This window comes from Primulina tabacum, chromosome 11, assembly GCF_025594145.1.
Source record: "Primulina tabacum isolate GXHZ01 chromosome 11, ASM2559414v2, whole genome shotgun sequence".
NCBI classification, from domain to species: Eukaryota; Viridiplantae; Streptophyta; class Magnoliopsida; order Lamiales; family Gesneriaceae; genus Primulina; species Primulina tabacum.
The window spans coordinates 32,024,428-32,096,516 of record NC_134560.1 but is presented as its reverse complement, the minus strand read 5'-3'; the positions used below and the strand labels follow the sequence as shown (position 1 = coordinate 32,096,516).

Here is a 72,089-nt window from a genome sequence, read left to right as displayed (position 1 = left end):
TACATTGGGACGAGGTTGGTGAAAGAGGGGAACTTGGTCCAGATTTGATCAACCAAACAGCGGAGCTAGTAGTCAAAATCCGAGATAGGATGAAGATTGCACAAAGCTGACAAAATAGTTACGCCGGCAAGCGATGAAGAGAGCTAGAGTTTATCATAGGCGACCACGTATTTGTGAAAATAGCACCTATGAAGGGTGTTATGAGATTTGTAAAGAATGGCAAGCTAAGTCAAAGGTTCATAAGACCATTTGAGATTTTGGAGAGGATTGGAACACTAGAGTATAGAGTGGAGTTGCCATCGATGCTAGCCTGAGTATATAATGTGTTCCACATCTCGATGCTGCGAAAGTACATGTTGAACCCTTCACATGTACTAAATTATGAGCCTCTACAGCAAACTCCAAATATGTCATACGAGGAAAGACCTATACAAATCCTAAGTAGACAAGAAACGAGACTCCTAAACAAAGTTATCGAAATGGTCAAAGTCAAGTGGCTAAATCACTCGGAGGAATAAGCTACTTGAGAAATTGAGAGGGACATGAGGAGTCACTACCCTGAGTTATTCGGTAAGTTTTAACTTCTAGGACGAAATTTCATTTAAGGGAGGGAGGAATTGTAAGGTCCAAAAATACGATAAGATAATCCAACTGCGTGCAAATCTATGAAAAATGACTAATTAAGTGGTTTTAATGGCATGAATTTATTATGATGCGTATGATCACATGTTTAAAAATATTTTTTTCTATTAGAATGCATAAAACTGTTCTTTAAAGGTTATTCAAAACGCAATCGAGGAACGGTGACCGGGGACCATATGAGGAAAAATATTTTATTAAATAATTGTTTAATGTATGGTGTATTTTAAATGAAATTTTTAAAAATGAAATGTTTGTATACGTCGAGTCATATTTTAAACCTATATTTGATTTTCGACAAAAATAGGAACTTTTTGATAACTCGGCTAATATTTTGACAAACTTTCCTTAACAAAATATTTTAATTATTACTTAATGGGCTTGATATACTAGATTAATAGGCCTAAGCTTACACCATATTATTTTAATTAAAATAAAAGCCCTGAAACCCTACCTTAAAACCCCACAACCCATGCCCTCTCACCCTATATCATACTAGGACTCTTCCTTCAGCATTCAAGCACACACCACACGTGAATATTGAGAGAAGCCACAATTTTTGAAGGGAAAATCAGCAAGGTCCTTCCTATGTCGATGTTCTTCGTATCTCAACTTGTTTTCCGTGCGTAATAAACTCAAATGCACGCCTTAATCTTCCTTCAAACATCTTTCACACCATATTTGTATATTTTATTATCCTTGCATGAAAAATATAATCCACTTCCTTATATTTTCATTTTTATGGCTATACATGCATAAAACTAGTGTTTTCATCTTGTAAAACTCTTGGGTATGATACACAAAGGGGCTTCCATGGTAGGGCTATGGGAAGGAATGAATTTAAATGTGTTTAAGGGTTCTTAGATGCATCTGTAAGGGCTGGAGAAGGTGGAGAAGCATGTTGAACGAAAATTGGAGATATTGAAGGTTAGGCTTTCGGCTAGGGCGCGATTGCTTCCTAGGTGCATGTGGCTACTAGCTGCTGTTAGGGGTACATCCAAGGGTCTTAAGAGTGCTGAGCCATGGTCCTAGATAGGCTGCACGATGGCTGGTTCGAAGGATAGGGCAAGGGTGAAGGGCTAGGCGGGTTAGGGCTGTTAGGTTTGGTCCAGAGGCTTGCTATGGGAACGGTCATGGTCCTAGGAGGGTGGTCTAGGCTCTGGTCATAAAAAAGATGGGCTAGGGCCGACGATTTCAAGGGTCGAAGGGTTTTTCGAAAATAGGAGAAAAAAATCAATAGCTGGTTTAGAATTGTTCAATGGTTTAATGGGCTTGAATTGGGTTGTATATGGTTTAAGTAGGTGTTAATAAGCTGTGGTTTAAGTTTGGGAAAATTTGGTTAAGTTTCGAGTCCATACGAGTCAAAATTGAGATGTACGTCTAAGTTTTAGTCGAGAAGCTTAAGTTTACGTCTAAAAAATATTTATGGGGGTATTTTAAGATAATATGTTAAGTTTGGAATGATTTGGGTCGTCTTTTTAAGGTCTAATGATAAATTGAGAAAGTTAGGGTTTTAGGGGCAAAACAGTCATTTTACACCTGAAAATTGTTAGATGTCCTGGCAGTGCCCTGAATGCTATAATAAATGTTAAAATATTATTTTAATATTTATGGAATTTTATGATGAAAGATTAATGCTAAAAGACATGTTGTTGCTTGGTTTAAAAGAAAAATGATTTATATATGCATGAATTTTTGTAAGTGATGGAAATATGAAATGTTGAAGGAGCTGAATTGATTGTGACTAATACGATGATATGATGATATGTAAGGTCAAGGCTTAGACTGGTGAGAGTGTCGCTGATATCCCGCCGCCCGATACCGTGCTAATACGTAGATGGATCCATCGACCTACAGCTAATAAAAAAGTCACAATTGAGCATCTTAATTTAATAAAAAGAAAAACATATACGTATATGATGAAAGGAAATATGAATTGATATGTTGAAAAGAAAACGTTAAAGTTTATGTTTATAAAAACTATTTTAAATAAAAATATTTTCACTATTGCTTGTGAATGTATATGTATTACTTGTTATCATGATTAAGGTTTGCTGAGTCAATAGATTTACTAGGAGTGATCGATGCATATGAGCTTGATAATAATGGAGAGCTTGATGGTTGATCTTGCTGATTGAAGGTGCACACAACCCAAGGACCGTCGCTAAAATTATGTTTAAGATTTAAGTTAATTTAAAGATTTTATGACATGATGCTTTTGAGAGGTTTTGAGAGGATGTTACATTTAAGTTTATTTTTTAATAATGTTAGTTTAGGTTGGTTGATGTTTTACGATTTTATGCTTTAAATTACTTTATTTTGGATTTCAAATAATAATTGGTTGGTTTATTTTTAAATGGTGCAAATTATTCATATTTTAAATGCTTGTGCCTCGGCCAAATGAATTAGAAAGAAAAAAATTCCAGTACTTTTTAAGAAAAACGAGTAGTGGCCGTTTCAAAAATATTCACCAATACATCAACAAAATTATCAAAATAACTACTTTCATCAAGTCTTAAATTAAAGTCTTCTGCTTCAGTTTTCTCATCGACCTCATCAACATCTTCCACAGAATTCAGATAATTCTCGACAACATGCAAAACTCTTTCCCTTAATGTCTCCTGCAACGTCGGTCTCTAACGTGATGTTTTCTTTCTCAAGAAAAAACTTCTTCTTCGCTCTAGATCTCACACTTCCATGTTGAAATTCAGCACAAATCCGTTTCAATATTTTAATCTCACTCATTTATTCTTTACAATGTTTTCGAGTTTACGAGCCTCGGAACTACCTTCTGCATGCTTCTAAACCTGTCGCACGTATCTACAACATTACATAATTAATAAAGTCTAGAATTTTTATTTTAAAAAAGTAAAACAAAATATGTAAGGTATTCGATTTATCTTCATGTCTAATAAAATTTTCTCCTCACCAAACGAAGATAGTGACAAAAATATGTTCCAGAAAATTAAAATATTCCTTCTCAATTAAATAATGAATTTTGTGCAAAAAAATTAAATTTAAATTTGTAATCATATGTAAATTACCTTGGTTGAAGTTATTGCATCCAAAAGTGATTCGACTTATTTTCTTCCACCGAAACAAACAAGGGAAGATATATATGTCATGTAGTGCAATTGATGATGCATGACACTCTTTCGCACAACCAAGCCTAAACCAAAAACACTACATATAAACTAATTGAAAAATAATATCCTATAACTAATTAAAATAAATCCTCACTATCAACCCTACTCTGCAGCCATCCATGTAAATTTTAATCTCTTGATTATGTAATTCTTGGTTAAAAAAAAACAAAAAACAAAAAGGAAGCATCTCCCCAAAAAACATAAAAAATGTGTTAAGATCGTCTATATAAAAAAATATAAAACTAGGAGTAATATAATTCATAATAGAGAATATTATAGAATTGAATATGAACAAGATAAAAAAATTAACAAAATCATCAATTTCAGCCTCAACAAGTGAAAAAATTTCTTCTTAATAGAATTCCCGCCAGCATCACTTACATTACCTCCAAAATGTCTGCTTAAGAATCTTGACCCGTATTAAGGATAAGTCAACTTGTTGACCTATATAATCAGAGCCAAGAATGATATATAAATCACTTGAAGTGAAAAGAATCGAAATATCAATATCAACAATGAACGAACATTAATTACTTTAAGATCTTTTAAAAGGGTAGTCTATTCTGCCACTACTGAAGAAACAATTGGCATGTCTTTCTATTTATCAACACTGAGTATCCTTTATGCTACTCATATGTTGATTCTCAATAATGGGCTTTGAAGGATCGGTCCTAACACCTGCAAGGGTGCTTTTAACATTATTCTTCATGAGCTTCAATAGCTCGTGTTCTAAGAATGTAAACACCGATGAATTAGATCGAGTTTGGTTTTAAACCAAGCGGAAGATACTCGAAATAATTCTTCGTTAAGAAAGCTGACTAATTTGAAAGCCTTTTAACTTGTGTAAACTGAATAACTGAAATAAGGGAGATCAGTTCTTGCGTATATCAGTTTAGTTATGGTGACAACTAAACTGATAACAGCTCGAACTGATCAAATCAATTTGAAAACAATAGTGAAACAGTTAAGTACACAAGATATGTTTATTGATGTTCGGAGACTTCAACAGCTCCTACGTCACCTCTTCTACCACCTCGGTAGGATCCACTAGAAGATTTTGATTTATACAACACCTTGTGCAAACCCACTCAACTTAGGACTTACACCACTGCCTAACTGAACTCCTAGTCTAGACTGAAGGCAACACCTTCCAACCAACACTTGTTTAACGTCTATGTGTTAAAGACTACATACACAAGTTTAACGTCTTTGTGCAAGACTCACTTAACTTATCAATACGCTCAATTCTATGTATGTGTGAGTGATTGTGTGTGAGTGTGTGATAACTGATCTATGAATACAACACGAACATGTTCTCACACATTGAGAATTTTGCTTTTAGACTCAGCTGTTGGCATACCTTATTTTTTTCTTTTTTTCTGATCTTCACACACTTGTTTGTTGATGGTCTTGATCTTGTATTTATAGAGGCTTCGTGACCGTACATCAAGACTCGTCAAATATGTCCGTTGCAGTTGAATCTGTTCCTCGTTGTTTGCGACGTTCTTTCTGACAGTCATTCTGGAACGTCATGACGTTAAGCTCAGCTGCAACGTCCATTGTTTTCCTTTGACTGGACAATTGTTTTCCTTAATGCGCACATGTGAATTCCACTTAGATAAGCTTGTCGTGTTCTGCAAACTGGTCGGCTCCTAACTGATGTTCTGAACTGGTCAGCTGAACTTGTCTTGAACTTGTGTGGTGAAATCAGTTGGCTCGTCAGCTGAACTGATTTCACTGATTCAGTTGATCTGGTTTGCTGTGCTCTTCACTTCAATAGTTGAGCTCTTCATTAGCTGGTCGGGCTTCTGAAGGTTTTATGCTGAACTACCTATCAGTTGGACAATCAGTTGAACTGGTCTTTGATATATCAGTTGAACTGGTTCTGTTTGAGCAATCAGTTGGTGCTTTCAGTTTGCGTCTTGAGAGCTTCAGTTTAGTCTCGGTAGCTTTCTGAGCACTTAGGTAAATTCATTAAAAATAAAATAAAAGTTTTGTTAACATCAAAATCAAAATTGCAAATATGAAATGTTTCAACAGGCTTCAACTCCGAAATTACTTTTTCATATTAGAAAGGGGAGAATCATGAAAAAGTTACATTGCCACTATTCATCAATTCAACATCATCAACTATTTTATGTTCCGTAATACTAATATTTGAAATAAATATAAAATTATTAACATTATCATAGTATAAAATATACATTAACAAGAACAAAAAAATCAAATTTTGGAACAATACTAAAAAGAACGAGCAATATAAAGAATTCACGAGCTTTATGATTATAATCATATCTGCCTTTCGAAAAATTGATCTAATGCAAGCAAAAAATACTTTAACAAGTAATTTCTTTAAAATATCAATTACCAAAACATATTATCGACAAAAAGAGATTTAACATACTCATTCAAAAATTTTACATGAATAATTGCTCCACTGAAGGGGACAAGATTATACAAATAAACCACATAAAAAATGTAAGGTCAAGGAAATTCGAACTACGTAACCTGACAACATGTAATCTAGAGTTTTTACTAAAATCTGTGTTTAATTATTTTAAAGCTTTAAGCATAATTATTGCATGGTTATGTATGTCATTTCATGGTTTATTAAGATTTCATGGATTATGGCTTTTAGTTGTATTTCACGCTCGAACGAGGAATGAAGACCGGAGATTATAAGGAAAAATGTTTTTTTTGCAATAATTATTTTAAATTATTTAATATAAGGTGTATTTAAGTGTGATTTTCGAAAATGAGCCTTGGTTGGGTATTTTTACTCGCCAGATCATATTTTTAACCGGTACACAAAATTTAGCGAATCGGAGGACTTTTTTAGGGTTCGGGCAATATTTTCTAAAACTTACCAAAACGAAATATTTTTTGAGAGTGTTATTAGGCTTGATGGGGTTATTTTATTGTTTAATGAGCCCAAAACCGTTTTTAATCTATTTAATTTTTATTAAAGGCCTATTTATGCATAATTTGTCTACTTAAGAACTACCTAATCAAACTCTAAACCTATCTCACACCCATCGGCTGCCCACCCCATTGCAGCAGCACCATTTTCGAAGTTCTTCAGTAGAAAACTCTCGAATTCTCCCAAAACTTTCAATAAAAAATTCGTCCCCTCCTTTCCGGTGCGCGTTCTACGCAAAAACCTTCAATTTTTCGAGTACACAAACGTTAAGGCAAGCCGTGTATGTCTTTTTCACATCATTCACGCTATGTATATGCTATTGTTTGTGTTTTTGCATGAGAAACTATTTGATTTAACACGTAGTATTCTTTTCGAAAAGTTTTGACATGAAATATGCATGATTTGTTTCATAACTCACTTTTCTTGTTCTCTTTTTGTAAGGGGCTGTCGAGTTAGGGTCCTAGAGGGATTTTCATGTCAAGGAAATAGGCGTCAAGGGGCTGGATTTGGCTGAGGGCCGAGACCTAGTGAGGGCCGATGGGTATTTCTTGGTTAAGTGGATCGTTTGTGGATAGATAGGAATTTTGGGGTGAGCTGGCTGTGTAAGGGTCGTACCTAGCCTTAGACCAGACCCTGGTGGGTCCGAGTAATGGTTTAGGATAGCTGGAACGCTGCTGGACTCGGTCACGAAGCCGATCGAGCTAGTTGTTTGAAGGTTGGTGTTGGAAACTTAATTTCGGTTGTTTGACAAACTAAGTGATTAATTTATTGGACTCACTGATCAAGTAGCTTGAAGTAACTGAACTACATAAATCAACTAACAGTTGCCTAAATGAAGATTAATGCGCAGTTTATCGAAGGCAACTGAAACCAGCTAAATTGAACTTACGAAGACAACTGACTGATCAGTTGGAAACTGATCAGTTGATATATTCAGTTGTGAGCTTATCAGCTGATCATTCAGATGTACACGTCATCAGTTGTTGAAAAGGACATTCAACCAACAACAGTACAAAGTAGACTGCAACTCGTAGTGGAACGCCGCATTTCAGACATTACAGTGTACGAATGTCAGAGGGTTATTAACGTGGCAATAAACGGATATAATGATTCAAATTATATTTAATGTTACCGTTGAAGAGCAGTTGAGCAAACAATCGATCTATCTGTTCTCTCAAACTTGCTGTTACCCTGGTAAATTTATCGATCTTACTCAAGAATAAAAAAGCTCACACTTATCTGATTTATTTGTAGCATTTGAGGCTACCTTTCGAACTTTTACAAGCACAAACCGTTTTATTTTTTATTTGATCTTAATTAGATCAGGTTGCGCTAAGGAACTGAAGTGGGTCTGTACAAGCTTTGTATGGATCAAAGTCTTTTATTTATCCCATCTTTGTGATAGAAGTAGTGACGTATGAGTTGTTTCAATCTCCGAACATCCATAAATCTTTGTGTGTTACTACTTCAGTTATTTATTATATCTTTCAGTCAGTTTATTTCCGCAACTGTTATCAGTTAAACTGATTGTCATTGACTAACAAGATTCCTAGTTTCAGTTTGTCACAGAACTGACACTTCATTCTAAAAGATTCTAAAATCGTGAGTGTTTTTTCAACCCCCCCTTTTAAACACATCTCAACCAATCAACCGATCCTAACAAGTGGTATCAGAGCAGTTGAATCTTGTCTCAGAATACTCTTATTCACAAAACTGATCAACATGTCTTCATTCAATAAAATACCGATGTTTTCCAGAGAATATTTTGATGACTGAAAAATCAGAATGCAAGGCTCATTTAGCTGCACAAGATGACGACATGTGGTATGTCATTACTGATGATCCCATGAAGATACTAAAAGCAAATACAGCAGTTGCCATTACTGATGGGGCACCTCATCGCATAGAAAAGCCCAGAGAGGAATGTACAACTGAGGATAAAAGGAAAGCCAACCTAGATAATGTGGCTAAGGATATCTTATATAAAACGGTGGATAAAGTCACTTTCAGCAAAATCAAGATGTGCAAAACTGGCAAAGAGATATGGGAGAAACTGATCCAGTTGTGTGAAGAAAACGAGCAAACAAAAGAGAACAAGCTATCAGTTGTTGTTCAGAAATTTGACAACATCAAGATGAAGGCTGGAGAATCCATGAACGAATATGATGAGAGGATCAATGGTATTATCAATGAGCTGAATGCACTTGGAAAAGTGTATTCGAACAAAGAAGTGGCACTGAAGGTGGTCAGAGGTCTTCCCGAAGAATGGGAAGTCAAGACCATGGAAATGAGAGAGTCAAAGGACCTTAACAAGGTGGAACTTCATGACTTGTTTGCTGATCTAAAGGCTTACGAGCTTGAACTACAAACCAGAGAAGTAGAACCTTCTACACATGCTGCCACAACTTCTTTAACTGCTGTCAGACTGGAACCAACTGGTTCATTTGACAAATATGCTGATCAACTGATCAATGATGCTATGTCATTGTTTTTTAAAAAAAATTTGGAAGGTTTATGAGGAGGAATCAAGGAAATTTCCAGAAGCAATATCAGAAAAATCAGTCCAAAGAAGAATCCTATGCTTGCTACAACTGTGGAAAATCTGGTCATTTCATAGCAGATTGTCCTAAGCCAAAGAAGCACAGTTGAGGATCAACTGAAAAGGGAAAGAATCCTTATGAGCATAGAAGAAGGACCAAGGATGACAAGAAATCATTCAAAAAGAAACATGAAGTGCTTTTGGCTGAAGAGAGAAAATCTAAGTGGGCAGAAACTGACAGTGACAAGTCAGAACCAGAAAGCCCAATCAGTTCAAGTGAAGATGAAGAGGAAGTCAAGTGCTTAATGGAAGATGACGCTGAACTGGAGTCAGCAAGTGAACAGGTAACATGTACAAACAAAGAATCAACTTGGTATCTAGACAGTGGGTGTTCGCGGCATATGACAGGAGATGCAAATTTCTATCTCAACTGATCAAATATACTGGACCAAACATCAGTTTTGGAGACAACTCCAAAGGTAAAACTGTGGGTAAGGGTAAGCTTATCCATGGTAACTTTACAATTAAAGATGTTTTGCTAGTTGAGAATTTGAAGTATAACTTGATAAGCATCAGTCAGTTATGCGACAATAATTTCTCAGTTCAGTTTGACAGACGCATTTGTTCAGTTAGAGACTCAACTGATGAGGTCATCTTAACTGGAAATCGTTGTGGAAATACTTACAAAGTCAGTTGGACTGAACAACCTTATGCACCAGTTTGTTTCATTGCTTCCAAGTCTTCTAAAAACTGGTTGTGACATAAGAGGTTGAACCACTTAAACTTTAAATCTATTGCCTATCAGAATAACCATGATCTTGTAACTGGTTTGCCCAAATAAATTTTTCAAAAGATAAAGTTTGTTCAGCATGTCAGTTTGGTAAACAAGTAAGATCTTCATTCAAAAACATAGGTTGTAAATCATCTTCCCGATGCTTAGAACTGTTACATATGGATCTTTTTGGTCCAATACTAGTCATGAGTTTAAGGGGAATGAAATACACCCTAGTAGTTGTGGATGACTTTTCAAGATTTACCTGGGTTATTTTTCTCAAATCCAAAGACCAAACTTCTGCACAACTGATTAAGCTTTTCAAAAAACTTTTAAATGAAAAATCAGTTTGGATTGATCAAATAAGGTCTGACAGAGGGACTGAATTCATTAATAAAAAAAATCTTTCATGTAGAACCCGTAAATTAGACTACGTATAAGCAATGCATAATTCTAGTATTTTAAATTAAAATGATTTTATTGCATGAGTATTTAAATTCTTCCTTTAAATTTAATTATTTTATGCAGTAGTTTAACTATTATCTTTTCAGTTAAATAAGTAAGGCCGGACTGGAGTTGGAGTTTTGAGATAAAATTTAATATTAAGAAAACATTCCCAGAGTTTATTTTAGCTAACTAGTAAGTTAATTTAAAGTAAAAGAATGTTTAAGGAATTATTTAAGCAACTTGAGGTAAGTAGGAAATAAGTTCATTTAGGTTCCATAATTAATGTGTTAATTCACAAAATTATTTAATGGGTAGATAAGACTCTAAAGATTTAAAATACACTAACTAAGCAATATTTTCCCCTTTTATTTTACTCAATTTTCGGCCACCCCCTAGTTGATATAACATTTCTTTGACAATTCACCACCTTTGACTCATTCCTTGTTATTTCTTAGTATGGTAACCCTTCATTTTTTTTAATCACCATTTAATTATTAATCCATCATTATCCTAGCCTTGGTTGACATGAAGAATCGGTCTTTTACACCTCCATCATCCCTCCAAGAATATTTGATATCAAACCATTTCAAATTCAAAAGGGAGCAAGACTTGGTCATGCCATTTGAATCCCTTTTATATTGCAACTCCCCTCCAACTCTCCTAACCATTTTTCCCCCTCCTCACCACCGAAATTCAGAGAGAATTGAGAGAAAAAAATCGTGAGAAAGCCTTAGAAAAACAAGAGAGAAATCGAATAGAAGCAAGACAAGAAGATCACTCCGTCTCCTCCGCGCCGCGTCGTCGTTTCGTTCGTTTTTCTTTCAAAACGAACCAAGGCATGTCTATATTTATTTAACTCCTCAGTCAAGCCATATTAATATTTTAAAACATCATACTCATGATTTTTTTGAAGCAAAAACCGAAATACATAAGAAGCATTTTTCAAAAATCATGTGCAGAATTTTACGGTCACTTCATTGCTTCACGGTTTTGGGTATTGTTTGATGGTTTCAGGTGGTTGGCTCGTGTCCAGGCTCCCAAGGCTGCATCTAGACATGTACTAGGACATGTTAGGATCATATTGGTCCAATAGTTCAAGCCCATGCATGCTGGAAATCGGATATGACAGTAACTCCCTCCTAGTGTCACTTGTGGTTCGATTTTGTCACCTTGCTGTCAAGGGGAGAGTTTCTGATCTTGGCTGCCCTAAAGGCCTATAGCCATGGTTAGAACACCCCCCTATCATGTCTAAGACGTGACCAAGTCGCCCTTTCGAGGCTTGGACCATGGTGGAATCGGTTTTCAAATCAAAACAAGAACAGCCCCTTCGATCCCCATTTCATTTCTGCATGTGTCCCTCGGTTTTTGGTGGTTTGGAGTGGACCTTGGTTGGCCTCTGTGTTTGGATCCCGATTTTTACACGCCCAAACGCAGCGGAAGTTTTAAATTTTTTATTTATTTTGACAGTCAAAATATGTTTTGCTTTGGGCGCTCGTATGGTTTTAACAAAACATTCATAGAGTGTTGAAATTTCATACCTTTGTGAATTAGATCACGTGGCTCCAACTAATCCGGTATAAACGGATTAGCTCTTGATGAATCCCTACGAACTTTCTTCAAGAGACTCCTTTCTTCTAATCAGGTCCACTGACTAGATGATTTGTTCATCTTCCAAATAGCACTAGAATATTTGGAAGAACTTTTACGTTGAGATCAAATATTTGTGAGAGGAATCAAAATTCTTTTTCTTGAAAAAAAAACCAAAACAATTTGGAGGATTTTTAAGAAACTCTCGTGAATCACCAATTGGAAGACTTGGAGGCTACCTTTTTTTTTATATTAAAAAACAGGAGCCTTTGACCTAAATTCCATAATTATGGATTTAGGTTCCTTAATTAAATCCAATGGGTTTTGTTAATTAAATGGATTAGTCAAACTAGTTTAGTTAATTATATTAAAGTCCATTAAGAACTTTAATCATTTAATATGTTGGAATTGTACTCCTACAAGACCATTAAACATATCTCCCATCATATTTAATTTAATATTTAATAAACCCAATTTTTGAGTTTAATAAATTAAATCAATTATAAATTCAACATTTGAATTTAATATTTAAATTATAAATTCAACTCCTTGAATTTATCACCTCCAAAATTTAATATTTAATAAACCCAACTTTTGAGTTTAATAAATTAAATCCTCAAATTTTATAAATTCAACTCCTTGAATTTATTTTCTCCAAATTTGATAAATTTAACTTCTTGAATTTATTATCTTATAAATTCAACTCTTTGAATTTATTTTCTCAAAATTTAATTATCATAAATTCAACTCCTTGAATTTAATATATCATATAATTCAACTCCTTGAATTACTATATAAATTCAACTCCTTGAATTTATTTTCTCAACGGGAACAAACGATCCAGTGCTTGTATGACCCTCAATGGTTCAGGGATACAGCTAGCCGTGGGTTCACAACTCTTTGTGATTCAGGACATAATCCTTTATTCGGACTTACCCTAGTTAGCCCCATTCTTTTCATCAACACCTTGATCAAGAATGTCAGAACTCATTTCTGATTGCACCCATCAGATCATGGTAAGAGCGTCTAGTAGCATCGCCCCATGATTCCCTAGGTATCACTGATAGTGCCTGCAAGAACCAGTCGATTATGATTAACGTACAGTACGGTCCCTTCATCTCAAATATCCCGATCGAATCTGCAACCATTGGTTCATCGAGGGTTGCATATTAATTCGATAACTATGTGATAACTATAATAGTGGCATCGCGTGTACTGTCAGAGAACTTCTTCTCTAATGTACATCTCATACTCTGGCCAGAGATTCCATGCACTATTATTACATCAGATCACATAGGATATCCACTACCCGTAGGTGAGCGGTGAATCCCCGACTACAATGCACTGGCTCCTATATGTGTCGCAACTGTACCCAACCTCGCCATCTGATGACTCTCCTGGAGCCGGTAAACGAGTCAAAGCACAGCCCTAGCATATAGAGCCTCAGTGTTGTCCCAGGTCGTAAGGACTAATGGTGTACAATCATAACCACAGACTTATCCTCTTGATGAATGATAACCACTTGGAAAGTGCGAGGGAGGGTTTTTCGGTATATTCATCATATGACTACCCATCTGCATGTTTGGAACTCTCTATGCCCTTACCAAGAAACGCAGTACACAACATCACAGATGCTAGTCTCGAGATCAAGCGGTCTTTATCCCTGTTTTAGGCGGCTGAATCAACTAGGAACGAATTTAGAATATGCAGTGTTTACAAATGAGTTTCAACATCGAATTACGATTCATTTGTATTAAAGCATAATAAAGGACTTTATCTATGCTGTTTGCATGGGTGTACAGATAAAGTATAACGAGACCATAAAAAGTTAAATTATATTAAAATAAAGATTGTTTATTTCACTTGAGTCAATAAATTTCCTAGCAAACCGTTGGCTTGCAGGTCATCTACTCTAACACTCTGGCCCTTAGCCCTGGTTCACACCATACCCCGTGATGTCTAGATCAAGCCATGGTCAACCATATGGCCATTGGCATGATGCATGACACCAACAAAACAAAATTTCAGAAACATCACCGTACAGATTTTTGAGTTCTCGGGTGAAGCTTGGTGTTGTCCTAGGTGTTGGATTGGATTGTGGTTGGCCTAGGGCACTTAGCCATGGTTCAAGCCACACCTTAGGATGTTGTGAAGAGGCTCTGTTGGTGGTTCAAGCCCCAATGACCAATAGTCTCGCAAACGAAGCGATGTAAGTACAGTTGCGGTTGCTGGAATTTCTGGACAGCAACTTACTGCTTCGGTTCAGAGGCTCGTTCGAGTTCTTGGTTGGCTTTTAGCCTATGGCCTTGGACTGGACAGTACTTCATCAAGTTGGGAAGGTTGTGTTTTTGACCGTTCGTGATTCGGTTAAGTTTAGAGGTCGTACGAGAATTTACGGTGCGATGTGCCAAATTGACTCTCGAAAGAGCGTTTCATGTTTTGGCCTCCATTCACCAAAATTTCGGCCCTTACCATTTTAGGAGCATTATTTCATCATTTTAAGTGTATTTTAATCATGACTAAATGATGGTGAGGTGTTGGTTCGGGTTGGCACGGAGTCATGATTAAATGCGAAGTCGTTGGGCGTAATTGTCTCGTTTTTGGATTCAATTACAAAGTTTGGTCAAGAAAATCATTTGCATATTTTTCATGTTAAATTTAGGTCGCAACAAGCCTGGGAACGATCCAATCCATGTGGCAAAATAATACAAGATATTTAATTATGCCATTTAATTATATTACGTGCATAAAAATATAAAATATTCATTTTTTTGAGATTTATGCGATATTGCTTGTGGCCATTTCACTATCATGGGATTATTGTATCACCCGGTGTTACTTACCAATTCAGTTCAGTTCCACCCAGTATACTGTGGCATTAGTCTGATCAGACGATCATTACTTCACCCGGTGGTCACTTACCGGTCAGTTCAGTTCAGTGCAGGGGCCACTTGCGTAGAACATAATCTCAACAGAAAATTTATGACATGTTATTTTATGACAGGGCTCGATTGAGCAAACATTTCACTTATGATTTTCAGTCAGTTATGCACGTATTATAATTGCTCATGATAAGTTATTTTCACGTTATGCCTCATGACATGATATTTTTACTCCCATGCAATTTTATTATATTATTTACTCGTTATTTACGATATATGCATGCTGAGTTTTTAGATTCACTAGATTTGATTGTTGTAGGTACTGATGAGGTCGGGACCGAGGGCGGGGACCAGTGAGCTAGCTTGGGTCGGCAGTAATGGAACCCGAAGACCCCATTTTCAGCATTCACCATTTTTTGCTCAAACATTTTTATCAGTTGTTGGATTACTCTAACTTGTTATTTTGCAAACAATAATTTCTTCCGCTGCTATTTTGAACATTAAACTTGATTTATCAGTTTATTTTATGAATGAGGCATTTTGATTATTTTAAAAAGAAAATTTTAAATTTTTCCGCAAATTTCAAACACGAATTTTCGGATCATTATAGCTGGTATCAGAGCAATGGTTCTGTAAAGGATTGTACTACTACTGACCACGAGAAGCTCATGGAGTCACGTCTTCGGTCTGTAAGTTTTACATTTACGCATTTTATTTAAAGCATGAAATATTCGGACAACATGTTTTCATGAAATATTTTACGTCCTGATTTTTATTTTTCAGTATTTAAATTTAAATAAATTATGGAATTATGCATGTTAGTTACGTATGAGTTATGTATGGAACAGTATGCCCCCTAGACGCATCCTTGAGCGCACTAGAGAGGATGAGCCTCGCCATGAGGACGGCATGAACCAGAGGCAGGAGAGGGACTTACCACCTCCACCTCCACCTCCACCTGACATGAATGCCCAGATGCTAGCTGGGATGACTCAGTTATTCGCACAGTTTGCGGGGAACAATGCTGTGGCAGTAAGGCCGACAGGGCCCGAGGCTACTTATGAGAGATTCATGAAGATGCGTCCTAAGGAGTTTTCAGGGACGACGGACCCCATGATTGCCGAGGGCTGGATCAAGTCCCTCGAGGTTATCTTCGAGTTCATGGAGCTTGGAGATGCGGACCGAGTTCGTGGTGCCACCTATTTATTCGGAGGAGATGGCCGCTTATGGTGGGAAGGAGCATCAGTAGCTTTGAACTTGGCTTCACTGAGTTGGACGCGCTTCACGGAGGTATTCTACTCCAAATATTTTACTGATTAGGTACGTTCCAGGTTGACCAGGGAGTTCATGACCCTGAGGCAGGGTGATCTGACTGTTACGGAGTTCGTCCGTAAGTTTGAGAGGGGTTGCCACTTTGTGACCCTGATCACCAGTGATGCTGGAGCCAAACTGAGACACTTTATGGATGGTCTGCGGCCGATCTTGCGCCGCGATGTTAGAGTGGCAAGCCCTACTACTTTTGAAGTCGCGGTTTCCAGACCTCTTGCTGTAGAGCAAGATCAGATCGACATTGAGAGGGACCACCAGGGTAAGTTACCAGTCTCAGTACCACATCGCCCTCCTCCTCCTCAGCAGCAGCATCAGAACAAGAGGCCTTTCCATGGCCCACCCAAGAACAGAGGACAGAGGCAGCAGCATCAGGGACGTGCAGTCCCAAGGACCTTTGAACACCCAGTCTGCCCAAGTGCTCACGCCGCCATCCTGGAGCATGTATGTATGGTTTAGGGAAGTGTTATAAGTGTGGTAGTCCAGACCACTTACTTCTGTAGTGCCCTCAAAGGAATCTGCCTACCCAAGGCAGAGTTTTTGCTCTCCATGCCACGGAGACGAACCCGGAGACCATGCTTATGACAGGTACCTTTAAGCTTTAAGTTTACATTTGGGATTTAATGTTTTGGGTTAAGATTTTTGAACATAGAATTGCAGTAGGATTGCATGCTCTACTCAGTATTATTTTGGGAATTTAAGTTAGAAGAACTTTGACCTTTGCATGTCTATAAGTTAGTTCTTGTGATTATTGGGTTCAGCTTAGTATTCCGACCTTTTAGGGAGAATATTTATATCTGGTTCCGCTACGAAGGCCTTGATAGATTCAGGGGCCACTCACTCATTTATTTCGGAGGTGTTTGCTAATTTCCTCAAGGTCAAGACCGTTGGGCTAGATGTAGCCTATTCAGTAGTATTGCCTTCTGGTGAGGAGATGGCAGCTACCAATGTGATCTGAGACATAGATCTTGAGCTCCATGGCAACCTTGTTTATGCGGATCTGATCGTGTTGCCGATGCCAGAGTTTGACATCATTCTAGGGATGTACTGGCTATTGCGGAACAAAGTTTTGATTGACTTCCAGCGGAGATCTGTTCTAGTCCGACCGCCTGGAATGACGTAGTTCTTATTCGACCCGGACAGGTACTTTTCCCTTACCGCGCATTATTCCTTATGTCAAGGCTAGGAAGCTCATGCATAGAGGGTGTCGGGCGTTTTTAGCAACTTTTATATCTGTCCCCGAGGTGCCCAGTCAGTCAGCAGCAGATGTTCCGATTGTTAGAGACTTCTTAGACGTTTTTCCTGAGGACGTCTCTGGTATGCCACCCAAGCGAGAGGTGGAGTTTTCTATTGAGCTCATGCCAGGTACGGCTCCGATCTCCAAAGCACCGTACCAACTAGCACCGACAGAGATGGCAGAGCTTAAGAAGTAGATTCAGGAACTTCTAGACAAGGGGTTCATTCGCCCGAGTTTTTCACCATAGGGCGCGCCAGTCTTTTTTGTAAAGAACAAGGATGGCACGATGAGACTTTGCATTGATTACCGGGAATTGAACAGGGTTACACTGAAGAACAAATACCCACTCCTGAGGATTGAGGATTTGTTTGACCAGTTGCAGGGAGCTTCGATATTCTCCAAGATAGATCTGCGTTCCGGTTATCATCAGTTGAGGGTGAAAGATGCCGATGTTTCCAAGACTGCTTTTAGGACTCGTTATGGCCACTATGAGTTCCTTGTGATGCCGTTCGATCTAACGAATGTGCCAGCGATCTTCATGGATCTCATGAATCGCGTATTTCAGCCGTATCTTGACCAGTTTGTGATAGTATTCATAGACGACATTCTCGTCTACTCCAAAAATCAAGAGGATCACAGCAGACATCTGACCACAGTGCTGCAGACCTTTCAGAAGCACAAGTTATTCGCAAAGTTCAGTAAGTGCGAATTCTGGTTAGAGAAGCTGGCGTTCTTAGGCCACATTGTTTCTAGCAGTGGTATTGAGGTAGACCCAGCAAAAGTTGCAGCAGTCAGAGATTGGGTTGTGCCACAGAATGCATCAGAGATCCACAGTTTTCTTGGGCTAGCAGGATATTATCGGAAGTTCATTAAGGGATTCTCCTCTATTGCCGTTCCACTCACATCATTGACCAAGAAGAATGCTAAATTTGTGTGGAGCGAGGAGTGTCAGAAGAGCTTCGATACTTTGAAGCAAGCTCTTATCTCAGCACCAGTTTTGGCCATGCCGTCAGGGCCCGGAGATTTTGTGTTGTATACCGATGCTTCGAAGCTCGGTTTAGGCGCAGTGTTGATGCAGCATGGGAAGGTGATAACATATGCTTCTCGACAGCTGAAAACTCATGAGAAGAATTACCCTACCCATGATCTAGAGTTGGCCGCCGTAGTTTTTGCCTTGAAGATTTGGAGGCACTATTTGTATGGAGAGAAGTGCCAGATCTTTACCGACCACAAGAGCCTCAAGTATTTCTTTACGCAGAAGGAGCTGAACATGCGTCAGAGGCGTTGGTTGGAGCTTGTGAAGGATTATGACTGTGACATTAGCTAGCACCCGGGTAAAGCTAACGTAGTTGTAGATGCTTTGAGCAGGAAGGTCGCAGTGATGACTCATTTGACGATTCAGAGACCTCTTCAGCTGGAGATACAGAGTTTTGATCTAGAGTCATATCCTCAAGGTAGAGTTCCTTGTCTATCTACTTTGACGATCCGGTCTTCCCTTATTGACCGTATTCGCAGTGGCCAGCCAGCAGATGAGCAGTTGCCACAGTGGAAGAAGAGAGATAAAGCCAAGGGCAGTATCTTGTATTCAATTAGTGACGATATAGTGAGATACCGAGACAGGATGTGGGTTCCTAGCAGTGGTTCTATCCGAGCAGATATTTTATCAGAGCCCACATGTCGCCGTACTCTATTCATCCAGGGAATACGAAGATGTACCGAGATCTGCAGTTATTGTATTGGTGGCCTGGGATGAAGAAGGACATCAGACGGTTTGTATTTGTGATCGGATTGCCGAAGTCAGTCAGAGGGTCAAATGCTATCTGGGTGATTGTTGATCGTCTTACCAAATCAGCTCATTTCTTGCCTATTAAGACGACTTTCACCATGATTCAGTATGCAGAGTTTTATATCTTGGAGATAGTCCAACTTCATGGTATTCCCGTTTCTATCGTGTCTGACAGAGACCCCAGATTCACTTCCTCATTTTGGAAGAGTTTGCATTTGACCATGGGTACGAAGTTGCTGTTTAGCACAGCTTTCCATCCGCAGACAGATGGGCAGTCAGAGCGAGTTATTCAGATTTTGGAGGATCTTCTCCGTGCTTATGTTATTGACTTCTCAGGGAGTTGGGAGTCGAACTTGCCATTAGTAGAGTTCACCTATAACAACAGTTTCCAGTCGTCTATAGGTATGGCACCGTATGAAGCACTGTATGGCCGTAAGTGTAGATCTCCTGTTCATTGGGATGAAGTAGGAGAGAGAGCAGAGTTGGGTCCAGAGATTATTCAGCAGGCTGCCGATGTAGTAGTCAAGATCCGTGATAGGTTGAGGACTGCTCAGAGTCGACAGAAGAGTTATGCAGATCAGAGGAGGAGAGATCTAGAGTTTGCCGTTGGCGACCATGTTTTCGTGAAGGTAGCACCTATGAAGGGTGTCATGCGGTTCGGAAAGAAAGGGAAGCTCAGTCCGAGATTCATTGGACCATTTGAGATACTCGACAGAGTTGGGACGCTAGCTTATCGTGTGGCTCTTCCGCGAATCTGGCCGGAGTACACAATGTGTTCCACGTCTCTATGCTGAGAAAGTATATGGCGAATCCTTCGCATGTCTTGAACTTTGAGCCGTTGCAGCTTACTCCGAACCTGTCTTATGAGGGAGAGACCAGTGCAGATCTTAGACAGGCAGGAGAAGAAGCTTCGGAACAAGCTGGTTAAGCGAGTGAAATTCAAATGGCTCAATCATTCAGAGGATGAAGCTACATGGGAGTCTGAGCTAGAGATGAGGAGTCGGTACCCCGAGTTATTCGGTGAGTTTTAATTTCGAGGACGAAATTTCTTTTAAGGGGGGGAGAGTTGTAGAACCCGTAAATTAGACTACGTATAAGCCATGCATAATTCTAGTATTTTAAATTAAAATGATTTTATTGCATGAGTATTTAAATTCTTCCTTTAAATTTAATTATTTTATGCAGTAGTTTAACTATTATCTTTTCAGTTAAATAAGTGAGGCCGGACTGGAGTTGGAGTTTTGAGATAAAATTTAATATTAAGAAAACATTCTCAGAGTTTATTTTAGCTAACTAGTAAGTTAATTTAAGGTAAAAGAATGTTTAAGGAATTATTTAAGCAACTTGAGGTAAGTAGGAAATAAGTTCATTTAGGTTCCATAATTAATGTGTTAATTCACAAAATTATTTAATGGGTAGATAAGACTCTAAAGATTTAAAATACACTAACTAAGCAATATTTTCCCCTTTTATTTTACTCAATTTTCGGCCACCCCCTAGTTGATATAACATTTCTTTGACAAATCACCACCTTTGACTCATTCCTTGTTATTTCTTTGTATGATAACCCTTCATTTTTTTAATCACCATTTAATTATTAATCCATCGTTATCCTAGCCTTGGTTGACATGAAGAATCGGTCCTTTACACCTCCATTATCCCTCCAAGAATATTTGATATCAAACCATTTCAAATTCAAAAGGGAGCAAGACTTGGTCATGCCATTTGAATCCCTTTTATATTGCAACTCCCCTCCAACTCTCCTAACCATTTTTCCCCCTCCTCACCACCGAAATTCAGAGAGAATTGAGAGAAAAAAATCGTGAGAAAGCCTTAGAAAAACAAGAGTGAAATCGAATAGAAGCAAGACAAGAAGATCACTCCATCTCCTCCGCGCCGCGTCGTCGTTTCGTTCGTTTTTCTTTCAAAACGAACCAAGGCATGTCTATATTTCTTTCACTCCTCAATAAAGCCATATTTTAAAACATCATACTCATGATTTTTTTGAAGCAAAAACCGAAATACATAAGAAGCACTTTTCAAAAATCCTGTGAAGAATTTTACGGTCACTTCATTGCTTCACGGTTTTGGGTATTGTTTGATGGTTTCAGGTAGTTGGCTCGTCTCTAGGCTCCCAAGGCTGCATCTAGACATGTACTAGGACATTTTAGGATCATATTGGTCCAATAGTACAAGCCCATGCATGCTGGAAATCGGATATGACAGCAACTCCCTCCTAGTGTCACTTGTGGTTCGATTTTGTCACCTTGCTGTCAAGGGGAGAGTTTCTGATCTTGGCTGCCCTAAGGGCCTTTAGCCATGGTTAGAACACCCCCCTATCATGTCTAAGACGTGACCAAGTCACCCTTTTGAGGCTTGGTCCATGGTGGAATCGGTTTTCAAATCAAAACAAGAACAGCCCCTTCGATCCCCATTTCATTTCTGCATGTGTCCCTTGGTTTTTGGTGGTTTGGAGTGGACCTTGGTTGGCCTCTGGCCCTTAGCCCTGGTTCACACCATACCCCATGATGTCTAGATCAAGCCATGGTCAACCATATGGCCACTGGTATGATGCATGACAGCAACAAAACAAAATTTCAGAAACATCACCGTACAGATTTTTGAGTTCTCGGGTGAAGCTTGGTGTTGTCCTAGGTGTTGGATTGGATTGTAGTTGGCCTAGGGCCCTTAGCCATGGTTCAGGCCATGCCTTAGGATGTTGGGAAGAGGCTCTGGTCAGTGGTTCAAGCCCCAATGACCAATAGTCTCGCAAACGAAGCGATGTAAGTACAGGTGCGGTTGCTGGAATTTCTGGACAGCAACTTGCTGCTTCGGTTCAGAGGCTCGTTCGAGTTCTTGGTTGGCTTTTAGCCTATGGCCTTGGACTGGACAGTGCCTCATCAAGTTAGGAAGGTCATGTTTTTGGCCGTTTGTGATTCGGTTAAGTTTAGAGGTCGTACGAGAAATTACGGTGCGATGTGCCAAATTGACTCTCGAAAGAACGTTTCATGTTTTGGCCTCCATTCACCAAAATTTCGGCCCTTACCATTTTAGGAGCATTATTTCATCATTTTAAGTGTATTTTAATCATGACTAAATGATGGTGAGGTGTTGGTTTGGGTTGGCACGGAGTCATGATTAAATACGAAGTCGTTGGGCGTAACTGTCTCGTTTTTGGATTCAATTACAAAGTTTGGTCAAGAAAATCATTTGCATATTTTTCATGTTAAATTTAGGTCGCAGCGAGCCTGGGAACGATCCAATCCATGTGGCAAAATAATACAAGATATTTAATTATGCCATTTAATTATATTACGTGCATAAAATATAAAATATTCATTTTTTTGAGATTTATGCGATATTGCTTGTGGCCATTTCACTATCATGAGATTATTGTATCAGCCGGTGGTCACTTACCGGTTCAGTTCAGTTCCACCCAGTATACTGTGGCATTAGTCTGATCAGACGATCATTACTTCACCCGGTGGTCACTTACCGGTCAGTTCAGTTCAGTGCAGGGGCCACTTGCGTAGAACATAATCTCAACAGAAAATTTATGACATGTTATTTTATGACAGGGCTCGATTGAGCAAATATTTCACTTATGATTTTCAGTCAGTTATGCACGTATTATAATTGCTCATTATAAGTTATTTTCACGTTATGCCTCGTGACATGATATTTTTACTCCCATGCAATTTTATTATATTATTTACTCGTTATTTACGATATATGCATGCTGAGTTTTTAGACTCACTAGACTTGATTGTTGTAGGTACTGATGAGGTCGGGACCGAGGGCAGGGACCAGTGAGCTAGCTTGGGTCGGCAGTAGTGGAACCCGAGGACCCCATTTTCAGCATTCACCATTTTTTGCTCAAACATTTTTATCAGTTGTTGGATTACTTTAACTTGTTATTTTGCAAACAATAATTTCTTCCGCTGCTATTTTGAACGTTAAACTTGATTTATCAGTTTATTTTATGAATGACGCATTTTGATTATTTTAAAAAAAAAATTTAAATTTTTCCGCAAATTTTCAAACACGAATTTTCGGGTCTATTTCAACTTTTTTAGAAAATACTGGAATCAAGCATGAGCTCTCACCAGTTATAACACCTCAGGAAAATGGTGTAGCTGAGAGAAAAAATCGGAACCTTAAAGAAGCTGCTAGAACAATGGTTGCTGATTTTGGTATTTCTCAAAGGTTTTGGGCTGGAGTAGTAAACACTGCATGTTATACTCATAACAGATCAATGATTAATAATAATCATGTAAAAACACCATATGAGATTTGACATGGAAGAAAAAGTGTGGTTTCATATTTCAAGATATTTGGCTGCAGATGTTTTATTCTTGATAATGGTAAAAATCATTTAAAAGCCTTTGATGCTAAATCTGCAGAGGGAATATTTCTTGGATATTCTTCAGTTAGCAAAGCATATAGAGTTTTTAATAAAAGTTCTTTAAATGTTGAAGAATCTATTCATGTTGTTTTTGATGAAACTGTACTAACTGATAAGCCAACTGATCCAGTTGAGCTAGTTGATCGATTTACAGATATCAGTTTGAAGGATGAAAATGAAGAAGAAAATCATATCAATAGAAATATCCTTCAAACACCTGAACCAGAAATACTAGATCAATCAGTTGAAAAGGAACCTGCTCCTGATAATCAGTTGGTGGAGCAAACAGATGATATTCAGTTACCAATTGATACAGCTCCAACTGAAACTGAAAACATTCAGTTGCTAACAGAAGCAGTTGCTGATATGGAAGCAACAAATACTGAGCTCAGATGGAAGAAAACACATCCTCCAAAATTGGTGATAGGTAATTCATCCGACCCGATAAGAACAAGAAATAAAATGCTTAATTTGTTCATTCATTCTGCTTTTGTCTCACAACTGGAACCAAAGAAAACTGACGAAGCTCTTGCTGATCCTATCTGGATAAATTCAATGAAAGAGGAGCTAAATCAGTTTACACATAACAATGTCTGGAACTTAGTTCCAAGGCCAGTTTGCAAAACAATTATAGGTACAAAATAGGTATTCAGAAATAAACTGAACGAAGATGGTTCAGTTGCACGCAACAAAGCAAGATTTGTTGCACAAGGATATAGGCAGGAAGAAGGAAATGACTAGGATGAAACGTATACACCAGTTGCAAGATTGGAAGCAATCAGAATGTTTCTTGCCTATGCATCATTCAAGAACTTCAAAGTCTATCAAATGGATGTAAAAAGTGCATTTCTGAATGGTCAGTTGCAAGAAGAAGTTTATGTTGAACTACCTCCAGGTTTTATCAATCACTCTTTTCCCTGATCATGTCTATCATTTGAACAAAGCTTTATATGGTCTTAAACAAGCTCCGAGAGCTTGGTATGAGACACTTTCAAAATTCTTAACTGATCATGATTTTACTATTGGATCATTTGACAAGACTTTGTTCAAATTTTCTAAGAATGATCACATTTTACTTGTGCAAATATATGTTGATGATATTATATTTGGGTCAACTAACCCCAAATTATGTGAGAAATTTGTCAAGTTAATGCAGGACAAATTTGAGATGAGTATGATGGGTGAACTGACATTCTTTCTCGGACTACAAGTGAAGCAACTGGACACTGGTATTTTTATCAGTCAGACCAAATATACGAAGGAATTGCTCAAGAAATTTAGCATGGAAACATATTCAGCTGCAAGCACTCCCATGAGTTCATCAGTCAAACTGGACAATGATCAAGGGGGAATATCAGTTGAGACGGCACTCTACAGAGGTTTAATAGGTTCATTATTGTACATAACTGCTATTCGTCCTGATATTGTATTTGTTGTTTGCATGCGTGCTAGATTTCAAGCAAATCCTAAGTAATCGCATTTTACAGTTGCCAAAAAAATTTTAAAATATCTAAAAGGCACTCAAATTGTGGGATTATGGTACGCTAAAGACTCTTCTTTCAATTTAGTTAGATATTCAGATGCAGATTATGCAGGATGTAAGCTAGATCGTAAAAGCACCAGTGGATCTTGTCAGTTTCTAGGAGACAGACTGATCTCATGGTTCAGCAAGAAGCAAACATCCATAGCTACTTCCACAACTGAAGCAGAATATCTTGCTGCTAGAAGTTGATGTGCCCAACTGCTCTGGATTCAGCAACAACTGAAAGATTATAGAGTTGATGCTAAAGAATCTCCCATATTTTATGATAATACAAGCACGATTGCAATAACTTACAATCCAGTTCTTCGCTCAAGGACCAAGCACATTGATGTCAGGCATCACTTCATGGGAGATCATGCTCTGAAGAAAGCTATCAGACTGGAATATGTGTCAACTGAACAACAAGCTGCTGACATCTTCACCAAACCATTGCTAGAGACTAAGTTTTCTCACTTTCGCAATATACTTGGTTTAATTGATTTATCTTAATTATATCAGTTTTATTGCTGCTTTGTCAATAGATGTTCATTCAGTTTGTCATTTATTATTTAAATGCTTATCAACTGATGTCAGTTAGTCATTTATCAGTTATTATATTCAGTTCGTTAACTATTTGTCAACTGATGTCTGTTAGTCATTTATCAGTTATTGTATTCCGTTCGTTAACTATTTATCAACTGATGAAAGTTAAGTTTTGCAGAAAAACAAAGAGAAAACAGCAATGATACAAATCAAGATTTCATTAAAAATAAAATCGAAACCATACAACATCATTCAATTCTCTTCCTACAGCATCTTGCCAAACATTTAACCAATTAATAAGTTGATGGCAATGCAGTTCTATGAAGGACTCTGAAGTAGATATCTTCTCAAGCTGATGCCACTCTTTCCACAGCAGCACATGCAACAGAACTACATCAGTGACAAGCTGTGAAACGTGACAGACGTTAAAACGCCTGAAGTACTTTCTTGCAATAGCTCTCTGTTTGGTAGTGGGAACTGAACCGTGTCGTCGAATAGACTGGAGATCTTGAACTTTAACCCAAGAAGACATGACATTCATCCAGACGTATTCTTCGATGTTTTTCTTCACAACTTTCAGTTGAGGAAGTGTCCTTTGTGTAACTAAGTGTTGAGTACTGCTGCAGGAATCCGAAATGGTTGAATTAGACATACTGAATTGTTGTTTCTGACATTTTTTATTATCTTATTTATAGACAGGTTACGCTTAATATTGAAGAAGATGAAGAAACTCAAGTCAATTGAAACGTCTTTTGACTTATTCAGACTGAGTTTTTCTTACCCTTACTTTTAATTATATGCATTTATTGAGGGGGAATATTAATTTGAAAAGTTAACTGAGAAAACAATATTCAGTTGGTCTTCAACTGAACTGACTAAGTTCTCAACTGGTCATTCAGTTGTTGATCTAACTGATCTTCTCGATAAGTTAACTAACAAATCGAATAATATTTTTTATTAAATTATGTGACTATTTGTCGAAGCATTAATTGCTATCTTTCAATGAATAATATTTTTAAACGTGGACCCACATAATCCATGAATACTATACACACGTTTTTAATTCAAATTTTCCTGGACTGACATGTATCCAATAATTTGAACAGTAACTTACATCAGTACTATAATCGCTCCAATTCAGTTTTTCTCTCCTTACGCTTACTTCAAATTTACAGAGCAAAAACAAACTCGAGTTTTCTTTCTCGTAGAAAAACATTCATTCAAATGGCAAATCAGATCCCAGCTCATGTCATGAACGCAATGGCAATCGACTTTGACTCAGTTATGACTGTATCAGATGAAGCTGTGAAGAACATCTTCATCAAACTAGAAGCAGCAGGACTGAAACAATTCTTGGGATTATCTTCCCAAGTAATCTATCCTAAGAGATCCAGGATCTCTATGCCAACGGCTATGTAACTACAACCGGCAGTATCGCGACTAAGGTAAATGATCAGCTGCTGATCATTGATGAGGACTTCTTCTGCAACCTATTTCAAATGCCTACTGATGGGCTAATTAAACTCTCTGAAGTAAAGGCATCTGATGTTGAAGAGATGCAAACCCTTCTGTCTGCTGATGGGCGGAAAATCAAAGTTTTCGATCCTAAGAAGGAGCTGAAGCCAGAGGTGCAACTGCAGGCAGATATTGTAGCCAAAGGGCTTTTAGCAAAGGCTGGATCCTTTGCTGCACTTAATCTTGAGAAATTTCAAGCTATGACTATTATCATGGCTGGTTGGAGATTGAACTGGAAGAATATAATTTTCAACATCCTGAGGAATATGTTTCAATCAGTCCAAGCAATCAAAGGGTTATGTGGTGCAGCTTAGCTATTTGCTGAAAGTTAAAGGACTGGTGACTGATGACTCTGAAAAATCATCAAAACTGAAAATCTTCAATGCTAAGAATGTCCAGCCCCCAAAGCAGAAACTGGACATGTCTCCTGAGCAGTTCTTGAAGGTAAAGAAGGAGATTGGGACATAGGAGGCTTCCAAGTCACTTCAGAAAAAGAAGACTCTTCAGAAGAAGACAATCAAGCGCAAGTTGATTGTCAGTGAAACTGACTATGAGAAAACTCCATCTCCCAAGGTCATCAAGAAGCCAAGAACCTTGAAGACAAAACCTGCTGTTGCAGTTGGAACCATCCCAACTGAAAGATTGATGCAGTCGGGGGCTCAACAGCCTATCAAGGCTATCCCTCTAAAAGCTATTCCAACTGAATCCTCAATTGAGGATCAGTTACCTCTGTATGCTGTTCTACCAAAGAAAAAGGTCACCGAATCTGGTGAAAAGAATAAGCTTGTTGGAGTTAAAGCTCCACTTATCACTATCACCAGACCAACTCCTCTCCCGTTGGCAAGACCTAAAGGAGTAGTGATTCGAGAACAAGTTGACTTGACAAGGTCAGGACTGAGCATTTCTCATGTTCTAACTGAATCTGAGGGCAAAGAGAAAATGATTGAAGAGCCCAGACCAACCAACACCATTTAGACGCACATTGACTTCATTTGGAAGGAAGTCAATGAATTTTCTGAAGGTAAACTCAGAACATTTGAAGAATGGGTAAAGTTTAGAACTGTTGTGTTTGCCAGGCAATTACAGAAGAAATCAGCTTTAAAGCAATTCATTGCCTTGGAAACACTTGTTCTGAAAATGGTCAAAGCTGCCACGGTGGTTCAAGCACTTGAGAGAAAGAAATATTTCTTTGATCAGATACGGGCAAAGAAACTGAGTCAGTTGATCGGTCAGCTACGTCAGAACTACGATCCCACCAGCCCAACTGCTCTTAATGATAAAGCAGTTCATGACCAACAGAACATGGACTTGTTATCTCTGCAAATGGATATCAAGAATTGGGAAATGGATCAAGAACTTATTATTCCATAAAATTCCCAAGATCTTTCTTCAGATGAGCTAGCTGATCAATTAGCTCAAACAGATCAGACATCCAAGGATCCAAGTGCAGGCTCTGCTGAACAGATGACTGATTCTTTTTCTAAAGATGCATCAAAGCCAACTGTTGTTCCTCAGTCTTCAACTGCTGAAGCTGCACTCTACACAGACGCTGAATTATCATTGGCCAACATTGATGAAGTAATCAAATCAATTGCATCTGACGTTCAACTATCCACTACTGAAGCAGCTGAAGAGTTGTTCACAACTGAAGAACCAGTTTTTCAAGCCCCAGATCAACCTCTTGAAGAACCAGTTCAGTTGCCCTCCACAACTGAACAAAAAATATTGAGAACTGAAGAGCCAGTTCAGTCATTTAACATGACTGAACATGCAGTTTTTGAACTAACTGAAGAGGCTCAGCTGCACTCAGTTGCAACTGAATAAGTGCCAGCTGATCAACCTTCTATCATTCAGTCAATCGAAGCATTAGTTGAGCATTCTATCCAGTAATAACTGCTGTTTCAACTGATCATCCGCATGAAGCATCATCGGACCCTGCTAGTGATCCAATTTCTTCTCCACAATCTCAACAGGAAGTCTTACCAGAAGAGACTTCAGAAATGGTCAATACTAAAACTGAAACAACTGACGGGGCACTGGTCATTTTCGATGGAGAGAACAGAGAGCAACCAGAAACTTCCAGAGCCATGTCTCCAGGCATTACAATAGAAACTGAGTCTCTATTCGAAGAAATTTCAGCTATTTAGACCAATCTCGTCGGTATAATGACTTCCATTTCTGACATCCGATCAACGCAATTCTTGCACACTATGAGGATTGATTCTATTAAGGATAATACCATGAGTAAACTGCAGCAAATCCAGAAGGATGTTTCTTCTTTATTCTTTCAGATGGACGAGCTCCGCAAAGACAGTTTCAACTGAAGCTCATTTTCAGACGCAAGCATTAGTGACAAGACGTCTCGACTATCTGGAAAGTACAATTTCAAAACGAATGGATTTACTGCAATATATCCTAATGAATGCAGTTTCTAATCTATCTTCAGATGTGCAGAATTTTTCAAGAAAGGTTGATGAGTTTGACAAAAAGGAAGAAGTGTAAAATCAGTCAGAGAAACCAGAGCTTCAAGTTGATCACGAAGAAACTAAAGCAGAATAATTTATTCAGATTTTTGTAGATTATTTCATTCTTCTATTCTTTGTACGAATCTGTACATTGAAAGGTTTATTTTATCTACAATGAGTTCGAAGAATATTTTTGAGTTCAGTTGATCAGTTAATAAAATTCCAAGTTTTGTCAAACACCAAAAAGGGGGAAATTGTTGGAAACTTAATTTCGGTTGTTTGACAAACTAAGTGATTAATTTATTGGACTAACTGATCAAGTAGCTTGAAGTAACTGAACTACAAAAATCAACTGACTGTTGCCTAACTGAAGATTAATGCACAGTTTATCGAAGGCATTTGAAACCAGTTGAACTGAACTTACGAAGACAACTGACTGATCAGTTGATATATTTAGTTGTGAGCTTATTAGCTGATCATTCAGCTGTACACGTCATCAGTTATTGAAAAGGACATTCAACCGACAACAGTACAAAGCAGACTGCAACTCGTAGTGGAACGCCGCATTTCAAAGCTTACATTGTACGAATGTCAGAGGAATATTGACGTGGCAATCAACGGATATAATGATTCAAATTATATTTAATGTTACCGTTGAAGAGAAGCCTATAAATAGGTGAGAATAGCAGTTGAGAAAACAATCCATATATCTATTCTCTCAAGCTTGCTGTTACCCTGCTGAATTTATCGCTCTTACTCAAGAATCAAAAAGCTCACACTTATCCGATTTATTTGTAGTATTTGAGGCTACCTTTCGAGCTTACAAGCACAAACCGTTTTATTGTTTATTTGATCTTAACTAGATCAGTTGTGCTAAGTTCAGTCGAAGAACTGTGAGATATTTAGTAAATTAAGAGTTTCAGTTTTGGCAGTGATAAGTCCAAACTGAAGTGGGTCTGTACAAGTTTTGTATCGATAAAAGTCTTTTAGTGCATATCCTATCTTTTTGATAGAAGGGATGATGTAGGAGTTATTTCAATCTCCGAACATCCATAAATCTTTGTGTGTTACTACTTCAGTTATTTATTCTATCTTTCAGTCAGTTTATTTCGCAACTGTTATCAGTTAATCTGATTGTCATTGACTGACAAGATTCCTAGTTTAAGTTTGTCACAGAACTGACACTTCATTCGAAAAGATTCTAAAATCGTGAGTGTTTATTCAACCCCCCTTTTAAACACATCTCAACCAATCAACCGATCTTAACAGTTGGTCTCGGTTGGTCGCATCTCGGGTGGGTCGCGGTGTTAGCGCTTCACGGCGTTCTTAGGGCTGAGGGTTTGGTTTAGTTCAGTTCAGGAGGGTCCCCGAGGTGGCTAGGGAGAGTTGGTTCGGGGCTGGTGCTCGTTGGTTGGGCTAGGGTCGAGAAATTAGAATATAGACGCAACTAGGGTTTAGTGGCTTGTGCGCTGGAAATTTCCAGCAACTTCCAGGTGTGGTTCGTAGGTCCTAAGGGTCTAGAACGACAAATCTCGGGGGTGGTTGTGTAGGTTCAAGTCACGTTTTAAGTTGGAAAAAAATTTGGTTAAGTTTCAGGTTTATGCGTGTTAAAACATGGACCCCGATCCAAGTTTTAAAATGAATCATGTAAGTTACGGAATGGGCTCGAGGTTACCTCTAGGAAATGTTTATAATTATGTTTTTATGTGTTTTAAGGAGTTTGGTTGGCTTCGGGTCGAAATTTTGAGGTCCAGGGGTAAAATAGTAAATTAGGGTTTCTAGGGGCAAAATGGTCATTTTTCACTCGGGTCGAATTAGCAGTCCTAACAGCACCCTAAACACGATTTGACATGTTTTAAATTTATATGATATCATGAACATGACTTTTTATGTAAACATGAAAAATGTGTTGCATGCTTGATTTTTAGGAAATTTACGTATATGCATGATTTTTATAAGTGATAAATATGATGATATGTTTTGAAGGATGAGAGTTGGTTGTGACTAATACGAATACGATGATATGTTAGGCCAAGGCTCTGTGGATGGGTAATACAGTCGCTGATGTCCCCGTCGCCGGGTACCACGGTTATAAGTAGATGGATCCATCGAATATAGCTGATACGAAAGTCACAACTAATGAACTGAATTAAAATAAAGGAAATGAACATGTATATGATGATATGTTGAGACATGTTTTGACACGTTATGCTTTATTATGTTTACGTTTACACTTTTAAGATCATTAAATATATATTGATTACAGTACTTTTCACTATTGCATATTATTTATATGTACTCTATATAACGTTTTTGGTGTGTTGAGTCTTTAGACTCACTAGGCGTGAATGATTCTGGTGAGCATATCGATGAGGAGACTGGAGGCGCCTAAGAGTGAGTAGGCAGGTCTAGATGTGCGTACGCTAACCCGATGACCTTGTTTTTCCGCACATCATGGTTATGAGTTAGGAAAGATTATGGACATTTTCGTACTCTGTCATTTTTATATGTTAATGGATTACATGAGTTTTGCATGTTTTACGTTTTGTTGTATTTTTTATATAGAGTTTTTATTGATAGTGGAATAATTTTATTTTAAAATGTGTAATTTTCAGTTATTATCGCATACTTGCATAAAATGTGTATTTCGAAATTTATCTTTAAAAAAAATTAGTAGAAATTTCAGTTGGTATCAGGGAAAGGGTCATGTATAGGGTTGTGCCACCACCAGCTTTTGCAGCTCAGTCTTCAAGCCTCAAGTCTGTAAGTTTAAATGTTTTAAGTGTTTTAATGGTCTCACCTTCATGTTTACATGATGCATGTTTTTCAGCGATTTACAGTACATGTTTAGCAGTTTTCATGATTTAAGGATTATATGTTTTGAAAACTAGATTAAATTGCATGATAGGTTACGTTTAGAATTTGGACTGTATTCAGATATCATGCCTCCCAGACGCGCCCCCAGCACCAACACACAGGATGATAATACTGGAGGCGATGAGGCCTTCCACCACCACCACCACCAGGAGATGCAGCTACCCAAGTCCTCGAGGGTATTGCTACACTGATGGAGCAGGCACAACAGGCTCTGAGGCCCCAGACAGACATTTACGAGCAGTTCAGACGGCTCAACCTGAAGGATTTCAGGGTACTACTGACCCGTTCATAGCAAAGGGTTGGATCCGGTCTCTAGAGATTCACTTCTAGTATCTAGACATGAGAGATAGGGATCGGGTCAGATGCGCCGCATATATGCTAAGAGACGATGCATCCCTCTGGTGGGAGGGAGCAGTGCATGGGTTGAACTTGTCTACTCTCACATGGGATCAGTTCAAGGAGGTATTCTATGGTAAGTACTTTCCAGCAAAGGTCATGGGACGCCTGACGAGGGAGTTTATGAGTCTCCGACATGAGGACTTGTCTGTGGCAGAGTTTATCCGGAAGTTTGACAAGGACTGTCACTTTGTGCCCCTATTGCGAGAGATGCCGTCCAGAAGTTGAGGCACTTCATGGATGGTCTCCGACCTACTTTACACCGGGATGTGAAGCTGATGAGACCTACGAGTTATGATGAGGCCACCGCTGGTGTTTTTCAGGCCGAGCAGGCCATCCGGGATATCGACGTCGAGATGCAGTGGAAGAGGCATCAGGCCTAGTCTAGTTTACATCCGCAGAAGAAGCAGTTTACTGGGCCCCCGAGGCATCAGGGGCAGCAAAAGCCCCAGGGTCAGTTCAAGAAGCCCGGATAGCAGAGCCCACCATAGGCTCCAGGGGCTCGTAAGCCGATAGAGAGGCAACCATGCAAGCAGTGGCAACAAGTTCCACTTCGGAAAGTGTATGTGAGGAACCTTCAAATTCTTCATATGCAAGGAGGAGAGCCACAAGGCAGCTGATTGCCCTAAGAACAAGGGCCTCACTACTGGCAAGGCCTATGTGATGCATGCAGAGGAGACAGAAGTGGAGCCAGACTCTACATTGATCATTGGTAAGCTTTATACTTAAAGATTTTTATTTACCGCCTTGGTTGCATGGATTATTATGTCAGATTGTGGGAGTCATTTTGGGAATTTGAGAACCTAGAATGATTTAGGTTGCATGCTCTAATAGATGCACTTAAGGGTTAAATTTTGGAAATTTAGAACTATAAGGACCAATAATGTAATAACTGAAATCTCAGGGACCTAATTGCAAAAATAAAAATATGGGGGTTGTTATCGCTTTTTCGAAAAATTTTGGACTGAGGAAGTAATATTCGAGAATTTTGGGGCCAAGATAATAAATTTTGAGAATTTTAAGGTTTAATTTGACTAAATTTGAAATTTTATTAGAACTAAGATGCATTTTTCGCAAATTTAAGGGCAAAATTTTTAAGGATTCGAAATTTAAGGGCCAAATTGCAATTCCGGAAAATTATTTGGTATGTTTTGATAATTTTTTTGGGACACTAAAATTAATCAGTGATTGTTTGAGGATTTTGGGTTAATTACTGATAGAAAAATGTTTTAAGTTTCAACACGATCATATTTGATGGTATGTTTTGTCGCAGGAAGGATACATATTTCAAGTGTAGCCACGTATGCATTGATAGATTCCGGAGCTACACATTCATTTATATCTGAGTCATTTGTTAAGTGACTAGGAATCATACCAGAGGCTATAGATTTGGGATTCAGAGTTTCGATTTCGTTCGGAGATCAGATGTTTACGTCTCAGATAGTGAAGAGATTGGAGCTTCAGTTGCATAAAAATACGGTGCAGGCAGACCCAATTGTGCTACCATTACCGGAGTTTGATATTATTCTTGGCATGAACTGGCTTTCTTCGAACGGAGCCGCTATAGATTTTTGTCGGAGGTCAGTATTTGTCCGACCACCCAGCGGGCAACCATTTATATTTGAGGGAGCCAGACACCAGCAGATGTCGCAGATCATTTCTTGCATCTGTGCGAGGAAGCTCGTGAGGAGAGGCTGCCCGAGACAGTCAGTCAGAGGCTATAGGACGTCGAGGTGGTCAGGGATTTTCCCAGCATTTTCCCGGACGATGTTTCAGGCATTCCACCAGACAGGGAGGTTGATTTCTTTATCGAGCTGATGCCAGGTACAGTTTCGATCTCTAAGGCACCATATCATCTAGTACCTGCAGAGATGAAAGAGCTGAAGGATCATATACTTGATTTGATAGATAAGGGTTTCGTTTGCCCAAGCTTTTCTCCATGGGGTGCATCGGTACTGTTTTTCTAAAAAGAAAATGGCAGCATGCGGCTTTGCATTGACTAGAGGGAGCTGAACCGAGTCACAGTCAAGAATAAGTATCCACTACCCAGGATCGAGGATCTATTTGATCAGCTTCAGGGATCTTCAGTATTCTCGAAGATAGATCTCGGATCAGGATTCCACCAGTTGAACGTAAGAGAGTTTGACGTGCATAAGACGGCTTTCATGACGCGTTATGGGCACTATGAGTTTATGGTGATGTCCTTCGGACTGACGAACACGCCAGCGATCTTCATGGATCTCATGAACCGTGTGTTTCAGCCGTATTTGGATCAGTTCATCATAGTTTTCATAGATGACATACTGATTTATTCAAAGAGCCGAGAGGAGCACACTCAGCATCTGAGGACCGTACTGCAGACTTTATAGGACAGACAACTGTATGCCAAGTTCAGTAAGTGCGAGTTCTGGCTAGACAGAATGGCATTCTTGGGCCACATCATATCCCGAGATGGGGTGGAGGTTGATCCCAGTAAGGTTGAGGCAGTCTGAAATTGGCCATCGCCTAAGAGTGTGACAGAGGTCCGCAATTTCTTGGGGTTGGCTGGATACTACCAGAAGTTGATTCAGGGCTTCTCTTTTATTGCGGTGCCTATGACCGTCTTGACGAAGAAAAATGCCAAATTCATCTCGGTATCAGAGTGCCAGGAGAGTTTCGACATACTTCAGCGCTGGTTCTAGCTATGACATCAGGGCAAAGAGAGTTTGTGCTTTATACAGATGCTTCGAAGCTTGGTTTGGGCCCAGTTCTAATGCAGCATGACCGGGTTATAGCCTACGCATCCAAACAATTGAAGGTCCACGAGAAGAATTATCCGACTCATGACCTCGAGCTAGCAGCAGAAGTATTTGCCCTGAATATATGGAGGAATTATCTGTATGGAGAGAAGTGTAAGATTTTCACGGATCACAAGATCCCGAAGTACTTCTTCACACAGAAAGAGCTGAACATGAGACAGCGGAGTTGGATAGAGCTAGTGAAGGATTACGACTGTGACATTAGCTACCATTCGGGTAATGCTAATGTGGTTGTAGATGCCCTGAGCAGGAAGAATGCAGCGATCACTCAGTTGTCAGTACAGAGACTGTTGCAGGTAGATATTCAGAGGTTTGAACTTGCAGTCTATGCTAGGGGCGATGCCCCTAGCCTTTCTACCCTGACAGTACAGTTAACACTGAACAAGATACGAGTAGGGCAGGCTTCTGATGAGCAGTTACAGAAGTGGAGATAGAGGGATGAGTCTAAGGGCCTGAGGTTGTATACAGTAGAGGACGGCATATTCAGATACCATGACTGACTGTGGGTTCCTACCAGTGATTCCCTGATAATATCATATATCATGAGTGAGGCCCAAAGCACCCCATACTCCATCCATCCAGGGAGTACGAAGATGTATAAGGATCTACAGACTCTTTATTGGTGGCCGGGCATGAAGAGGGATATTCTGTGTTTCGTCTCCGAGTGTTTGACATGTCAGAAGGTTAAGGCCGAGCACCAGAGATCTGCAGGGAAGCTGAGACCACTCCCTATTCCCGAGTAAAAATGGACGAACATTACCATGGACTTTGTGACGGGGCTACCGAGGATAGCTAGAGGATATAATGTCATTTGGGTGGTAGTCGATCGGCTCACTAAGCCAGCACATTTTCTACCGATCAGAAGACTTTCACCAAGAATCATTATCCAGAGCTGTATATAAGAGAGATAGTCAGACTACATGGGGTTCCAATGTCCATCGTGTCAGACAGGGATCCGAGGTTTACGTCTGCATTCTGGAAGAGTCTGCATTAGGCATTGGGTACTAAGCTGCCATTAAATACTGCCTTCCATCTGCAAATCGACGGACAGTTGGAGAGGGTGATCTAGATATTGGAAGACCTATTCAAAGCTTGCATAATCGACTTTCAGGACAGCTGGGAACCGAAGTTACCTCTTGTGGTGTTCACGTACAACAACAACTATCAAGAATCCACCGGTATGGCTCCATATGAGGCAATATACGGGAGGAAGTGTAGGTAACCAGTTTATTGGGACGAGGTAGGAGAGACGACAGAGGTTGGACCTGATATTTTCAGTCAGACTGCAAAATTATTGGTCAAGATCCGAGACAGGATGAGGACCGCGCAGAGTTGACAGAAGAGTTATGCAGATCAGCAGTGTAGGGATCTTGAATTCACAGTAGGGGATCATGTATTTGTGAAAGTCACACCGATGAAGGGTGTGATGAGATTTGGAAAGAAGGGCAAGCTCAGCCCTAGATTGATAGGACCGTTCGAGATCCTAGAGAGAGTTGGGACACTCGCATATAGAGTTGTATTAGTGTCAAATCTAGCGGGAGTTCAAAATGTGTTCCACGTCTCGATGCTGCAGAAGTACATGTCGCACCTTCGCATGTACTGATTATAAGCAACTGCAGTTGACAACAAACCTATCTTTTGAGGAAAGACCCACTCAGATATTGGATAGGCAAGAGAGGAGGTTCCGGAACAAGGTGATCCACATGGTCAAAGTCAAATGTCTGAATTATTCCAAGGAAGAAGCTACTTGGGAGACGGAGACCGAGATGAGGAGTCGCTACTCGGAGTTGTTCGATATATTTTAAATTTCGAGGACGAAATTCTGTTTAAAGGGGGGAGGGAGAATTGTAAGGTTTGAGAAATTCAAACTACATAACTTAGGGGTGCGTATCGGTTCTTGTGTTCCGATTCCGGATCGGGTGATTCCAGAACCGGTCAGAACCAGTTCCGAACTGGTTCCGGTTCCAAGATTTAAACCTTGGAACAAATCCAATCTTGGACAGGTTCGAGGACTCTTAGAGTGGTTCTGGTTCAGTTTGGACAGGTTCCGAGGTCCTTGTCTGAATATTATTATTTTTAATATATAATTACTTTTATAATGAACATTTTTTTGTTTAGTATTTTGAGTTGAAACAATACTGAATAATCATAAAAATAAAATAATTAAAAGATTGATTTTACAATTGAAAAGTTAAAATTCATCACGATTTATTAAAATATATTTTGAATATTCTGGATCTTCATCGGCACTTGAGCTTTGAAATTCGTTGATTGCGCCAGTAGTCCTATTCTTTTTTCAGCTACAAACCAATCTTGTAGGTATGTTAGCATGGAAAGTGTTTCTGGCTTTAAATTATTTCTTTGTTCACCAATGATCCTTCCACATACTGAAAATGCAGATTTGGAAGCAACACTTGAACTTTGAATGGGTAGGATATCTCTTGCAATTACAGCTAACACTGGATAAAGTTTAGAATTTACTTTTCACCAATCAAGAACATCAAAATTATCTGTAGTACCAATATATTGGCTTAGATAAATTTGGATCTCATTGTAATTGGTTGTTTTCACCAATTTTCCTTTGAACTTTTGTCGTTTCAAACTTTGAAAGAAGTTCAGTGCTCCACTTTTGCTTTTATATGTCGGCATCTCCTCCGGCTGCGCACTCGGTTCATCACATTGTTCACTAGCATACAAATCAAACAATTCTTGGAGAGAATGCATGCTTGACTTCTTTTGATTGTCAACATTTTTCCGAAGAAATTTAGCATAATATTCAAAAAACACGTCTAATCCTCCTTGATTTTGAGTAAGATCAAGTAATGTTGCTAAACTATGCACAATTGGCATAGTTTCCCAATATTTTAAAAATTTGTTTTCCATATTTGAAACAAAATCACGCATAACAGAATTATCACGATATTCAATAAATTTATAAAAACATATTGAAAAGTGAAGGTAGAAACATGGTTGAAGTAGGGTAGTTAACGCTAGAAAATTTTTCGGTTGCTTCATTAAAAATTTCTAACAAAAAAACACATTTACTCAAAATATTCTAATTATCATCAGTTAGCATTAAAGATTCTACTACAATATTATTGTAATATGGAGTAACTAAATCTTGAAAACTTAATAAAGTATGAAGCAAGTGATATAAAGAATTTTATCTAGTTTCAACGAGAAGTGGAAATTTTTTAAATTTAATTCGGTTTGATTCGACTAGTGTTTTCCAGTAACGTTCATATCTTCTTTCACGTAATAATTTCTCACATAGTTTGAATTTTTCTATTACATTGGACATATGCGCGTCACATGCACATTTAATACATAAATTGATAATATGACATGCACATCTAATATGAAGCAAATTACAATCTAAAATTGGTTTTAGTGAATCTTTAAGATATTTAATTGCAAGAGTATTGGCACTCGCATTATCTAACGTGATCGACATTATTTTATTTTGTATGCTATAAATCTTAACAACATTTAAAATATAACTAGCTATAGTGTATGCGTTGTGTGACGATTCTAAATAATCTAACGCTAAAATTCTTTTTTGCATAGTCCATGTTTCGTCAAGCAAATGATATGTAACAACAAGATAAGATTCATATTTTAAATTAGTCCAAATATCAGTTGTCAAACTAACTCTACAAGAAATATTTGAAAGATGCGATTTTAGTGTTTCTTTATATTCTTTATAAATATTAAAACAATATTTTTTAAGTGTGTGCCTAGAAATATTGTGAAACCAGGTTGAATAGTACTATTAAATTCACAAAACCTTCTTGCTCAGCTATTATAAAAGGTTGACAACATTTGGTAACAAACTTTACAATGGCTTTTCGAGAAATTTTTTTCGTAATTGTGAAAGCTTTACCACTTGAAGGATTAATTTGTTGTTGTGGTGGTTCCCCACCGAATGGTTGTAGCATATTAGAGTCAAGTTTATGTACCTTAACTAAATATTTTTTCAAAGTGCCGGAACCACCACCCGTTTTGTAAGAACATCTCGTTTTGCAAATTTTACATGTGACAAAAGAGTTATTCGTACCTTGTTGTTCAATATCGAATTGATCTCAAACTTTTCTTCGCTTTGCACGGCTGTCGTCGTGCTCGTCGACATTGTGTTGCTTGCTCTGGTAGACGATGGTGTCCCTACAGCTTTGTTGGGGAGTTCCATGGCTTCTCTTGCTTTGCGTTGGAGGGGTGGTTTAGTTTATTCAAAAAGATACTTCATCCTCATGGACAGGTTCGACTTCATCAAATTCGGGGATGTAGCCAAAATGTTCACCAAAGCGGAAGCTTATTTGCCTCCACCACCACCACGGTATGAAGATGATGCCATTGAAATTCGAATTATTTATATGAGTAAATTGCGAAATAGTAAATAAATAACAATAAAAAGAATATTGTTTAGAGATAAATTATAACAAAATTATTGAATATATTTGGAGAAATTATAGCAAAGAAAGAAAAAAAACATGCAGATTTCAGTAGCCGTTACTGAAATCTGAATCCGTTAAACGGCTACTGAAATCAACAGCCGTTAAACGGCTACTGAAATCAACAGCCGTTGGCCCAAAGGCTTTTTTTATTTTAAATTTTGGGTTCCGGGTCCAGTTCCAGGTCGGATTCGGATTCGGTCCAGAACCGGTTTGAAATCGGATCCGGAACCAGTTGAACCAGTTCAGAACATGCTGAACCAGTTCAACCCACCTAAACACGAATTTTTTGGTTCCGGTTCTTCCTTATCGGATCCAGTTCCGGACTTAACGGACCGGTTCCGGGTCGGTTCCGGTCCAAACCGGTCGGTTAAGCATGCCTAACGTAACATGACTGCATGCAATCTAAGATTTTTACTAGAATCAGTTTTTAATTATTTTAAAGCTTGAAGGTATAATTATTGCATGATTATGTATGTCATTTCATGGTTTATTAATATTTCATGCATTAGGGCTTTAAGTTGTATTTCGCGCTCGAACGAATAACGGAGACCGGAGATTATCAGGAAAAATGTTTTTGTTAAATAATTATTTTAAATTATTTAATATAAGGTGTATTTAAGTGTGATTTTCGAAAATGGGCCTTGATTGAGTATTTTTACTCGTCGAGTCATATTTTTAATCGGTACGCAAAATTTAGCGAATCGGAGGACTTTTTGAGAGTTCGGACAATATTTTCTAAAACGTACCAAAACAAAATATTTTTTGGGAGCGTTATTAACCTTGATGGGGTTATTTTATTGCTTAATGGGCCCAAAACCCTTTTTAATCTATTTAATTTTTATTAAAGACCCATTTATGCATAATTTTTCTACTTAGGGTTCGCTTGGTTTTTAGGATGTGATAATTGAATGATTAATAATTTTAGGGGTGTGCAACGGTCGGTTTGGCTCTGTTTAATAAACTTTGGTTCGGTTTTTAGGTTTACGGTTTTTCGAATGTCTAATCCTAAACCAAACCATTATAATTCGGTTCGGTTTGTTTTTTTGTATTATGGTTTGGTTATTACGGTCGGTTATTACGGTTTGTGTAAATGGGTATCCTTCATTTTTTTAAAATAATTAAAAAAAACTTCTTACCTGTGTTTCAATATTTTAAGAAGAAAACAACAAAGAAGTTAAGAACTTTGATATTTGATATGGTGGCTGTAGAGAGATTGGAGTGGAAGGTGAAAAGTTTAGAAGAAAGACAAGGCGGGTAAAATAGTAAACCTAATAAGATTACTTATATTAATTATTTTATTATTTATTATATTTTATATGGTCGGTTCGGTTTTTTCGGTTTTAAATTTTCAAAAACCGAAACCGAATCGAAAAACCGAAAGTACAAAAAATCAAAACCATAACCGACCGAAAAACCGTTTAAACCGGACCAAAAAAACCGAAATTTATGGTCTGGTCGGTTTTTTCGGTGTAAACCATTTAATGAACACCCCTAAATAATTTGATTGATAAATGTTTGATAAGATATGTAATTTGATAGATTTATAATATCATGTGTGGTGTGAATTTAAGAAGAGTGATAAAATCAAGACAAACTTATTTATGACGAAAATACCCTTTAATCTTTTATTATAATTTATTTCCCCTAATTTTTTACTTCTCCCCAAACCTACTGCCTGTTTGCCAAAAATTGAGACGCGAAATGGAAAACCTCTCCATTTTCTTCGTCCGTGAAGATCGAAAGACGAGGTTAGATCCAACATAAAGCAGGAACATGTTGTTTTGATAACTTTTTTTACAGGTGAGCTCAAAAATTATATGTACAAAAGTCGTTCGAAGCAGTGGAAGAAAGCAAGATCTGTCTGCGAGTAAAAGTTTTTGTGAGTAATTTCCAAAATTTTTATTCGAGTAGTCTATTAAGTCTGAGTTTCACTGAAACAAAATTGAAAATCTTTGGCGCCTTGAACGCGTAGTTATTTTTTTATGTTTATGTTGATTTAATTTTTTTAGTTCTGTTTCCTGTTAATTTCTTATCTCAGTCATGTTTCACGCATCGATTTTATTTTATTTCAATGCTATTATGAAAATAGATAAAAGATTGTGTTTCGAATTTGAAATTTGTTCCTACTATGTTCACGAATCCAGTATTTTCTTGAAACATAGTTTACACCAAAGATGTACCTATACGTAACAGTGAATAAATCATCCATTTTAAGTAGAATTTGTTAATCTGTATACGAATGTTTCAAATTTTAGGTAACGGAAATCTGGGGATTACTCTACTCGTCCTGGTCACTATTACTATATTTGTCCCGCAGGACTCAAACATCGGAACAGTTTCTCTTGGTATCTTGAGTTCCATGGAAGGAATGTAACACCGACCGAGGAACAGTCGTATAAATTTGAACATAGTCAACTAGTTTTGAAGATCATTCATGTCATACTAGTACCCTAACCTTTTGTAAGAAGGAGTCAATGAACTCATCCTCGGGGCCGCATGCTCTTCCTTGGAAAGAAGCTCATCCACATGGCAGCAAGCAATATTCTGAAATGGACCGTGGCATCTCACGTACAAGATATGAGTTACCAAATCATGGCATGAAGAGCACAGCTTATTCACGTGATCATGTTTGTTGTTGTTTTGGGTTCATATGCGCGTTGATCTGCGTTCTTTTCCTCCTCATTATAGTCCTTCTCTTCAAAATCTGATATATTGCATTATTTGTATATATTATTTTGGTGGCTTGAAATTGTTTTGTCGAAGTCTAAGACATGTAATTCCATAGCTTTTGACATATGAGACATATATGTTGTGTGCAAGTTCTGACTCTTACTTTTTCTTGAGTTCTTTGTTTGATAATCTGAGCACCTATATTATCTCACTCATATATACAACAGAAGCATGTGAACGGGTAAGTAATTTTCTTGCAAATATGATTACATTGTTGTTCCATTTTACACCTTTGTGCCTTTTCTTGCAAAATTTCTTGCAAATGCTAGAGCTTTTCCTCGTCAATGGTGATTTGGTGAAGAGTCTAAATTTTGGGAGGGGGTCAAACATTCTTATATTAGGTAAGCATTCATATGATTTATTTTGCATCTGCCTTTGATTTCGGTCAACTAAGGATATATTTCACAAAATTATTCATAGTGGTTATTGTAAATGGCATACAAAATATTAGTAAATTGTCTTATGAATTATTGATAATTTCTATAAAGTTGTCATTAATATTACTGCTTGTATATCCAATATTCTGTAGTAGTTGAATATGTGTGTTATGTTAAAAAGCATGCATCAAATCTACCTGCACATATTAATTGCAGAGAACACTCTGTGATATCGAATCAAAATGATCTTCTATCTCTTTTGAATGACAAGCATTTACTCTTGGATTGGTAAACTATGTTTAATGAGTTTGTGTTACTTAAAGTAGGCCACATTCATCTGTGACATTTCGTATTCCAGCTCAGTTTAGTTGATCATCTTGTGCTTTTTCTGCAGAACACCCCCAATATGTCCGTTACATACAAATCATCTTCTGACGCAAGTGTAACTAGCAAGTACAAAGTGGATGTGATTATCATCTCGGATGATGAAGAAGTGACTGGAGAAGGACCAGATACTGCTGTGCGCAAGGAAATGGAGCATGTTTCAATCAAAGTTATGGATTTCCCAAAAATAAGCACTACCAATAACCATCCCTGCAAGAAGTTAGTGGATGACTGCTACAAAACTAAAATGCTAGCTTTCAAAGCATGCAACAAACGTTCCAACAATCATTCCAGTGGTCGCCCTTCCAAGAAAACTTTACGTCCGCATGGAACAGATGGATATGTACTAATTAGTAGCTCGGATGAGTCAGCGCACTCCCCATGAAAGTTTGTACAAGTATATCATAAGTATTCCACCCTTTTGCTCTTCACAACTGGACTATCTCGTGTATGCATCGTTATTTAGTTTTATTCGGTCGGTCGTAAGTGGAGTCTGGTTTGCAATACGTATGTCGTTGTGGTGTTCGTACGAACTTTTGTTTTGGATGTTAATGTGACACCACTATGCTGTAATATAATGCTGTAAAAAATATCATCTGTTGTTGTTATTGTATGATGACAAAAATGTTTTGATTGTCGTTGTTGCTAAAATCAAATACCATACTTTGGTTAGTCCATCGACGTGAATCGTCCCAGAACCCAAACTGCACAATGTCAAATGTGTTATTTTCCATCGTCCCCAATTACATTTGACATGAATCAACTGAATTTAAGTTTGAACTAGATGAAAATATAATCAAATGTCAACTCTTTTGTATTCAGCTTCCCATATTTATAATGTTATATCCTCAAATCCTATACACATCTAATAACGATTGTTTTAAACGAAATTGGGCAGTACAGTGGCAAGATCCACACACAAGTTATATCCTCAAATCCTACATATGTCCATTATCTCAACTTTAAACAGTGGTATTATAATAATGTGCCAAAATATCGTACCATGTACATCATTGTTAAAAAGTGGCAAGATCCACAAACAAAAGACTCCAAGCCATTACCAAAAAGTCGCAACCTTAATAATGTGCAAAAATATAGTATCATATACTATGTGAGGTTATGGTTTTAGTAGTCATTTGATTAAGCTGATCTTTCCTTCACGATCAAGCCGCAAGAACAAAGCTAGTTTGTTGGGGTTATCACCAGTAGCTCCGCCACACAGCACTTTTCATCTGAAGTTAATTCCGGAATGGCTCCTAATGTGGCCAAAACACTATACATAGGATTTTCAATTTTTGAATCAGATGCCATTTCTTTGATGGGGTTTGACATTTTTTCCTTCGTGATATCAGCTAAATTATTGATTGCAGCAACAATTTGGTTGTCAACTTCGTCTAATTGCTTGCGTTTCTTTGACCTCGCCTTTGAAACTCCAGTTGGGTTTGAGGGGAGAGTCTGAGCTACAGACATTGATTCACCATCTCCTTCCAGTGACCAGTAAAAGTCATCCATGCCGAATTCCATGTCAATGGGTTCATGCTCAGTCATATTTAAGACATCATGAACAACTACTGAAAAAGTCTCCACTCGATCACCTGTTGCCCTATCATAGCCAAAGATTTCGCACCAATCTTTATAGTGTGGCCACCGCTTTTAACGCAATACTCGAACACTATTGTCGACCTGAAACATCTTCGTCGTAATAATGTCTACATTTGAAATATGAAATTTAAAAATTTAAATTAACTTAATGACCTTGAGTATCGCATCCCATGCCTCATTTGTAGCGTCAATCATGTTTCTGTGTCATTCCGATCAATCCCATTTTTTGCTAGCATTGATGTCAGACATCCATAATGTTTCTTCCACACGTGTATCTTGGAAGTTATGTGGGGATGCTCACGTAAATCTGAATCTTTGAATGTATTCCTCATTGAAGATTCCAATAAAGGTAAATACCCATTACGGAATCCGTTCTCCGTTTTATATCCTTTGCTTATTATATCTTTCAATGCCATAATTAGAACCTCTTCCTCAGGAGTTGTCCAACTACGTTGCAACTTATCTGTTTTTTAACCTTTCAAAGTCACACTTGTGCTATCCATTTCTTCGAACGTTTATACTATGTTAACCTGTTACACATTAACGTGAAAATTTAGAATGGGAGATGCAACATTATATTTGAAAAGGGATAAACAAATTTGAGAACATAATTTCAAAAACAACAAATAATCCAATACATAATTCACAAAACAATTGTTTTCACAAACATCAGTAGTACGTAACTAGCAAAGAAAATCAAGTGTGCAATCCAGATACAATAACATATAACACTTGTCTTATTTGTGGTAGATCGACATTGCAAAGTTATCTATCTACATATCCCATGCATCGGAGGAATTAAAATCATCAATAAAATAATTCTCATTCTGTGGCATTGGGCTTAATGTCTCGTCTTCAATCTCGTCAACAAGATTATCTGGCATTTGAGCTCGAATGAAATTGTGTAACAAAATGCAAGCCATTACGATTCTGTTCTGAGTTTTAAGTAGGTAGAAAGAAGGACTTCGAAAAATAGCCCATCTTTTCTTAAGCAAGCCAAAAGCTCTTTCAATCACATTCCTAGCTTTGCTATGTCTCCAATTGAAGAGTTCTTTATAATTCTGTGGAGCATTTGTGCGATTGCCCCAAGCATCCCTATAGTATGGTACTCTTCTATATGGAGTCAAGAATCCCTGGACGTTTGCATATCTGTTGTCGCACAAATAGTAACAACCTACCATTGAAATCTTATATTTTGTTAATAAATTTCTATTTAAAACAATAATGAAAAAGGAATCCAAAAAAAAAAAAAGTATGGTGAAATAACATGACAATATGAAACAATATTTTAATCTCTTTCAACTTTAAGTCCGTCATCACGTGATAATGCATCACGAAGAACTCGGGCATCCGCTGCCGATCCTTCCCACCCACAGAGCGCATAAATAAAGTTCATATCTCGGTTGCACACTCCCAAAACATTCACAGCAATGGTTCTTTTCTGGTTCTGTATTTTCCCTTCTCTAATACAGGCACATTAACATTTATATATGTACCATCCAACGCACCAACACAACCCTGAAAAATAAGTTACATAAATAGGATTAACAGGTATCAGGATGACTACTATAAGGTATTGTATGGATTACATTATAAATGGAATTTGTAATAAGTAGTATTCAGCAAATGTTCATATTACCTTGAACCATTTCCACGTCTTGTCGGTGCAGGTTTCAACGACTGGGGAAGGCTTCACAAGCAGTATAGTATGTAACTTCAATACTGACCCCAACACTTCATGGAAATGGGTGCTGATTATTTGACCTATGATGGGCCAAAATAGACAAAAACATTGCAAATTTTTCTTCAATCCTAACATATCTAGAATGGTCCAGCCCGCCGACGTGGGTTAGCAAGTAACATAGTTGTGCAAAAGAATTTCTATTCATCCTCAAATTCACCACACATTGAACATCTCCGGTTTCATTAATTCTTCTCAAATGGTTCATTTGTTCAGTGATTCTTTTCGTCATGCTGTACGAAGCTGACGTTCTACGTGCATGATGACGTTGTTCGACGATACATCTCGTGCGATGTTGTATTAAAAGACATGCCATAAAAATTGTACGTACCATCATTTGGTGTAGCAGCAGGAAAATTCTAATGTTATCACGTCTACGGTCCATTTTGCACACTTACTTACCAAATGTAATAAAAGTTAGAACAAGAAAATACATAAAATACCTAATCTCACAACTATAGTTAATAAAGTTGTAACTCTTGTATATCAGTTTAATCTGTAGCATTACAAAAAAAATTCTACAAGTTACAAAAAGAGTTTTTTGTTGTAGAATAGCCAAAGACAAATTGACAATGAAGATCTCCTACAATGTCACATGAGAAAAACTTTCCAGGATTCACACCAAAAAAAATGTACATGTGAAAGAACAGAACAAACAAACGACAGCCAAAAATTATTCCGTTTGTAAAACACATTTGTACCAAAAATCGAAAAAAGAAACACAAATTTATCATCACTGGATATTTTTCCTCGCATTTATGTACTCTGAAAGACTTTATGCATGAGATACAACATCAATAATCACACATAGCTTAAAAACAGTTTTTCTGAAATTTTACCTTCGAATAAGCTTCAGTTTTTTTCGGATCTTTTTTAGAAATGAGGATCTACGGTTGACCACTTTGAATTTCGAAGCTATTGTGCAGCGGTCGTTTCTTCGGAAGAGATAAGGACAATGGCGGTACAAGACCCACTTGCAATTTTTTAATTCACAATCAGGGGTATTTTGGTCCTTAATCTTTCTGAGTGTAGCCGGATAAATATTATCCTTCTTCAATGCATGGATTTATTCTCCAACTCAAACAGTAAAAGTTGTCTAACAAATAGTAAATGTCAAATACAAAAATGAAAGCAAACAAAAGATTACTAAATAATCCAACCTTAATAATACTTACCAAATTGGGCCTTAAGCACTACCTAGTCAAACCCTAAACCTATCTCATACCCCTCGGCCGCCCACCCCATAGCAACATCACCATTTTCAAAGTTCTTCAGCAGCAAAGCACACAATCGTTAAAGCACACCATGTATCTATTTTTCTCATCATTCACGCCATTGATGGAACGAAATCATTTGAGCACCCAATACATATGATGCTTCAAAGACACGAATTTCTCAATGAGTTGCAATAGCTCGTGTTCTAAAAATGTATACACCGATGAATTAGATCGAGTTTGGTTACAAACCAAGCGGAAGACACTCGAAATAATCATTCGTTAAGAAAACTGATTGATTTTATATCTTGTGCAAATTAATAACTGGAAATTACATGGGATCAGTTTTGGTTATATCAGTTCAGTTATGGACATAACTGAACTGATATCAGCTGAACTGATCAAATCAGTTGAGAACAAAAACAAGCAGTTAAACAGAAATAACATAAGATATGTTTATGGATGCTCGGAGACTTCGACTGCTCATACGTCAACCCTTCTGCCTCCTCGGGTAGGATAAACTAGAAGACTTTGATTAATTACAACTAGTGTAATAACCCACCCAGCTTAGGACTTAACCACTGCCTAACTGAACTCCTAGTCTAGACTGAAGGCATCACCTTCCACCTAACACTTGTTTAACGTCTATCTGTTAAAGACTACATACACATGTTTTACGTCTTTGTGCAAGATAGAATTTGAGTAGTTTGGTGTGTGTGTGTGTGAGAACTGAACAAGAAATGCACCACGAAGGTGTTCTCACACACTGAGGGAAATATGCTTCTAAAACTAAGCTGACACGTTGAAGTGTTCCCTCTGGGCTGATTGCTTCTACAAAGATGATAATATGTGTGTCTTCTCTGTATTTTATCTTTTCACTCATCAACTCTCATCTTCATCTTCACTGAGCTTCGGCTTCTATTTATAGGCTTTTGGCTGAACGTACAGTGAGACTCAGTGAATGAATCTGTTGCAGTCTGAATTTGTTCCCCCAAATAGATATCTGGAACATTTGGCTTTAAGCGCTTCTGCAACGTCTCTTATTGTACCTTGATCATACAATAGCTTTTGTACCTTTGTGCACAGCTGGATTAAGCTTGTTGTATCTGCAAACTGGTTCGCTCGTAACTGATGTTCTGAACTAATCAGTTGAACTGGTATTGAACTAGTGAGGTGAAATCAGTTGACTCGTCAGTTGAACTGATTTCACTGATTCGGTTGAACTGGTCAGTTGGGCTCTTCATTAGTTGAACACTTCATCAGCTGGCCTGGCTTCCGAAGATCTTTTGCTGAACCACCTATCAATTGGACAATCAATTGAGCTGCTCTTGATACTTCAGTTGTACTGGTTAAGTTTGATCAATCAGTTGACACTTTCAGTTTGCGTCTCGATAGCTTCAGTTTAAGCTTGGTAACTGATTAGTTAGAAGCCTGACCAGTTTCAGTTTCTGCGCACTTAAATAAACTCATTAGAAACAAATAAACAAGTTTTGTTAACATCAAAATCAAGATTGCGAACATGAAATGTTCCAACAGCTATGTATATGTTGTTGTGTGTGTTTGCATTAGAAACTATTTTATTTAACATGTATTTTTCTTTTCGCAAAGTTTTGACATGAAATATGCATGGTTTGTTTCATAACTCACGTTTCTTGTCCTCTTTGTGTAAGGGGCTGCCGAGTGAGGGTCCTAGGGAGATGTTCACGTCAAGGAAATAGGCTTTAAGGGGCTGGAGTCAGCTGAGGGTCGAGACCTAGTGAGGGCCGATGGGTATTTCTTGGATAAGTGGATCGTTTGTTGATAGATAAGAAGTTTGGGGCGAGTCGGTTGTGCAAGGGTCATTCCTAGCCCTAGACCAGACCCTGGTGGGTCTGAGTCGTGGTCTATGATGGCTTGAACGCTGCTGGACTTGGTCACAAAGCCGATTGAGCGAGTTGTTTGAGGGTTGGTCTCGGTTGGTCGCATCTCGGGTGGTTCGCGGTGTTGGAGCCTTACAGCGTGCATGGGACTGAGGGTTTGGGTTAGGTCGATCCAGGAGGATCCCGAGCTTGGCTAGGGAGAGTTGGTTTGGGGCTGGTCCTCGTTGGTTGGGCTAAGGTCGAGAAATCGGAATATAGACGCAACTAGGGTTTAGTGGCTTGTGCGCTGGAAATTTCCAGCAACTTCCAGGCGTGGTTGGTACGTCCTAAGGGGTCTGGAATGAGTGATCTCAGGGCTGGTTGTGTAGGTTCAAGTCACGGTTGAAGTTGGAAAAAAATTTGGTTAAGTTTCGGGTTGATGCAGGTTAAAACCGGGACCCCGGTTCAAGTTTTATAATGAATCGTGTAAGTTACGGAACGGGCTCGAGGCAACCTCTAGGAAATGTTTACGATTATGTTTTTAGGTGTTTTAAGGAGTTTGGTTGACTTCAGGTCGAAATTTTGAGGTCCAATGCTAAAATGGTATATTAGAGTTTCTAGGGGCAAAATGCTTATTTTGCACCTGAGTCGAGTTAGCAGACCTGACAGCACCCTAAACATGATTTGACATGTTTTAAATGTATACGATATCATGAACATGAATTTTTATGTAAACATGAAAAATGCATTGCATGTTTGATTTTAAGGAAATTTACGTATATTCATGATTTTTATAAATGATGAATATGATGTCATATTGTGACATATGAGAGTTGGTTGTGACTAATATGAATACGATTACATGTAAGGCCAAGACTTAGTGGATGGGTAATGTTATACGTAGATGGATCCATCGAATAGAGCTAATACGAAAGTCACAACTAATGAACTGAATTCAAATAAAGTAAATGAACACGTATATGATGATATATCGAGACATGTTTTGACACGTTATGCTTTATTACGTTTACAGTTTACGCTTTTAAGATCAGGAAATGTATGTTGATTACGGTACTTTTAACTGTTTCATGTTATGTATATGTACTAGTTATAACGTTTTGGTGTGTTGAGTCTTTAGACTCACTAGGTGTGAATGATGCAGGTGAGCATATCGATGAGGAGATTGGATGCGTTGAAGACTGAGTAGGCGGGTCTGGATGTGCGCATGCTAACTCGATGACCTTATTTTTCCACATGGTTATGAGTTAGGAAAGATTATGAACATATTCATACTCTGTCATTTTTATATGTTAATGGAATGTCAGGAGTTTTGCATGTTTGACGTTCTGTCGTATTTTTTTTTTACTGCAGAGTTTTTATTGATAGTGTAATACTTTTATTTTAAAATGTGTAATTTTCAGTTGTTATCGCATACTTGTATAAAATGTATATTTCAAAATTTAGCTTTTAAAAAAAATTCAGCAAACGTTTCAAAAAAAATTCAAGAACGACAACCTAAAAATTGGGGATAAACAAATGAAAATAACGAAATAAAAACAAATTTATGAACTTACATGTATTATTGAAGTATTTCAATTAAATACTCTATTGCGACAACAAAAAAATTAATAAATAAATTCTTATCATATTAGAAAACAAAACCCTACAAGTTGAGGATAAACAAATTCAGTTCAAGAATTATGACAAAATATTATGAAATTAATAATATTTATTCAAAAATTTTGAAAACATAATAATATAAAACAAACAAAGAATGTAAACAAGAAAAATAACAACACAATCAACACCAAAACCTTAAAAAATTGGGACAAAAAAAGTACAATCGGGATTTCCAAAATGAGGACAAAAAATGAACACTAAAACTCTTAGTTACTTGGAAAAAAAAAACACATTTTAGTTTATTTATAAAATGGAATACACATTTCGGAAAGAAAATCGAACATTTTTTAGATTTATTTTTCTTCTTCTTAACTTTCGACGATTTTGAGTTCTTAGTAGCGCCTGTCACTTCCTTCACTTTAGAAGATTTTTTACGCCTCGTCATCGGTGGAAGCGTCTCTATTGAAAAACTTGTAGTAGGAGATCGATGTTTTCTCTTGTCCAAGATGAACCCATCACAATATTCTTTCTTATTATTGATTATTGAAATATTAGAATAAAGGGTATGGTTGGGTTTTAAAAAAAAAAATTGAGGGAATTTCGTAGCATTTCGACAATAATTAGGGAACTCAAACAATGCAAAAACTTGTGTGAGACAGTCTCACGGGTCGTATTTTGTTAGACATATACCTTATTTGGGTCATTCATGAAAAAGTATGACTTTTTATGCTAAAAATATTACTTTTTATTGTGAATATCGATAGAATTAATCCGTTTCACGTATAAAGATTATCTAAAAACGAAAACCTATTTTTCAAACAAAGGACATAATTTTGTGAGAGAGTCAGAACAGAACAGATAAATGCTGACATGAATACCGCCAGCAAACATATGTTTATTATTATTATTATTATTATTATTATTATTATAACATTCAAAATATATCGTGCTGATCATTTTTACACACAGTGATATTATTTCCATGTGTTATTTCAATTTATCGTGAAAATCCATCGGCATATATCGCTATTGGGCGTGTCGGTGTCGCTCTCAAAGGCAAAGCGGTCACCATGTATCCATTTTTCAGCTCAATAATTAATATGTAGTTATGAAACACTTTTGTTCTAATCCATAGATTCGACCGATGTTATCTGAAGTTGTACGCTAATTCTTCTCTTCACCTTTGATCTTGACCGTTTAGCTGAATTGCAGTGATCTTGCAGCACGTGAATTGATTGAAAAGGTGTAATGGAGGCGATTACACCCGCTCGATTCGTCGGCTCTGAGATTCATGGCTTCCGTTCCATGGAAGGTATGATATACATATGGGGTACACCTTTTGTTTTGTTGCTTTGAATTTGATTTGTGAAGTTTTTTTGTCAAATTTTGGATGATGGGTTTGCTGTGTTTACTCTTTTGCTCTTCATTAGCTTATTGTATATTTTCTTTTTTTTTTCCGTGTTGTTCGGTTTTATTTTTCTTGATTAACATTTAGCAGTGGCGAGTGAGTTTTGAGAAATTTCATTATTTTGCAGTAGACGCGCAGTCTACTATCTAGAGGGATATAGAGTAGTGAATCGATGAATTGGGCAAGACTTAGTAGGTCATTTATTTAACTTCATCAATGGTCAACTGTGTATAGAAGTCCCATGAAAATAGATGCAGATAAATTAGGAAAATATATATGGGGTAGAATAAGGGAATTGCAAATGAAGGACGGTGGACCGAATCTCAGCCTTTTAGTCTTGGGATTTCTTATGATTTCTCTCGGACACATTAATCTTGGGATTCCTTCTAGTTTCTTGCTGTTTTGTCTAGCAAGTTACTTATTGATTGAAGTTGTTTGGAGGTATGCGTTTCCTTATGCATTAGTTTATCATTCAGTGTTTTTATGATACTTTACATCATTTTACTTCTCAATAAAAGCTCAATAGAAGTGCAATAGTAAGCTGACAATTTTGCCAACTTCAAATGTCAGATTGTTGTAATTTTTGAACCATGTTGCATGGACAGATTTGGATGTTGGTAATATGATGGAGGAAGTCAATGGAAGGTGGCTCAGACCCAATGAGATTTACGCTATTCTGTGTAACTACAGATATTTCGCTGTTCACGTAAAACCCGTGAATTTACCGAAAAGTAATACATTTGTGTGCTATTTTCTTTTCTTTCACTATTATTGCAGGTTCTTTTTATGGACATCCAGCGGAATATTTGAATGTAGGACATGTAAGAATTATGGTGTGACTCTTAACTAATATTGATTCTATTGGGGATGATATAGGTGGCACAATCGTGTTGTTTGATCGTAAAATGCTCCGTAATTTTCGGAAGGATGGCCATAACTGGAAGAAGAAAAAGGACGGAAAAACTGTCAAAGAAGCTCATGAACACTTGAAAGTAAGGTTGTCTAACACATTGACGATATGTGTTGAGTTAAACAATTTGCATGTTGCTACATTGGTGACATGGGTGAATGCAATTTTTAACTCTTTGTTAATTCGTTTTGGGATTTTCAGTTCTTATTAATTTTTTTTATGATTTATTGACTATAGGAGGTTCAGTCTAGGTATTTCAGAAAGTATAGGTCAATTAACGTTGGCGTCCACACTGATTGTTGTTTAAATAGCAGTAGCTTGGTGTTTTTAGGATGGGGCCCTAGAAAAAGTAATTTTGTTGCCTCTCTTTGCAAGAACTTAGAAGTTTAGGTCTGATGTTCATATTTGGTTGGTTAAAAGATGAAGCAGCGTGGACTACTGATGTCAAATTTAATCATTCATGTTTTCCCATCAAATCATTATGAATTTCCTCTCAATGGTGTATAACATATGAGCTCATTGTTGCCATGTTCTACAACTTCATCAGTGCAACAACTACTTCGTGATCACCACAACCACCACTACCCTGAGAAACTGTGGACTTCGTAAATGTTCCGGTCCCTGGATTAATGCAGTGCGAGCAAAATTGCATCTTAAAAAACAGGCTAGTTGGAAGCATTACGATTGTAGATTCTGATAAATGGTGTTGGGTTTTTTTTTTTTTTTTTTGGGGGGGGGTGGATGTTCATTGAGTTTGGGGAGCTTGGGAAACAAGGTGCGGAAAACTGATGCTTTAGGGAAGAGAGAGATTGGAGGGTGACAAAGAGAGGTTGGGAGATATAGGCATATCAAAAGCATTGGGGGTCAGCTCACAGCGAAAAATCGAAATTTTCTCATTAGCCAATCTCTAGGTCATAACAGTTCTGTTTTTATTTAACAAGCTTCTAGATTTTTTTACTGATTTAATTATATTAAAGCACGTTCACGAATTGAAGATTTGTAAAACCACATAAATAAATTGAATTTTGTCTTTTATTATTTTCCATCATGCTACTTACCAAATCGAGCAACAAATTATTCCACTAATGGGCCAGCTTAATTTCATTCTAACTTAAACCCCAGTACTAAGTAATAGGACTAATTGCAACTGCTTATTCATTCAAAAAAAACAACAAGAAGAGCGAAGGCTGCAATGTTCGGCCTGCCCTAGTCTAGATAAAATCAGTTCATATTCATATAAAAAAATCAGATGTCTTAAGTGCAAATATGACAATTAAACAATATAGGCCCTTCTTGCCAAAAGCTCTGAAATTTCTAGCAGTTTTTTTTATCCTTTTCTGATTCAGAGTTATCTACCCTTTTCCTGTCTTTATAAAATGCTATTTACGCTAGGGTTTTCTGTGAATTTGCCTCACTGCTGCAGTTCAATTTCATGCCTTATCTTTTGTGGAATTCTTCCTTGTGTGAACGTCTTTCCTTTTTCTTCCCTTTTCCATCGTAACACATGGCATGTGTGTCGTGCTTATTGCCCTGTACTCTGTCTCTGGGAGTCCATATGCTATAGCTGATACGCAGTACATATAGTTTCTTATACACGTTGCCGTGCTACACATGACTCATGTAGGTGTCGCTGTGTCTCTGTGCTAGTTTCTTCTATGCACATTCAGTCTATATATAGCTCAACACATGACCTAAGAACTGTTTGATTTTCTCTTTGTTTTTGGCTTGATTGACCGTTGACCCAGGGTGCAAAAAAAGGGTCACCACATACACGTCACTTTTCATAACCCAACAATAATTTTTTTTATCAGGAATCAGATATGGAAACTGAATGCATTAGCTTATTCAAATTTAATCAGAATTTTAGTTATAGTTGTTGCTAAACTGTAGCTATTTATCATGCCTATCAGTGTGGCAGGACTAATGATCAATTTTGCAGCATCCCATGAGGAGAATAATACTTTACTGGATGATTGATTAAGAGTGCTGTATGTGTAGACTTCACTTCATAAAGTGATTATGGAACCTCATTAAACAAATATTCCACACAACAAGCCATTTTCCATCTCTGTTGTGTTCTTCTGTGAACTCTGATGCACAATAAGCCATTTCCATCCGTCTGTTGTCTTCTTTTGTGAACTCTGATGTACAATAATCTATTTTCCATCTGTCAGTTTTCTTTTGCGACTCCTGTTGTCACTTACTTCTTTAAGATAAACATACAAGTTCCATAGATACTTGGGATATAATTGTTTGCGTTATCATTTAAGCAACGAGTAATAAACTAGTGCTTAATTAGAAGATTAAAGTGAAATATACAATATAAAGAATCCATAGAATTAATGATATGCCAAATATGCCTTCTAGCTTATTATTTTTTACACATCTCGGACTCTTGGTGTTAGAATCTTTTAATGGTAGTATGTCCCTCAATTGCACAGGTCAAATTATCTATTACAGTTGTGCATTCTCTTATATCGGGATTCATTTGCCTTATCAGAATTAAGATAATTGAATGGAACCTAATTTGAGAACTTATCCGACTCTTTGTTTTTGCAAGGGCGCCTAAGCTTTTATTTATTTTCAGTACAGGTAGGTAATGAGGAAAGAATACATATATACTATGCTCATGGAGAAGACAAGCCAACGTTTGTTCGTCGATGTTACTGGCTACTTGACAAGTATGAAATCATAAAATTGCTGACAAGTTCATAAATACACATATCATCACATTCCTTATCATTCGATTATGAACATGATGCAGTCATTAATGAATTACTACATTAAACGATAATTTGCTCTTGCGAGGTACTTGTTCTCATTAACAGCTAAGTAACTTGCAGGTCTCTAGAGCATATCGTCCTGGTTCATTATCGTGAAACTCAAGAGGTCTGTTTTGATTAACTGACTAAATCCTATCTAGATGTCATGTATGGAAAAACTGTCTTCGTTTGCTAATACTTCTTATACATAGAACATTCCTTTGTAAAATTAACACTTTTCAATGAATGTTATATTGTCTTTGAGTAAATGTTCAGTAGTTTTGCATTTTATTCTCTTTTGCTGGATAATCAAATGCATATATTGATCACACTAAGATAATTGTCGTGTACTTACTAGGGTACAGTGTACCAGCTGTAATTTTTCTTGTTATGTTCCACATATTTTAAATTTCTATTTACCTGGATTTGGTAAAATGCATCTCGTATACGTGAAGCTATGGACTTTATTTTGACTTTTATTTTTTGTTAGGGATACCAGCCATTGTATATTCTCTTCTTCTCCCTTTTTCCTTTTCGTTGTAGTTCTATGCATATAAGTGGTAGAAATTAGATGTTCGGTTCATTTATGGCCAGCGACACTCTTCTGTCTACCATGAACTGGTAAAGCATGGTTCTAAAATTCGCTAGGCGCTAGTTGCGCCAGACTAGCGCCTAGAACCTAGGCCTCCTAGGCGAGGAATAGGCGTCGCTAGGCGGATTCCACGGTATCAAGAGACTTGTAATGGTTCTTAAACAAATTTCAGCTCAAACTTTGTTAAAATCCAGTTGACACCTGGTTCATTCCTCCTGCTTAAGGCGGATCAGAATAATAGGCAATGCAAAAGAAATCAAAATAAAGAAAAAATTATCTTTAGGGTCTGGTTTGATTTTCTTATGTGTGCAGAAGTAAATAGACAAAGAAGATGACAGTGGCGTGTTAGGACAAGTGTAAGCCAACAAATCATGGGCCCAAAAAATTAAAATCACAAGCCTATAATTCTTTCTTATGTCATGTTCTAGTTTAATTTGGCTTTCAAAAATTAAAAGCCCAAAAAAATTTCACAAAAAAACTTTAAATGCTTAGGCCCGCCTTGAACCGTCTAGGACCGCCTAGACCCGCCTAGGCCCGCCTAAGACCGCCTAGGCACCCTTGCCGCATAGGCTAGGCGGCCGCTTAGCCCGAGTTTTAGAACACTGTGATAGAGCATATATCTGTATGGGCACATATCTTTCGTTATTTCATTATTAATTGTAATTAAAGTCCTAGGTTTGTTACATAACATTTATGTATACTGTCACTAATAAACGCCTTGTTCTTCCATTACATATTTTTGATAGCATCAATCGGCTTCTCTTCTTTTCTTTTATCTGTTGCACCAAAATATTTATGCTGGGCAGAAACCTTACATAGCATTGACTCTAGATTTGTGGAATCGTTTTGGAAGCCATGCTTTGGTACTCTTTGTCACTCCATTAGTTATTATAATAAAGGATAGGCTTCTAGTTTTCAGTTTATAGTTACATTCTATAAAGACCCTTATGCAATCCTTTCTTCCTCAAGCACTGTTTATTTTCAAAGTTTATTTTTTGTAAGCAGCCAGCTTAATGCCATAATTTGCAGTAATTTGTTAAGTTCTGATTTAGGGACAAGGATACTCTTCCTGTCTCTTATACCATTGTCCCTTCATTTTTCTTCTCTTTATGGTTACATGCTTCAGGTCTTCGCCCATTTGCTCAAACCTAGAGAGTTGATAGTTTGTCAGCATTTCTATACTACCCTTTTTTTCCTTCTTTAAGGATAGAACTTGGGGGAAAGATGAATTAGTCTTTGTATGATGTAAACATCAATCAGTCGTGCTTAATATCGAAGAATAATTCATTGAGAATCATTGACATAATCTCATTCCCACCAGTCATATTAATGGATGATTCATGTATGTGAAATAACCTGTGGCTTATGCAACATGAATAATGGTTAACTTATGATACAGTTGCAGGGTTCGCAATATGTAAATTCCAATTCTAATTCAGCTGCCTCTGACCCATCTGCTTCTTGGCCTTCATTGGAAGAATCTGATTCGGAATTTGGCCAAGTGCACCACAGTGACCGCACATCACCTTTAGGTGATTTTAAGATTTGTGCAAGATATATTGCTTCATCAGTCAGATGGAATTAGTTGGTCCATACTTGGAAAGGATATGCTATTTGATTGACCAACAAAGATGGCTTTAATAGAAAATTCTAAAGTTGCAACAATGGAGTATTTCCTATTACATAACAGGAACATACATGGCTACTAAAATTTAAATATATGAAGCTGTTTATTGTTGCAATAGCGAGAAAGAATTTTCTTGAGCACAATTGACAAGATCTAGCTAAACTTTGTAGTATTCAAATGATTTTATTAATTTTGTTGACTGTTTTTCCTATAAAAAAAACTGGTCTTGAGTCTTCACATGTTTGAATTCTTAGTTAAACTCAAAGATGATAGCATTTCATTAATTAGTTGCTGGAAATTAGTTGGTATTAATTTCTTCTTTAAAAAAAAAATTTCAGAGTTCCGTGACTGTCTGACGACCATAGAGAATCATGAACAGAAACTTCATGAGATAAATACTCTTGAATGGGATGAGCTTTTGCTGCCAGATCATTCCCGCAATATGCTAGCTCTGCACGAAGGTACAAACTTAATATATTTAAGTATTTAATATAGAAATATAGTTTTTGAAAGAAGTGTTGTTTATCTTCTGTTTTGGTGGTTGTGATTTTTTCCTGCAGGCTTTGAGTTGACCAATCAATATGAGACGAAGAGTTGTAGGATTGGTGTAAGTGGAACTGGTGTTTCAATTTCGTTTCTAAATGGATTTTTTAATTTTCAATTCATTTGCTAATGAGGTGCATATTCTTAGTGCACTGTTTTTTTAATTCCATGTCCGTAGTGCACAGATTGTTTGATACCCCAAAAGAATGAAAAATAATGTGGCGTACTTCTGCATTATTTCCGCTGGAAAATAGTAGGTCCTCATTTCATTGACTGGAAGCGTTAATTAATCAAAATTAAAGTAAGAACGGGCCAAGTACTCTCATAGAAATACCTTTTTGTCTTTAAATGTTTAGATGATGCTACAAAGGTTTCTCTTGTTTAGTCAGTTTGCTACTTCAATGTTAATGCACCCTGTTTGACTTGGCGTGCACAATATTTATTACTTTTCTGTGTCAAATATAAGAGTTGTATTCTGTGTTGGCTTTGATATTAGCATTCCCTCAATGTTTTGTCATTGCTATTCTTATGTGGGTTCTATAGTTGCTTTATTTGGCCACTGTGTCTTTTATTGCCCAAATCAATATTCTGTTATTTAGTTTCAAGATGTAGATGTATCTGTGCTAGTTCATTTTTCGCAATTACTCCTTTTGTCCCTTTTATATTGTTATTTTAATGTTTAAGACATTCTGATTATGATATGGTTTAGATGCCCATTTCTCTCAATATTCATTTTCTTGCAAATCATGTGTGGTTGATCTCAAGATGAATCTGATAGAATATAAGAAAAACAGAATCAGAATTCAGAAAAATTACAATTTGGTAAATTCAATTCCAGACATAACTTTATTTGAGTGGTTGGAGCTACAAAAGGGATGAAGAACTACCAAAAAAGGGGGTGACTATAATAAAAACAAAAGGAACCACCACTACACAATTTCACCCACCTTCTTTTATGTGACTAACTTTACTTATAATAACTTCACTGGAACAAATTTCCTGAGATTAGGCCCTAAATGCATTAATCCATAATTCTGCCACCAAATCATCTCCCCTGATATTTGCTTCCTTGTTTATTGCCTCTGGATAATTTGGAATCTATCATAATCATTCACGGTCTTTTGTTGATTAGAATTCATCAATATTCATTTCTGCGAACAGATTAATGCCATGTCAACCAACAAAGTGTCCCCAGAAAGTTCTGCCAACTGTTTCTTTGATCAAGTTTACGGGCAGAATTCAATTAATTATGCTTTTCCAAGTAGTGAACTCCACCAGGCTGTTGGACGTGAAAAGATTGTAAGTTTACAGACCAAGGGACTAGGGCCATTAGGTGAATGTGTTCGTTTGGATGACCCAGGACAAGATGGTTTGCAAGCACAGGATAGTTTCGGAAGGTGGATGACCAATATCATTGCTGATTCTCCAGGATCTGCTGATGATCAAGCTCTGGAATATTCTATTTTAACTGTGAACCAGCCTTTCACGTCTGAGGCGGTGGATAATCAACAAACTTCTTCATTCAGGCATATATTCAACATAACCGATGTCTCACCTGCATGGGCTGTGTCAACTGAAGAAACAAAGGTCATCTCCTTTTCACTGTTCTTCCTTAATGTTTGCCTTTATTTTCATTGAATATTTGTGCACAGGTGTACACATTAGTTTTGTAAATGAAGAAGGTTGCATATGAATGGTGAAGTAGCGAAAAATGAAAATTAGTTTGTTTTGCAAGAATAATGGCTAATCTAATGAATGGAGAATATGTTTCAAATAAAATGTGGAATGAATTATATCAATAACGGTCATTGTTTTTGAACTTGAGCAGCTTGCTGGACTGAAATAATACATTTGTCAGATCCATTGAACAAGTTATATTCCTCTTTTGGATTTTAAGGGAAAAAAATTCTTTTACCCTTTTTTCATGCACAGTTAACACATGGTTTTCTTTGGATTTCTTAAACTTATGTTTTGCTAAAATTTTGGTAAATTGTGATTGATTTTCTTTTATTTCGAAATTTTGTAGTTTGTTGACTTGATGATTGTTTTGCAGATTTTAGTTGTTGGGTTTTTTAAAGGTGGACAAGTATCCTGCACAAATTCTAATCTCTTTCTTGTCTGTGGAGATTCTATTATTGCTGCGAGAGTTATACAAGATGGGGTAATTCGATGTATGATTTCACCTCAAAGTCCTGGGGTAGTTAGTCTTTATCTGACCTTTGATGGCCACAATCCTATCAGCCAAGTTTGGACTTTTGAATTCCGAGCTCCCCTAGTGCCCAAGCATGAGATTTGTTCTGATGACAGACCTAATTGGGAAGAATTTCAATTTCAGCTAAGGCTAGCTCATTTGTTGTTTTCATCATCAAAAGACCTTGGTGTGTTCTCTACTAAACCTTCCCAAAATGCCTTGAAGGAAGCCAAAGCCTTTGCTCAAAAAACTTCACACGTCTCCAATGGCTGGATGTCTTTGACCAAAATAGTTGAAGATGCCAAAATTTCTGTTCTCCGGGCAAAAGATAGCTTGTTTGAGTTGACCTTGCATAATAGACTGCAAGAGTGGTTGCTAGAAAAAGTGTTAGCAGGGTGCAAAATTTCTGAACGTGATAAACATGGTCAAGGTGTAATTCATTTGTGTGCCATTCTAGGTTACACATGGGCGGTTTACTCGTTTTCGTGTTCTAGCTTATCATTGGATTATAGGGACAAATTTGGTTGGACAGCTCTACATTGGGCTGCATATTCTGGAAGGTAGTCTGGAAATGTTTCCTCTACTTGTGAATGTTTCTTTCTCTCACTATGTTAACCCTCTCCTGAGGTTTTGTTGCAGTTTATGGTTCATAGTGTGTTGGTAACTTGATGCGTTGGATTCCTGTGATTTGGTTTAAGTGAATTTTCATGGTGCAAGACCTCTAAATAGAAGCTTAAAGTTGTTAAGAAATTGTTCAACATAATTTAACAGTTGAGATCAACAGCTAGTATCAACATAATTGGAATATGTTTCTGTGACCATCCGTGACTAATTTGTTTGGTTGATTAATCGTATTCTTTATGTATTAATTTAGCACTTTTTTCAGGGAGAAAATGGTAGCGACCCTTTTATCTGCTGGGGCAAAACCTAATTTAGTCACAGATCCAACTCCTGAAAACCCTGGTGGATGCACTGCTGCTGATCTTGCTTCTAAAAATGGTTTTGATGGTTTGGCAGCTTATCTTGCTGAGACAGCTTTAGTTGCTCAGTTTAATGATATGACATTGGCAGGAAACGTTAGTGGGTCCTTACAACCTACCACAAGTGAAACGGTGAACTCCGAAAATTTATGTGAAGATGAGTTAAATCTGAAGGAAACTCTTGCGGCTTACCGGACAGCTGCTGATGCAGCTGCACGCATCCAGGTTGCGTTGATTGAGCACTCACTCAAAGTAAGAACAAAATCAATTCAGTCATCTAATACCGAAGAAGAAGCACGTAACATAGTTGCAGCATTGAAGATCCAGCATGCTTTCCGCAATCATAATAGGCGCAAAAAAATGACAGCTGCTGCTAGAATCCAATATAGATTCCGTACTTTCAAGATGCGAAAAGAGTTCCTTAACAAGCGTCAGAAGGCTATTAAAATACAGGTAATTCGAACGAAATGTAGGGGGGCTTCATGAATGGGATGAGATCCATTTGTGGATTAAGAACATGGCTAGGTTGTTGGTTGCCAAAATAGTCTTTAGTGGGGCAAAATGTTCAATCCGGTTTTCCCTTTTGACAAACCTAGTAAACATGGTAGCATTTGTGCAGTATTCATTCTGCTATATCCAGTCTTGTGCTGAAAGTAAGTGCTTCTCATTCGATGCAGGCTGTTTTCCGTGGTTTTCAAGCCCGACGACAGTACCGCAAGATTGTATGGTCAGTTGGGGTCCTTGAAAAAGTAATACTCCGTTGGCGTTTAAAGAGAAAAGGCATTCGTGGAATTCCAGATACAACCTGATGATCCAACTCAAGAAGGTGACTTGGAAGAAGTTTTCTTCCAAGCCAGCAGGAAACAAGCTGAGGACCGGGTTGAGAGATCCGTTGTAAGGGTCCAGGCAATGTTTCGCTCCAAGAAAGCACAAGAAGATTACAGAAGGATGAAATTAGCACATAAAAATGCATCGGTAGATTAGTATTTGCATCTATTATCGTTCTGCAACATTAATTCCCTCAATCAACTAATCTGCTGTCTTGTCTTGTACAGTTGCAATTCGAAGAACTTGTCCATCCTGATTTAAACATGGGACATGCAAAGGACTGATCCACAACTGCCCCCTTAGATTCTGATACTACAGAATGATTAGAACAAAGCAACACTTGGAGGGATATGATGCTAACATAGTGTGTGATACTTGTAAATTTCTAGACTGAGGTAGGACCTGTCTTGATCACACCAAAGTATAAATAAATTTATGGTGTTTACTGCTATCATCATTTCTCGTTTTCATTCTCCGGTGTTTCAGGTTCTTGGAATATCCCTGTATGTTTTAGAACTCATCTTATTCTAAAATAAGAACAGATTGGGAAGAATATGATTGATGTTGCACATGTTCAGTAACTACTTGTTAGCAGTGAGAGTAAATCTGTGGCTTTTTCATATAAAGGTCATGCGACCTGACCTCTAATTGAACATGTATCAAAATCTTTTACTAATTTCATTGTTCTAAAAAGAATCAAACTTCATTTTGCTTAAGCTTGAACACAAGGTTTTTTATATGTTTTTATGAAAATATATTAATATTGAATAAGAAATTAAGTAATTCACAAATCGATATAGAGTTCTGGTCACTACGCGTGACTAGAAATTTCAATCTGGATTTACTCTTCTTGAACTACACTTTTTGTTCAGAAATCGTTTTGAAATTCTTTACGATTTTGCCAGATTTTAATTATCTGAAATGGAAAACATGTTACTTCTGTTGCCGAAAAACAGTACTTACAACTACTTTTCAGTCAATCGGCCAACATTTTGAACAACTTTGGTTCCGAACTAATGTACAAAATAAGTTTGTAACCATATGAAGCAAAGGCTTAGACATGTTACCTTGAATTGACCTTTTCTGGAAATTTCCAGTTTCCTTTCTTCACGATCATGGATTTTTCGATTTGACTTTGGTTGATAATCTCGTTACACCTTTCACACATTGTTTTCTGGGTGTATGGAGAGCATTCTGTAAAATTATCAGAATCTTTTGAGTCTTATTAGTAATTTTTTTCTCTATTTTATCTATTTTCTTCGGGGTTTTTAATAAAATATAATAAAAATTTAAAATTTTACCAAACTGTAACCAAAGTACAAAAATTTTAAAACTATAACATTTTCAGGAATACCTCGGATTTAAATAATTGCTCATGGGATCCTAATATAGAATTCAAATTTGGCAAAAAAATGGTTTTATTAAAAATAAAATATGGCCATATATCGTTCATTATTATTAATTTTTTTTTAAAAAAAAATATGAAGTTCTACCTATGTCAATGTTCTGTGTTTGTTTGATGATAATATTTTTGAAAAAACTCCAGGAAATCTTAAATTTTTATCCATCAGTTTCATTAGTATTTTTTTAACAATAAAAGTGAAGATGTGCTGTCTCGTTTCACATGAGTAAAAGGTTAATCTTTGAATGGGAATGCGATGTAGTGACTCATCCAATTTTATTTATTATTGATGTTATTCAGACTGTATATTATGAATTAAGTTTACAAATAAACTATATATATATATATATATATATATAAAACATAATACAGAATCGTTCTATGGATTGCCATGGATTTTAAAATTCTCCCATTTTATTATTATATATATATATATATATATGTATATATGTGTGTATATATATATGTGTATATTACTCGTTATAATGGTTTGATCGTGTTGAGTCATTAGACTCATTAGATTTGAACGTGTGCATGTGAAGATGATGTTGAGACGGGAGAGACTGATCACTGAGCAAATCCAGACCAAAGGCAGTATACTCCCGAAGACCTTGCATTCCGCTATAATTTAAAGTATAAAAAAATGACGAGAGAACTTTTATTTAGCATGGTCGGGACTTTTTTTATTTGCTAAATTTTATTGCCTATTGAGTATTTAGAACCTTATAATATCACTATGATATTTATGTGTTATTCGGATAGTTTTGGAAACTTGAAATTTTTATTTAAATGAGGTATCGATTTAACTTTTCCTTAAAATTTTATCAAACCGAGGTTTCGAATATTTTTCTGATGAATAGTGTTTTCGTGAATAGTGGAAAAAAAATTCTTGTGTTATTTATTTAAAATTAGAGTTGGGACGTTTCGATAACAGTTTAGAGGGAGTGAATGAACTATAATAAAAACTATGTTAAATAATACTAAACTTAAGTTGTGTTAGCAGCTCAAATCAATATTATAATTTGTCATAGTAAAGTGAGCTAAAAACATATTTAATTGTGGAAACAGCTCAAGTTACTACGTAAATAAGATATATGATAATGCAACAACTAAGTTTACGTTATTTGACTTAATAGCACAGATAACAATCTCAAATGCACAAGTAAGTAACAGTAAGTAAAAGAGGCAATAATTTGTTAATAGAAGTTCGGAAGCTAAGCTTCCACGTCTCCATTTATTCTGTTTTCAGAAATATTTCACTAGAAGATTTGATCATTACAGCAAATTGTACAAATTAATTTCAGCTCAGTTCAACAACCCTAATAAATTGAAACTCCTAGCACTCTTTACGTCAACTTTATCTGTTCAGAAATAGGCTTTTAACAATTACAAATGATTGTCACAATACAACAACATTCGTGTATAAAATATAAGGGATAATACAAGGTGCATAATATTTATCCTTAATCGATCTGATGAAACTTAGCGCATGTGCAAGAACAACTTAAATATGAATTGTTTAATAGATGTTACACGATTTGAATGCTTGATGAAAATTGATAAAACAATAGCAGTTGCAAGAGCGAACTTTAGTCTTTATGCATTCCTTCTTTATAGTTGTTGGTCCTTAATGTTAATAAATATATACAGTACTCACATATTCACTGGATAGTCGACAATTATACAAATACATGTGTCCTTGTCGTGTAGCCGAATATAGTACCTACCAATTCAATTTTCTTGGATACTAGCTGAAAGGGGTAACCAACAAATCTTCTCTCTTTTTTCATTGCTAACAACTTTATGACATACTCGGAGATAGTATGTTTGTCTTCATAGAATATTGATAGAATGGTCTTCGATTTGATCTGTTCTGCTCGAACAGATTAGTTCAAGTCATGCTGATGAAGAAACTCTATCAAATCGAAATAGTTAACCAGCTCGATTTGTACGTAACGTCCGAAAAACCAACCTACGTAAACCACATGCATACAAATTATTTTAATTGCTTAATTGTTTTATTTAATTGATTTTAAATGCTTGCATTATATTTATTATATGATTAAAGATATGATTACATGATTAAATGATTATATGACATAACTTCATGAAATTTTGAATGATTATCCGAATATTCAAAAATAGGCAGGCGAAAGTAGACCGGGGACGACCAAGACAAAAATAATTATTTTTCATTAAATAATTGCAAGGCTTCCTAATATGATTAAAAATGATTTAATTTTTCTAAAAATGCTGGAGTTCGAATTATTTTACGAGTCGAGCTCGATTTTTCCCGGGAAACCGGTTTTAGGCAAACAAGGAGTTTTTAAAATATCAAAAATATTATTTTTGAGAAACTAATTTTATAAAATTTTATGTTCTAATTAAATAAGAGTTATTGTGCCCAATTTAATTAAATTAAGTAGGCCAAATTACTCTTATACTTGGAAGCCCAAAACCAAATTCCATTAGCATTTAATTAAATTATAAATAAGTAAACATAGCTTTCTTTCACCCCATAATCAGCCATATATTAGCCGAAATACACACACCAGCACACACAATAATTTCGAAAATACAAAGGAAGAAAGTTAAGGATTCTTCGTCGTCCGGTCGTCCAACTTCGTACCCTCGCCAACGATCGTTTATTTGAGCGTTATAAACGCAAATGCACGTTTTCTAAACCCTTTTAAGCATCAATCAAATCATAATATGCATGTTTTAATTGTTTATGCAAGAAAAATACGTTTGTACTATTGGTTCAACGTTTTGTCAAAAACTTTCAAAGTTTCAACGATTTAGTGCTTGGTTTTGAAACATTATGATTCCCGAGAATTAAGCTGCCAATATGAATGAAATATGAATTAATTGAAGTGAAAACAAAGCTGGAAAATCGAGGGGAAGACCAAGGTGAAGAACTGAGGGTTTTCTAGGAAGCTGGCGGCTAGTGTGTCTTTTGGGGGTTCAAGGGGGTCGGCTACTGTGCATGGGATGTTGGGGCTAGGCTAGGGCTGGTTCAGGTTCAGGTTTGGTCTCGGTCTAGGGCTAGGTTGGGTCCTAGGGTGGCTAGGGTTCGAGGGAGTGGCTAGGGGCGAGTCCTCGTGAACTAGGACTCTCCCCCACGCATGCAAGGGGTGTTTCGGGAGAAAGGAAGCTTTCGGCTGGCCTGGAGGCAAGCCAGGCTGGTCCATCAGGGTCCCAGGGAGGTGGTCAAGGTTTGGATAATGGGCTAGGCAGTGTGGCTCGAGTGGGCTCGAGTAAAATGTGGGAAAAAGCAACTCGCGGGGCTGGTACTCTGCGCGCAACTTGTTCTGGTTGAAGGGCTTTGCGCGTGGGTTTAGGGATCTGGGCTGGGCTTGGTTGGGTCCAGGCATGGTCCAGGGTCGGTGAGGGTCAGTTGGGCTTTGTGGTGGCTCGGCTAGAAGAGTCCTAGTTAGCCAAGATTCCTAGGCGAGAGGGAAGGGTCACGTGCAGCTTTATGTCTTTTGTCCAGGAGAGTTGCACGAGCTAGGGTCATGTCCTAAGGGTCAGGGATGGTAAGGAGGGTTCCTAGATGGGTTTTCTATGGTTTGGCTCGGGCATGGCTCGAGTAAATTGGGAGATGGCTCGATGTGTTCGATTGGGGGTCATATTTTGAATTTAATGAAGAAAGATTGGAACCATGGGTCCACGGGGGTGGTTCATGTCTCACAAGGGTAGATTAGGTATTTAAAAGGTTATTTTTAAAAATTGGGAAGAAAATATTAAGTTTTGAATTTATTCGAGAATTAAACGCCTCACGAATAGTTAATTAAAGAATTTATCGAAAATCTCGAATTAAGATAAATAAAATTTTGAAAAATTAGATTTAACCTTAAATAATTATTTGGGATAAGCCCATGTCATTAAACGTAAGAAAAAGATAAAATCGAGAAATATTACGTCTAGGGGCAAAACAATCATTTTATACTTGAGTAATACGTATAAGCTTGGCAACATCCCGAAGGGGTCATAGAGCATTTTAAATGATATTTTATGATTTTAAATGATGATTTTGATGAAAATATGAGATTTCATGATTTATGGTAAAACTGTGCAACTTTTATTTTTAAAATGTTATTTTTGGAAAGCTATGATATTTTTTGCTTTTAAAGGAAAAATGAAAAATATTTGAGGGATGTGAATTGACTGTGACAAATGATATATGATATGTGAGGGATCCGTTTTAAGAAGGAACAATGGACTTATGATTTTGTGGGGATATCGTGAGGGATAAGGCCCCAGAGGGACCCTGTGTACGGGACAAGACCTCAGAAGGACCCCGACGATCGTATTTCCATGGTGGAGCCTAGTGCCTACCCCCATGGGCCATGTGAAGCTAAAGACTGATCAGTCGACCAAATGATAAAAGCTAGTCAATATCAAAGATCAAACTTTACCCAAAATGATGAATGATTGAAAGTTTTACGATTAAAAACATTTTACGATATACAATTTAATTATGCTGAAAATGATTAGAAATAGTTTATTTATGTTTAAAAGATATTTAAATAAAATTATGATTTTCATTGCATGTGAATGTATATGAATTATTTGCTATTTATGTTTAGAGCGTGCTGAGTTTGAGTCATTAGACTCACTAGGTTTGTATGATGCATGATTTGATGATATTATGGAAGGCGCTGACGATTGAGTGGATTGAGTGCTGCAGTACACTCCCGAGGGATCTTTTGTTTTCGCACTAGCTTGTTAGATAAAAGATTATTGTTAATGATTTATTAGATATATTTTTATGCTTTATTTTATGTTAGTTGATCTTTTTAAAGGTCGATGTATGATTTTTGGCTAATTGATGATTTAGGGATATTTTTATACACTTGAGATTCAAATTATAAATCATTATGATTTATGAAAATCTTAGTATTTTAATTATTATTTTCGAGTTTAAGATTTAAAAAAAATGTCGAGGTCGTTTCACTTGTTGTCTTATTTAGTTCAGTTTAATGATCTCTATTTGACAGGATCAATTAGGGGGATTATCGTTGAGCTACAATAGCTCGGTTATTGAAATATTGAACATCGATGAATTAAATCGAGTTTGGTTTTTAAATCAAGCGGAAGAAACTCGAAATAATCATTCGTAAAAATCGATTAAATAATTTGTAAAGCATTTAAAATATATGCAAGTTGAATGAGTACAAAATATTTTGATTGAAGCATTTTATCAAACATTTGGTATGCAATAATTTTGTATTTGAAGAATACATAAAATGCTTCAACAATGCATCCTTGAAACAATGGAAATGATAAGTAAATGCAATAAACAAATAGACACGAATTTGTTTATGAATGTTTAGAGACTTCAAATTCTCTTACGTTACCCCTTCTTCCACCTCGGGAAGGATTCACTAGAAGACTTTGATTTATACAACTCTTTGTACAAACTCATTCAGCTAGGACTTACGTTACTGCCTAACTGAACTCCTTACACTCAAGATTATAGGCAGCACCTCACAATCAGTATATTATTTAATGTTTCATATGCAAAGACTACACACACAAGTATATTTTCTTTGTGCAAGACTCACTCAACTAATCTTTGAAGTTCAACTCTCTTTGTTGGAGATCGATAAGGAGTTTAGAGGGGGGTGTGGGGTGAATAAACTCTTTCCTTTGTTGGATGATTTTGCAAAGGGTGCTAGAATCCTGTTAGAGATTGTAGCTGATCTTGTTTGAGTGTAAGTCCGATAGATCACAATAATAAATGCGAAAAAGATCCAATGGAGTACAATGAGAAATAATAAAACTGTAGGCAGTTGAACATTGGTTGTTTCTGGAAGTTCGAAGGTAAAATCTTCTACGTCTCCTCTTCTTCTGTTTCCAGAAGGTATCACTAAAAGACTTTGGATATTACAGTACAACACTTGTACACACCCACTTCAGCAGGGCTTACCCTTAGCCTACTGAAACTCTTAGTTACACAACTCAGTAAAACGAATACAAAAAAGTTCTAGAAAAGACTCTTTTCCAGTTTAGAAACTCTTCTCAATGATATAGTAAAGTGTTTAGCTTGAAGAGGTTTTCGAAACAGCAACAGCACAAAGTGATCTCAGAAGATCAGATATGGATAATAAAGCGTGTGCTGCTTTTCAGTATGTTGAGCTAGAAGATAAGTAGTTGATGAAAGCTCAAAACTCACGTTGGAATAATCGTTGCGTTGATAATGATAATAACGTTGTTTTCTATAAAGGACTGACCTATATATATATAGAAAACTTTGAATCCAACGTCTATAATCAAAAACAGCTTCTGATGCTCCTGAGTACAGTTAACTTTAATACCTAAAAAAGGTCCTGCAGAAAGCTTTAGAGTAATCAGTCTTGTTTCATACCAAAATTGGTAAGGAGCGTTAAATGTCTTTGTGCAGCATTAATTGTGCAATTAATGCTAGTACTAGGTAAAGTAACGGTAACATTTAAGATTGTAACGATCAAGTAAAAACGTTAAGTTACTTCTCTGCTTTTAAAGCTAAGTGCTGCTTTTGATTTTCTAAGCCGTTTAAGTACTTGAAGAGTACTGCTTTTGTTAATGTGATACGAGATCTTCTGCTTTTGTACTGTCTTCTGATTATAACTATCGCGACCTTACTGGTTTTGACTCTCATCACCACAATTAAATTAAGTCTAACAATTTCCCTCTTTGTGGTGATGCTGAAACCTAGAAGTTAGAAAACACAAATTGTAACAATAAGCAGATAGCAATTGATAGCCAAATAATCAATAAGAAAAAAAACAGTAAAGCAAAGTGAAAAAGAGTTTAATGAATTTAATCATCAGTGCCGAAGTCTCTGAACATTGTTTCTTCATCTTGAGGATCTTGATTCCTGTAGGAAGATTCTGCATGATGACCTCCAGATCTGCCTTATTCTAACCTGGCTTCTGCTTCCCCCTTTTTGGCATCATTTGCTAGAACTCTAGTGAGTAGATCATCAACTCGGCTAGTAAGAGTAAGAATGCCATTATTCAGCATCTCCAGAAATGGTGCTTGATTCGAAACTCGTTCATTTAGATCAAGAATAGATTGAGATTGAGACTCAATCTTGGCATCA

The 72,089-nt window shown here is 37.1% G+C and overlaps 2 protein-coding genes across 2 annotated transcripts; one reads left to right on the top strand and one right to left on the bottom strand.

The window, feature by feature from the left end:
* Positions 1-46,119: 46,119 nt before the first annotated feature.
* Positions 46,120-46,527, bottom strand: LOC142519744 (uncharacterized). Its single transcript, XM_075622772.1, has one exon. The coding sequence runs from the start codon at positions 46,525-46,527 to the stop codon at positions 46,120-46,122; it is 408 nt and encodes a 135-aa protein (XP_075478887.1).
* Positions 46,528-52,845: 6,318 nt separating this feature from the next.
* LOC142519178 (calmodulin-binding transcription activator 5-like) lies at positions 52,846-64,181 on the top strand. The gene is given in 14 exon segments (XM_075622114.1): positions 52,846-53,071; positions 53,773-53,898; positions 54,044-54,159; positions 56,670-56,758; positions 56,921-56,966; positions 58,831-58,963; positions 59,397-59,519; positions 59,619-59,665; positions 60,763-61,188; positions 61,655-62,352; positions 62,679-63,225; positions 63,450-63,566; positions 63,568-63,747; positions 63,828-64,181. Coding segments are annotated over 14 exon segments (2,769 nt in total). The 5' UTR covers positions 52,846-53,007; the 3' UTR covers positions 63,885-64,181.
* The last annotated feature ends 7,908 nt before the right edge of the window (positions 64,182-72,089 follow it).

What these genes read in the sequence shown, in the direction of transcription:
- LOC142519744 (XM_075622772.1), bottom strand. Translation starts at nt 46,527, where the DNA reads ATGGTAGGTTGTTACTATTTGTGCGACAACAGATATGCAAACGTCCAG.